Source organism: Salvelinus alpinus, chromosome 8, assembly GCF_045679555.1.
Source record: "Salvelinus alpinus chromosome 8, SLU_Salpinus.1, whole genome shotgun sequence".
NCBI lineage: Eukaryota > Metazoa > Chordata > Actinopteri > Salmoniformes > Salmonidae > Salvelinus > Salvelinus alpinus.
Genome location: NC_092093.1, coordinates 81,341,558 through 81,413,646, shown reverse-complemented (window position 1 = coordinate 81,413,646; position 72,089 = coordinate 81,341,558).

Genomic DNA, 72,089 nt, shown 5'->3' with positions numbered 1-72,089 from the left:
AACGTGGTTAGCTAATAGATTTACATATTGTGTCTTCCCTGTAAAACATTTGAAAAATCAGAAATGGTGGCTAGATTCACAAGAAGTGTATCTTTCATCTGGTGTCTTGGACTTGTGATTTAATTATATTTAGATGCTACAATTTACTTGTGACGCTATGCTAGCTATCCTAGTCAGTGGGGGGGGGGGGGGGGGGTGCTCCCGGATCCAGGTTTCTGAGGCAGTAAAAGTTAAATAAATAAAATTTACAATATAGAAAAGGGTGTTATAAGCACACTTTTCATCCCCCTTTAAATCTACAGTTGCTACATCCATGTTTGTACTTATGAATTAATTATATATACCAATTGATTCTTATAAATGCCTCAGGAGCTAAGTTCAACTGTCGTACCCCATCAGAACCAAAAATATATGCTTGTTTTACTCAAAATGTTCTAAACAAAGTAAATGTAAACAAATGGTTAAATCTATAATTTGATATCATGGATGGTCAGTCCTTGCATCCATAGCTCTGTCTATGAATTTGAGAGTGGTTACATTTCTCCAGCCTCATGCCTCAACTTTTTACCTACAGTAAATGGGCGAGGAGTCCGGTTTGTTATTGTTTAATCTGCTAATTGCCCATTTAATGTGCAACAGAGTTGTTTGAGGATGAGGATATATTAGAGAACAATGCTTGGATATATTTTTGGGGAAACAAACAAAACAAGACATATAAAACATGTATCTTTCATCAAAGTTTATGATGAGTATTTCTGTTATTTGATGTGGCTCTCTGCAATTTCTCCGGATATTTTGGTGGCATTTCTGAACATGGCGCCAATGTAAACTGAGGTTTTTGGATATAAATATGAACTTTATCGAACAAAACATATATGTATTGTGTAACATGAAGTACTATGAGTGTCATCTGATGAAGGTCATCAAAGGTTAGTGATTCATTTTATCTCTATTCATGCTTTTTGTGACTCCTGTCTTTGGCTGGAAAAATGGCTGTGTTTTTCTGTGATTTTGCAGTGTCCTAACATAATCGTTTGTGGTGCTTTCGCTGTAAAGACATTTTGAAATCGGACACTGTGGTTGGATTAAGGAGAAGTGTATCTTTAAAATGGTGTGAAATACTTGTATGCTTGAGGAATTTTAAATATGAGATTTCTGTTGTTTGAATTTGGCGCACTGCACTTTCACTGGCTGTTGTCATATCGATCCCGTTAACGGGATTGCAGCCCTAAGACGTTTTAATTGTTGAATCCTTTTGGTAGGCAATGGCTATTGATCTCACAGTGCTAGATCTGTCTCTTTAATACATCATTTTTGTTGTTTATGCTATGAGTAATGCATTGCCCTTTTCCGATCCTGTTGTGTTCTTAATTCCATTTCATGTCTGTTGTCTAAAGGCCACATGAATCAATGATCAGCTAAACCATGAAGGTCAGAAAACCTTCTTAAATATGTATATATGACATTTTTCAGAGCTTTTTTTTTTTTTTTACTTAACTGTATGAAAGTGATCGGTTTATAAACGTTCATCTTTATGTGAGTCATTCTGACGCAAAGAAACTCAAACCAAATTCCAGGTATTCATAGCAAAGAAATGTAAAAACAAACTATCTTGAACAAATATCAAATTGTTCACAGACCTTTTAGCCTATACTGCATGTTGTTTGGTGTCTGTCCGTCCATCCATCCATCTGTCTGTGACCATGATGCTTGAGGCATCTCCAGAGGGTGCACTTTAGATCCATTACATGACTGGAAGTCAACCTGGAGCAGGCAGTTGTCAGAGGGATGTCCGTTGTCAATGCCCATCGACCCAGTTTTTCAAAAGTTATCTATTTGTATTTCGCCTATCTGATAGGATTAAATGCATAGAAAGAAAATTAATAGAACGGATGAATCATTGACATCAATTGGGACTCCAATTCTATTATTCTATTTCTATGCATTTAATCCTATCCAATAGGTGAAATCTGGATAGAAACTGTAACTTTTGTAAAACAGGAAGCTGGGGATTGTGTCCTCTATGAGGGTAGAAATAGTGGGTTGAATATCAATGAAGGCCAATGGCGGCTGAAACGTCATGCATTTAACCTAAAAAGCCTTTTTTTGTGCGCATGAGTCACATATTGATGAGATACACTGAGTATACAAAACATTAGGAATATCTGGTCTTTCCATGACATAGACTGGCCAGGTGAATCCACGTGAAAGCTATGATCCCTTATTGATGTCACGTGTTAAATTCACTTCAATCAGTGTAGATGAAGCGGAGGAGACAGGTTAATAAAGAAGAAGCTTTAAGCCTTGAGACAATTGAGACATGGATTGTGAATGTGTGCCATTCAGAGGGTGAATTGGCAAGACAAAAGATGTAAGTGCCTTTGAATGGGATATGGTAATAGGTGCCAGGCGCATCGGTTTGTGTCAAGAACTGCAATGCTGCTGGGTTTTTCACACTCAACAGTTTCCCGTGTGTATCAAGTATGGTCCACCACCAATGGACATCCATTCAATTTGACACAACTGTGGGAAGCATTGGAGTCAACATGGGTCAGCATCCCTGTGGAACACTTTTGTCACCTTGCAATGTCCATGCCCTGATGAAATGAGGTTGTTCTGAGGGCAAAAGGGAGGTGCAAGTCAATATATGGAAGGTGTTCCTAATGTTTGGTATACTCAGTGTAATTCAATGCTGATGTCAGACAACCCATGACAGCACATTTGGCACATGGAGGGTAAGGGGCTGTGTGTCACTGAGCCAAGCCATCCCTGATGTAAACCTTCCTTTCTCTGTAAGTCACTGACCATAAAACATCTTAAACACCTGAAACCCAATCAAATTCCAGATATTGGCATCATAGCAAAGAAAGGCAAAAGAAATGTAATGCATCAAATGTTTTTTTTTGTAAAACCTGGTAGACTCTTTTAATTGGAGTGGCCATGTTGAAAGATTCTGATTTGAAAGAAGGCCTTATCAGTGAAATGCAGCTGGATATGCAGCAAACTTATCTGGTTTGCTCACATCTCATCGATAATGGTCTGCCTCCTCAACCTTGTGTATATTCAAAGAAGAAAGCGAACAGAGCCAGGTTTCCTTCCTTATAAGCTCTCGGAAAAGATTCATGGGGCCTGAGTCATACCTCTTTACACAGAGAAGGGGGAAAGGAGAATAGGTACACATGTTTCTCAGACACCATATTGCCCATATTACCATGGATTGTCAGAGGAGGCTGATGTGCTGAGATATTCATGGGTTGCAAACTCTGTCACTCGGTCAAGTCATGCCATAGTTATGAACGTCCTAAAAAGAATTCCGCCATAGTGGTTCCCAAATGTCGGCTGATGCCCTGTCATTCTGAATGGGGGCTAATGCCACTTTCATCTGAATTACACTAGTGTTGTCAAATTTACCTTAGAGAGATAGCAATGTTGCCATTAGCTAGCAAAGTTTGTCAAAAATAGTTAGCAATGCTAAAGTGAGCTAGCAAAAATGCGGTATTGTCCCATCAATCTTAGCTAGATACTATAGCTAAAGTTATACTGCATCTAAAGTCAATCTCAAGGGTTTGAGGAGAGTGTGAATTTGGCTAGTAGGTGACAGAGGATTCTCCTCCTCCACCTCAATAGCCTCCTCTTGCAAATGATACTGAAATGCATCCTCCATGTATACTCTGCAGAAGAGTTTTGAAATCTGCCACACACCCTTTTGAATCAGCTGTCGTTCTCTTGGAGGAGAAAAGCATGCACACATTTAAAAATATGTTTTATGTGTAACATGTCTTGCGCAACTAGCTACGTTTGTTATCACTTTACACATTTTTATTTTAAGATTTCACCTCTCTAAATGTAATTTGGCTAATGACTTGCAAATGGAGAAGGAGAGTCTCATTTCATGAAAGCACATTTGTTTCCATGGCCGCAGGAAGATGTTTTGAATTGTGGGTGCGGGAGGCATCTATAATCACATTTGCGTAGTGACAAAGTTGAGCAGGCACGCTTGTCACTTTCATGTACCTCAAGCGTGACTTTCAAAAGTTGATAATATGACAGGAAATGTCATATTTAGTATGACTGACAACTCCACAACATATGCACTAATAATGAAAGTACATTATGACAGTTTTGAATCGTTTCTATTTGTATGTGGGCTGTATTTGTGAACTTCCTCCTTCTGAGATATTACCATTTCACGTATCCTTTTAAACTCTATGCATTCGTCCCAAATGGCTACCTGGTACCTCCCTATGGGTCCTGGTCAAAAGGAGTGCACTATATAGGGTCATTTTTAGTTTGAGACATTGAGTTTAAAAGTCTTAATGACACAGGAGATGGGAGAACCTTCCAGAAGGACAACCATCTCTGCAGCACTTCACCAATCAGGCCTTTATGGTAGAGTGGCCAGACGGAAGCCACTCCTCAGTAAAAGGCACATGACAGCCCACTTGGAGTTTGCCAAAAGGCACCTAAAGCACTCTCAGACAATTAGAAACAAGATTCTCTGGTCTGATGAAACCAAGATTGAACTCTTAGGCCTGAATGCCAAGTGTCACATCTGGAAGAAACCTGGCAGCATCTCTACGGTGAAGCATGGTGGTGGCAGCATCATGTTTTGCAGATGTTTGTCAGCGGCAGGGACTGGGAGGCTAGTGAGGATTGAGCGAAAGATAAACGGAGCAAAGTACAGATAGATCTTTAATGAAAACCTGCTCCAGAATGCTCAGGACCTCAGACTGGGGCGAAGGTTCACCTTCCAACAGGACAACGACCCTAAGCACACAGCCAAGACAACACAGGAGTGGCTTTGGAACAAGTCTCTGAATGTCCTTAAGTGGCCTAGCCAGAGCCCAGACTTGAACACGATCGAGCGTCATATCCAAGAAGACTCAAGGCTTTAATCGCTGCAAAGGTGCATCAACAAAGTACTGAAAAAAGGGTCTGAATACTTGTGTGAATGTTATAGTTCAGTTATTTTTTATGAATTTGCAGAAAAATCTAAAACCTGTTTTTGCTTTGTCATTATGGAGTATTGTGTGTAGATTGAGGGACCATTTTAGAATAAGGCTGTAACGTAACACAATGTGTGAAAAAATTAAAGGGTCTGAATACTTTCCAAATGCACTGTACAGGGGGTGCTGGTACCTGGTGTCAAGAAAAAGTATGTGAACCCTTTGGAATTACCTGGATTTCTGCATAAATTTAACATAACATTTAATCTGATCTTTATCTAAGTCACAACAATAGACAAACACAGTGTGCTTAAAATAATAACACACAAATGATTATATTTTTATTTTCTATATTGAATACATCAATTAAACATTCATAGTGTAACTTGGAAAAAGTATGTGAACCCTTAGGCTAATGACTTCTCCAAAAACTATTTCAATCAGGAGTCAACTAACCTGGAGTCGAATCAATGAGATGAGATTGGAGATGTTAGTTAGAGCTGCCCTGCCCCATAAAAAACACTCACAAAATGTGAGTTTGCTATTCACAAGAAGCATTGCCTGATGTGAACCATGCCTCAAACAATAGAGATCTCAGAAGACCTAAGATTAAGAATTGTTGCCTTGCATAAAGCTGGAAAGGGTTACAAAAGTATCTCTAAATGTCAGTCCACTGTAAGACAAATTGTCTATAAATGGAGAAATTTCAGCACTGTTGCTACTCTCCCTAGGAGTGGTCGTCCTGCAAAGATGACTGCAAGAGCACAGCACAGAATGCTCAATGAGGTTAAGAAGAATCCCAGAGTGTCAGCTAAAGACATACAGAAATCTCTGGAAGATGCTAACATCTCTGTTGACAATTCTTCAATACGTAAAACACTAAACAAGAATGGTGTTCATGGGAGGACACCATGGAAGAAGCCACTGCTATCCAAATAAAACATTGCTGCACATCTGAACTTCGCAAAAGAGCACATGGATGTTCCTCAGTGCTACTGGCAAAATTTCTGTGGACAGGTTAAACTAAAATTGTGTTGTTTAGAAGGAAGACAGAACAGTGTGTGGAGAAAAAAAGGCACAGCACACCAACATCAAAACCTCATCCCAACTGTAAACTATGGTGGAGGGAGAATCATGGTTTGGGGCTGCTTTGCTGCCTAAGGGACTGGACAGCTTGCTCTCATCGGTGGAAAGATTAATTCCCAAGTTTATCAAGACATTTTGCTGGAGAATGTAAGGCAATCTGTTTGACAATTGAAGCTCAACAGAAGTTAGGTGATGCAACAGGACAGCAACCCAAAAGACACAAACAAATCAACAACTGAATGGCGTGAACAGAAGAAAGTATGCCTTCTGGAGTGGCCCAGTCAGTCCTGACCTCAACCCAATTGAGATGCTGTGGCATGACCTCAAGAGAGCGGTACACACCAATATCCCAAGAATATTGCTGAACTGAAACAGTTTTGTGAAGAGGAATGGTCCAAAATTCGTCCTGATCCGCAACTACAAAAACCGTTTGGTTGAGGTTATTGCTGTGAAAGGAGGGTCAACCTGTTATTAAATCCAAGGGTTCACATACTTTTTCCAACCTGCAACGTGAATGTTCACAGATATAACAAATTATAATTGTTAGTGTGTTATTAGTTTAAGCAGATTGTGTTTGTCTATATTTAAATGAAAATCCGATAAAATGTGTTAGGTTCTAATTCTCAGAGTTAAAAACTCAACGGACACTATGAAAGCTTTTCCAAGTTTATTCTTCCCAGAGGGTCAACACAGCTACATTAGACAAAAACATTTTCACACAAGCACTGATATTTAACCCTTCCTCCTAGGCTGAGTCTCCTCCTACACATCTGAACAAACATTGTATCTTTACTGCTCGACAGGACAATAAGTGATACGACCATAAACTTGTATTTCTCCCTTAACGTGACCTTGACCTCGACCCCCCTTCATCACTAATCCATGGCTCTCTCCCATTATCAATGCCTGCCACATGTGATCGCTTCCCTGCACTCAATATTTCAATAGGATACCTGATATAATGTAAATGTTATACATTACCCTCTCTCCCTCAGTGACATGAATAAGTATTGTTCATATTTTCAGAACCCAACAAATGTTATGACCAATTTATGCAGAAATCCAGGTCATTCTAAATTGTTCACATACTTTTTTCTTCCCACTGTACATGTAGGTAGGGATAAAGTGAATTTGAATCGATAATAAACAGTGAGTATTTTGCTTTGTGTGGATTCCCAAAATCTGTTGCCATGCTCACTCCGCTGAAGCAGTGTTGTCTTCATTTTACACATGGCTTGGCACTCTATCGCTAACAGGGAGATAAACACAACACATCTATCAGAGCACTGGAAGTCAATCATGCCCCTATCACTTCATCGACCGCATCCCAAATGGCACCGTAGTGCCTATATAGTGCACTATATAGTCCTAGTCCATAAAAGGAGTAGGCTGCCATTTCACATACAGTATAGGGCATAAAATACATCAAAAAGGGAATGTTTTACAACATTACACTAAAACCTTTAGAACCATAAATGGGAAATATATAATTATATCTAAGATAGGGGTAGATCAACAGACATTCCCTTTAAGAAGTCTGACTGTGACTTGCGGGGCATGTGCATGAAGAATGATGAAAGAATAAAGAGACAAGGTGGCGTATCAGCATAGCAGACCTCATACTGTCTTTCTTCATTCTCTTTATTTCTCTCTCTCTCCTCTCCTCTCCTCTCCTCTCCTCTCCTCTCCTCTCCTCTCCTCTCCTCTCCTCGCTACTGTTGTTTCTGATCAGTCCAATTAAGCAGCTCGTGCCTCCTCCCTAATTACGCACAGGCAGTGGTCAATTTCTTTGTGAAATTAAGAAAAATTTGAATACATTTTATATTTTTTCTTCTCCTACGGTGATGTTACGATGCAGGGAGGAAGGGGAGAAATGTCCTGTTTCTTCCACACTGTGTATCTTTCTCCCCCATCTCTCTCTATCTTTTGTATGCTGGGAGTTTGGGTGTGTGAGAAAGTGCTGCTTGTGGTTAGAGGACCTTAGTTTTCTTTTTCCTTTTTTTCTGGGTTCTTTGTCCCTTATTACTTTTTTTAATCATTTAATTGCAGGGATTGCTTTAGTTGTTAGTTTTGGTCAGTTTGGTTAGTTTGCCTGCAGTTTGGTGGGAATGGCGACCCACATGGGGATGCGGACCCTATCGCTGCGGCATGGCTTCAGGTGTGCTACTGAAGCTACTGTCACTGTGGGGGAGGTTCTAATCACTGTGGGAGAGAAAGTAGGCTACGAGAATGTTGCTTATGCGTCGAGACAACAATTTTGAATCGGATGGTTGAGAACGGCATTCTCCTTAATGATATGTTTGTTTAAGTCACTTCTCCGTTTACTCGGGTTACTATCTTGGATGTGCCACCGTTCATTCCCAATGAGCTACCGGAGCGCGAGCTGTTGCGCTTTGGCAAGTTCGAAATTATCCCCCTTGGTTGCAAGCATCCGGCGCTGAAATAGGTCGTATCCTTTAGGCAGCAGGTGTTTATGTTTCTGGACTCACTGGAGCCGACTTTAGAGCTGTCAACTAAAGTAAAATATTACAATAGGCTACATATGGCTTATGCAAGTACAGGTAGCCTACAGTGTTTTGAATGTGGGGATGTTGGTCATAAGCAACGTGCATGCCCGCACAGGGAGCAGGCGGATGGGGTGGCCCCCGCAACACCTGGATCCACTGATGCAGGGAGAGGTGGGCCAGCAGTGGCAGAGCAGCCCCAGCCTGGGGGAACACCTGGTTCATCTACTGCTGTTACACAGTCTACTCTCACAGAGTGCTGAGCAGCAGCCTGTCCCCGAGGGGTAGTGTGGTGCATACCGAGCCACAGACACCTGTTGTCACAGGCAATGAGGATGAATCCAGGGAAATAGTTTCCCTTATAGAGGAGGATGTGGTGCGCTGGGTGAGTGGTAGGGTGCAGGGAGGGAGTGGTGAAAGTGATGTGGCTGGGGGCAGCCAGGCGGCTGCAACCACTGTTGATGAGGATGAAGAGGAGGAAATAGGAGACGTTACAGCTTTGTCAACATGTCAGAGCCGGATGGTGATAACTCGCTGTATGCACTAGAGGAGGTTACCTGGGTTCCTGGGATCAGACTTTTGGAAAGTCAGTTCAACTCTGAGTTTTTTGATGAAGGTAAGTTTGTGAGGTCATCAGCAGTTTTGCAAAAGACTGTGGGGATAGATGAGTTGAGTGAGAAATAGCATTTCCGTTTGTAACAGCAGTTACATCAGTGAAAACTATTGGAAAATGTGGTAAAATAAAGAGGGAAACTAAATAATACCTAACAATTCTAATCATGCCTTACAGGGTGTCTTTTTCTCCATGTCTGCTTTCCATCTCTGTGTAATTTTCAGATTTTCCTCTCACATTTCTATATGGAGGCACTAAGGGTGGGCTCTTTTAATATTATTTGAGGGAGGCATAGGAATAAGAGGGCTTTGGTTTCAGAAGTAAGCCAGAAAAAGCTTAACGTAAATTAGTATATTTTTTTACCGCTTTTTCTCCCCAATTTTGTGATATCCAATTGGTAGTTACTGTCTTGTCCCATTGCTGCAACTCCCATATGTCCTTGGGAGAGGCTAAGGTCGAGACCCGTGCGTACTCCGAAACCAGATCCCGCCAAGCCACACTGCTTCTTGACACAAGGCCCGCTTAAACCGGAAGCCAGCCGCACCAATGTGTCGGAGGAAACACCGTAAACCTGCCAACCTTGTCAGTGTGCACTGCGCCCTGCCCGCCACAGGAGTCGCTAGAGCGCGATGGGACAAGGACAACCAAACCGGCCAAACCCTCCTCTAATCCGGACGACTCTGGGCTAATTGTGCGCCGCCTCATATGTCTCCCGGTCACAAGCGGCTGTGACACAGCCTGGAATCGAACCAGAATCAGCTAGCACTGCGATGCAGTGCCTTAGACCACTGCTTAATGTAATATTTCTACAAAAGATACATAGTGATGAGGCAAATGTGGTTGACTGGGGTATGTGGTGAGAGAGGCAGTCATTGCACAAATTTCTGTGCTGGGGTTGCAATTTTGTTTTCCTCAGGTTTAGCGGCTACTTTGTTAAGGGATGGGTTGTGTTGGTCATAGCAGACGTCATGGGGAGTTTGTTTTACTTTCTGAATGGCTCTGCTCGAAATGGGAGTACAGATAGTACTGCAGTATTTGGACAAATAAAGGAAACTGGTAACACTTTACTTGACACCCAGCTTCATAACACATTATGACACAGTCAGAACCACGACAGAATTAAGTGATAATGCCCGAGAAGCCGGTGATTGGAGAATATATTGGCACGGGTGTTGAGTGCTGGCAAACCGTGGCAATATATCCTAAAAAAAACGGCTTCGAGGGCATAATCACTTTTATACAACGGGTAAACAACATATTATGAAAATATGTCAATCATTTTTAAAATATGTTTTATTTTGATGAATTTATTCATACTATTTCATCCTTCCACATTATATAGTCCCGACACAAATCTAGGATTGCTACCCAAGCAGGCTGGTCGTTCGGTCTATCGGTTCAGTTGCTAGAGTTGCTAGACCCAGTTGTTCAGTCTTTTTTGTGCTGTATCTATGGGCGCGATCATGTCGTTCTTTCTAAATGTTCCATTGCCATGCTGGCTGGCAACGTTCTTATCCCTTGGTTGCTAGCTAGCCAACTAAGGCTAACTTACAGTCAAGTCAAACAGTGGAGCCAGAATAACAACAGTAGCTGCATTTGCATAAGCTGTTTTCTAGTGACATTTATTTGGATACATCCTTAACAATGAGCTAATGAGGAGCGATTTAGCCTGGCATAGAAAATGTGCGAGCCAACAACACAGAATGTCCTCGTTTTTGAAAGAAAAGCACATTTTTGGCACATTAAAATAACATCAAATTGATCAGAAATACAGTGAAGAGACAATTCCGGGATACTGGCCTTCTAGGCAGAGTTGCAAAGAAAAAGCCATATCTCAGACTGGCCAATAAAAATAAAAGATTAAGATGGACAAAAGAACACAGACACTGGACAGAGGAACTCTGCCTAGAAGGCCAGAATCCTGGAGTCACCTGTTCACTGCTGACGTTGAGACTGGTGTTTTGCAGGTAGTATTTAATGAAGCTGCCAGTTGAGGACATGTGAGGCGTCTGTTTCTCAAACTAGACATTCTAATGTACTTGTCCTCTTGCTCAGTTGTGCACCGGGGCCTCGCACTCCTTTCTCTATTCTGGTTAGGGCCAGTTTGCGCTGTTCTGTGAAGGGAGTAGTACACAGTGTTGATCGACATCTTCAATTTCTTAGCAATTTCTCGCACGGAATAGCCTTAATTTCTCAGAACAAGAATAGACTGACGAGTTTCAGAAGAAAGTCCTTTGTTTCTAGCCATTTTGAGCCTGTTATCTAACCCACAAATGTTGATGCCCCAGATACTCAGCTAGTCTGAAGAAGAACAGTTTTATTGCTTCTTTAATTAGCACATCATTTTTCAGCTGTGCTAACATAATTGCAAAAGGGTTTTCTAATCATCAATTAGCCTTTTAAAATTATAAACATGGATTAGCTAACACAACGTGCCTTTGGAACACAGGAGTGATGGTTGCTGATAATGGGCCTCTGTACGCCTATGTAGATATTCCATACAAAATCTGCCGCTTCCAGGTACAATAGTCATTTACAACATTAATGTCTACACTGTATTTCTGATACATTTTTTGTTATTTTAATGGACAAGAAATGTGCTTTTCTTTAAAAAACAAGGACATTTCTAAGTGACCCCAAACCTTTGAACGGTAGTGTATATCCATAAAAATGATGCCAGCTGATTCATAATTTCGACTGGCTGAGAAACCCTTCCTGCCTGTCTCGTCCGGACTCCCAATACGTTCATTTCTATGAGACAGGTGGAGATTGAATTTGAATATTGAAACAATGTTGCAAATATTGGAGATACAGACAGTAAGGTTTATACAAATGTCTGCTGTTGAAAACTAAATGTTAGTCAAAAAGAAATGTGAGACAATGTCTAGATGCTTTTTATAGTGAAGTTCACGTTTATAAAGTGCCTGGCTGGGCTGATGAGACAGTGGATTGCGCAGTCAGATGGAACAGAGTAAATACGCCTTTTAACGTCATAGATTTAGCCGGTGGTAACTTGTGGAATAGATAGTGGCTGGAATGTGGTTTTAACCAATCAGCATTCAGGATTAGACCTACCCGCTCTATAATATGTCATAACAGCTGACAACTTGTCATAGCTTGTCATAATATGGTCATAACGCTGTATTAACTCACATATTTACACCTGTTGTGCCATATATTCCATTATTATATGGTTGGTAATGACATCTACATAAGTGTTAAAACCCACATTTATTAAAATGTTTTTTTCCCTGCCAAAAAGTTTCCTTTCATTTGAAAGTTTGTTGCTTAAGTCATTTGTTGTTGTTGTTGTATTGAATTCTTCATAGTCATGTTTTTTTCCATCATATTTTAAATAACTTATAGAAAATACACTTTATGACATTGTCATAAAGCATTATGACCATCATAATCACATAAACCAGATAGGTCTATCACGTACATTCTCTTATGTCAGTCATCAATCAAAAAGAGGGTGTCTTGTCCTGCTCCTGAAATCTGCTCCTGCATGGTCAATTTCAGAAAATGTAACATAAACATACTGTTGACAAGTACGTTATAGTGTAATGGTTGGGTTTTGGGATTTGACACTCTTGTAGGTGACATGTAAGGGTCATAACCAGCATAAAATATCTACAGTGGTGGGTTTTGACACCCTTATGTGTGTTTCATAACTAGCCGTAAAATAATGCAATGCATGCCACAACAGGTCTAAATATATGTAAAATGACAATGTTATGACCATATTATGACAAGTTATGTCCATAAAGTGTTACCAGGAAACCTTAAGACAGTGTGACCAGGAGGGGTGAACAGTGGCTTGCGAAAGTGTTCACCCCCTTGGCATTTTTCCTATTTTGTTGCCTTACAACCTGGAATAATTTTTTTTTGGGGGGGGTTTGTATCATTATATTTACACAACACGCCTACCACTTTGAAGATGCTAAATATTTTTTCTTGTGAAACAAACAAATAAGACAAAAAATATGAAAACTTCAGCGTGCATAACTATTCACCCCCCAAAGTCAATACTTTGTAGAGTCACCTTTTGCAGCAATTACAGCTGCAGGTCTCTTAGGGTATGTCTCTATAAGTATGGCACATCTAGCCACTGGGATTTTTTCCTATTCTTCAAGGCAAAACTGATCCAGCTCTATCAAGTTGGATGGGTTCCGCTGGTGTACATCAATCATTTAGTGATATCACAGATTCTCAATTGGATTGAGGTCTGGGCTTTGACTAGGCCATTCCAAGACATGTAAATGTTTCCCCTTAAACCACTCGAGTGTTGCTTTAGCAGTAGGCTTAGGGTCATTGTTCTGCTGGAAGGTGAACCTCCGTCCCAGTCTCAAATCTCTGTAAGACTGAAACAGGTTTCCCTCAAAAATTTCCCTGTATTTAGCGCCATCCATCATTCCGTCAATTCTGACCAGTTTCCCAGTCACTGCTGATGAAAAACATCCCCACATCATGATGCTGCTACCATCATGCTTCACTGTGAGGATGGTGTTCTCGGGGTGATGTTGAGTTGCGCCAGACAACATTTTTGTCTCATCTGACGAGAGTATCTTCTTCCATGTGTTCGGGGAGTCTCCCACATACTTTTGGCGAACGCCAAACGTGTTTGCTTATTCTTAACTTTAAATTGTTTGAGATAGGGGGCAGTATTTTCACGTCCGGATGAAAAGCGTGCCCAAAGTAAACTGCCTGTTACTCAGGCCCAGAAGCTAGGATATGCATATAATTGGTATAATTGGATATAAAACACTCTAAAGTTTATAGAACTGTTACAATAATGTCTGTGAGTTTAACAGAACTGATATGGCAGGCAAAACTCAGAGGACAAACCATCCCCACCAAAACATTATTCAGTTTAACACTATTTTCAATGGCTATCACTTTTATTATAAGGTGAAGTCCTCCCAGATTGCAGTTCCTAGGGCTTCCACTAGATATCAACAGTCTTTAGGAAAAGTTTCAGGCTGGTTTTTGGAAAAATGAGCCAGAAATTGTAGTTTTTCTAGGTGGCTCCCATTTTGGATGTAGTGTTTCCAAGCGCGTGGAAGAGAGCGCATTCTTTGGTATTTATCTCCGGTAAAGACAATAACGATTCTCCCTCTTAAATTTGATTGTTTATTTACGTATTAGGGTACCTAAGGATTGATTATAAACGTTGTTTGACTTGTTTGGAAAAGTTTATTAGTAACGTTTGGGATTCATTTTGTATGCATTTTGATGGAGGGAAACTGGGTGGATTTTTGACTGAAGCACGCCAGCTAAACTGAGTTTTTATGGATAGAAAGAAGGACATTATCGAACAAAAGGACCATTTGTGATGTAACTGGGACCTTTTGGAGTGCCTTCAGAAGAAGATCATTAAAGGTAAGGTTTTTATTATATAGCTATTTCTTACTTTCGTGTCACACCTGCCTGGTTGAAATATGTTTTCAATGGTTTTGTATGCGGGGCGCTGTCCTCAGATAATTGCATGGTTTGCTTCGCCGTAAAGCCTTTTTGAAATCTGACACAGCGGCTGGATTAACAAGAAGTTAAGCTTTACTTTGATGTATTACACTTGTTATTTCATGACACTTGAATATTTATAATACTGTCGTTTGAATATCGCGCACTGCAATTTCACCGGATGTTGTCGAGGTGTCCCGCTAGTGGTTCGCCTTTCCCAAAGAGGTTTTAAGCAATGGATTTTTTTCTCGCCAATCTTCTGTAAAGCCCAGCTCTTTGGAGTGTACGGCTTAAAGTGGACAGACACTCCAATCTCCACTGTGGAGCTTTGCAGCTCCTTCAGGGTTATCTTTGTTCTCTTTGTTGCCTCTCTGATTCATGCCCTCCTTGCCTCGTCCATGAGTTTTGGTAGGCGGCCTTCTCTTGGCAGGTTTGTTGTGGTGCCATATTCTTTCAATTTTTTAAATAATGGATTTAACGGTGCTCCATGGGATGTTCAAAGTTTTAGATCTTTTTTTATAACCCAACCCTGATCTGTACTTCTCCACAACTTTGTCCCTGACCTGTTTGGAGAGCTCCTTGGTCTTCATGGTGCCGCTTGCTTGGTGGTGCGCCTTGCTTAGTGGTGTTATCCATATCTACATGTACATACTACCTCAATCAGCCTGACTAACCGGTGTCTGTATGTAGCCTCGCTACTGTATATAGCCTCGCCACTGTTATTTTTCACTCTCTTTTAACTGTTGTTTTTATTTCTTTACTTACGTATTGTTCACCTAATAACTTTTTATTTTCAAATTTTACTGTTGGTTAGAGCCTGTAAGTAAGCATTTCACTGTAAGGTCTACACCTGTTGTATTCGGCGAACGTGACAATTAAACTTTGATTTGATATTTGTTGCAGACTCTGGGGCCTTTCAGAACAGGTGTGTATATATACTGAGATCATGTGACACTTAGATTACACACAGGTGGACTTTATTTAACTAATTTATGTGACTTCTGAAGGTAATTGGTTACATTCTAATTTTGGGGCTTCATAGCAAAGGGGGTGAATACATATGCACAAACCACTTTTCCCAAAACATTTTAAAGCAAGTTATTTTTTAAATTTCCTTTCACCAATTTGGACTATTTTGTGTATGTCCATTACATGAAATCCAAATAAAAATCTATTTAAATTACATGTTGTCATGTAACAAAATAGGAAAAATGCCAGAGGGGATGAATACTTTTGCAAGGCACTGTATGGTTTGGGGAGGGGACTGACCCTGTACAGTGATTTTCACTGTTGATCGAACTTGTGAGGAGCCTCACCTGCGGTCAGGCACCTGTCTGTCTAGTCTACTAATTGAGTTTGAGCTGTCTGATGTGTGGAGGGTATAACACACAAACGTTATGCAGTATACATGGGTTAGTTCTGTGACGGTAGGGTCAGTGCAGCGAGGTTAGACAGGCTGTATGTATCTGAGCACCACAGTGGTAGGATTATGCAGTGTGCCATTACTCCTTTGGATTTTACAGATTAACATCCTGTCACTGTTGAGATACACATGCCATGTTCACAAAGGTCAATATCATATTGGGTTTCAGTGTTAAGTTATTGCAAGATACTAAAAGTGTTTTGGGAGCAGTGGAGGGCTAACTTTGAGTCATTGAGGCAATGGTGGGAGGTTGGGAAGACCCAAATACGTGTGTTTTGTCAACCGTACAGTATACTTCTCTGTCTACTATTATGATAAAAGAAACTGTCAGAACACTTGAGCAGGATATGAACTCTATTGAACCGAGAATTACCCTAGTCTGGACGAATGTGTACACAACAAAAGACATGAACTGGGGTTAATCTTACATTAGAGGGTGAAGGGGGCCTTGATCAGGTCTTGTTTTGCTACTCTAAGGGATATGGACACTCCTAGCGCTTTCTTTTTTACGAATCAACTTCGCATCAAGAGCAGCCAAGCTAACTATCTGGAAGACCAGGAAATATTGCACACAGGGACATGGGTCTGTGGACATGGGTCTGTGGACATGGTGGGAATGCTCAGTGGAATATTGGTAGCATGACTGAGGGTTGAGTATGCCTAATTCAGGCTGGTGGGGAACCTTAGGCTCATTATTGGTAAATGGGGTCTTCAGAGGGTGTTGTGCTCTGTCAATGAGGAGGGAGATCTGGAGTTGTGTTTTTAAGTCCTGTTTACCATGTTTTCTCTTACAGGCTGGTTATTTTTGAGCATGACATCTGAGGGCTGAATGGTGATGTGATGAAATGTAGTGTGTGGTCTTGACGCAATAAAAGGGATTTAACCATTTGAAAACTCAGTCTCTTTCTCTCCCTCTCTCTCTCCCTTCTCTCACTCTCTCTCTCTCTCTCTTTCTCGGTATGTCTCTCTCTCCTTTCTATCACTCTCTCTGTCTCTGTCTCTCTCCATACTGCTGCTATCTACTCATTTTGTCTCTGAGTCTCACAGAGTTACTTTCCCGATCCTGAATGACAGATTCGATTTTTTAAAATCTTGAACATAGTCAAGTTAGAGTGATTGCTTAAGACATTTTTAAAATGGCTGACTTTCAGTGTATTCTAGGATTTCCAACAATAAAATGTACTTTTCCTTTTCATCTGGAAGATAACTCCACAAAAAACATATTTAACGTCTTCCTTTAAGTGAAGATATGTCTCCATCTTCTAAAAAATAATTTAAAAAAGTCTAAATTACTGTCAGGGCAACTTCCTCTCCTGTTGTATATGTATATTGTGCTAATTAAGACAATGATAGCGGATCATATACTGACAAGGCAGGTGATTGGGCTGTACAATACTAAGCCTAAAGTGCTGTTAGATTTGTTAGGTTTTAAGTGTCTGAAAAAACAGCCACCTTTGCAATCTCTATCGTCATTGGAAATATAACAGTTCTTATGACACTGACACTACTGATGCTGGTACTGATTGTGTTCTGTTCTTACACAACCATACAAAGCCAGGTATTTGAGATGTATTGCTTATTGTCTCTCAAATGTCAATTTCGGGCCATCCTCCTGTTATAAGTTGTCTCTGTCTGCAATATGATTTCTATACCAGTGTCTCTATGGTCCTAAAACACCAGGTGTCTAGAAGAGACTTTGGCCCTGGTCATAAGTAGTGTACTATAGAAGGGAATAGAGTGCCATTTGTGATGCAGAGTAAGTTGGTCAGAGTCCTATATAAGAAACCCAGTGCCAGCATTACAAGAGTGGCTGTCCTGGGCCTCCCGAGTGGCACAGTGGTCTAAGGCACTGTGAGGCGGTGTACATATTCCCCAGCCTCGTCCAGGTTAGGGGGGGGGGGGTTGGCCAGACGGGATTTCCTTGTCCCATTGTGCTCTAGGGACTCCTTGTGGCGGGCCGGGAACCTTCCTCCGACATATTGGTGTGGCTTTCCCCCTGAGCTTCTTACAGATTTTAAATTCTAAGACAATTTCATTTCATCATGTCCATCCAGACTCTTCCAGTTGCTACAGGAAGAGGAGCAGGGTCCCCAAACGGAGGAACATTAAGGAGCTGAGAGGAAGGTTCTGCCCCAAATGGCAGCCTATTCCCTATAAGTGACCAACCGGCTCGAATCGGTCTAATGCAACATTTGTAACGCTGTTGTTTCCATTGGATAAAAGTAGAGACTCAGAGCTAGAAAATAGTAGATCAAACACTACATTTGAGAGGAACAATGGGAAAGTAATTCTGCTTTGAAAGTTGATAAACTTGTAACCTCACTTTTGAGAAAATGACCCTGGAATATTTTACTACACCTACTGGAGGGCTCTTCTTTGTCTACACCCATTCAGCATCGTTCACACACTCTTAAGCTTTAGCCTCACCAAGCTTTTTAAAGATTCACATGTGAGGCCATGTTTTAAACAACCAAAGATTTCAAGACTAAAGTCTGGTTTGGGGTGGCAGGTAGCCTAGTGGTTAGAGGGTTGGGCTAGTAACTGAAAGGTTGCTGGATCGAATCCCCGAGCTGACAAGGTAAAAATCTGTCATTGTGCCCCTGATCAAGGCAGTTAACCCACTGTTCCCCGGTAGGCTGTCATTGTAAATGTAAGAATTTGTTCCTAATATGACTTACCTAGTTAAATAAAGGTTAAATAAAGGTAAAACAAAATAAAATGCATACTACGGGTGTGTTCGTAAATTAAATCTGGAGTGCCAGAGTGTGCTCAGAGCATTTGTAAACTCAGTGTTGTTGTCACGTGTGCTCCACCAGGCTGCTCATTATGGTGCGCACCTGCGTGTTGTCAGGCTCACCTGGACTCATCACTTCCTTGATTACCTGCCCTATATACACTGCTCAAAAAAATAAAGGGAACACTTAAACAACACAATGTAACTCCAAGTCAATCACACTTCTGTGAAATCAAACTGTCCACTTAGGAAGCAACACTGATTGACAATAAATTTCACATGCTGTTGTGCAAATGGAATAAACAACAGGTGGAAATGATATGCAATTAGCAAGACACCCCCAATAAAGGAGTGGTTCTGCAGGTGGTGACCACAGACCACTTCTCAGTTCCTATGCTTCCTGGCTGATGTTTTGGTCACTTTTGAATGCTGGCGGTGCTTCCACTCTAGTGGTAGCATGAGACGGAGTCTACAACCCACACAAGTGGCTCAGGTAGTGCAGCTCATCCAGGATGGGACATCAATGCGAGCTGTGGCAAGAAGGTTTGCTGTGTCTGTCAGCGTAGTGTCCAGAGCATGGAGGCGCTACCAGGAGACAGACCAGTGCATCAGGAGACGTGGAGGAGGCCGTAGGAGGGCAACAACCCAGCAGCAGGACCGCTACCTCCGCCTTTGTGCAAGGAGGAGCAGGAGGAGCACTGCCAGAGCCCTGCAAAATGACCTCCAGCAGGCCACAAATGTGCATGCGTCTGCTCAAACGGTCAGAAACAGACTCCATGAGGGTGGTATGAGGGCCCAACGTCCACATGTGGGGGTTGTGCTTACAGCCCAACACCGTGCAGGACATTTGGCATTTGCCAGAGAACACCAAGATTGGCAAATTCGCCACTGGCGCCCTGTGCTCTTCACAGATGAAAGCAGGTTCACACTGAGCACATGTGACAGAGTCTGGAGACGCCGTGGAGAACGTTCTGCTGCCTGCAACATCCTCCAGCATGACCGGTCTGGCGGTGGGTCAGTCATGGTGTGGAGTGGCATTTCTTTGGGGGGCCGCACAGCCCTCCATGTGCTCGCCAGAGGTAGCCTGACTGCCATTAGGTACCGAGATGAGATCCTCAGACCCCTTGTGAGACCATATGCTGGTGCGGTTGGCCCTGGGTTCCTCCTAATGCGAGACAATGCTAGACCTCATTTGGCTGGAGTGTGTCAGCAGTTCCTGCAAGAGGAAGGCATTGATGCTATGGACTGGCCCGCCCGTTCCCCAGACCTGAATCCAATGGAGCACATCTGGGACATCATGTATCGCTCCATCCACCAACGCCACGTTGCACCACAGACTGTCCAGGAGTTGGCGGATGCTTTAGTCCAGGTCTGGGAGGAGATCCCTCAGGAGACCATCCGCCACCTCATCAGGAGCATGCCCAGGCGTTGTAGGGAGGTCATACAGGCACGTGGAGGCCACACACACTACTGAGCCTCATTTTGACTTGTTTTAAGGACATTACATCAAAGTTGGATCAGCCTGTAGTGTGGTTTTCCACTTTAATTTTGAGTGTGACTCCAAATCCAGACCTCCATGGGTTGATAAATTTGGTTTCAATTGATAATTTTTGTGTGATTTTGTTGTCAGCACATTCAACTATGTAAAGAAAAAAGTATTTAACCTTTCACGAGTATCAACCCCGGATCCGGGAGCACCCCCCACCCCCCACACACTGATTAGCATAGCTAGCATAGCTTCAGAAGTAGATAGTAGCATCTAAATATCATTAAATCACAAGTCCAAGACACCAGATGAAAGATACAGATCTTGTGAATAAAGCCACCATTTCAGATTTTTAAAATGTTTTACAGGGAAGACAAAATATGTAAATCTATTAGCTAAACACGTTAGCAAAATACACCACTATTCTAACTCCATCAGTTTCTTACTCCTTCAGGTGCTATCACCAATTCGGCTCAACTAAGATATTGATATCCACTAACCAAGAAAAAACCTCTTCAGATGACAGTCTGATAACATATTCATGGTATAGGATAGTTTTTGTTAGAAAAAAGTGCATATTTCAGGTAGAAATCACAGTTTACAATTGCACCCACCATCACAAATCGACTAGAATTACTAGATAGAGCAACGTGTATGACCAATTTACTCATCATAAAACATTTCATAAAAATAGACAAAGCATAGCAATGGAAAGACCCAGTTCTTGTGATTTCAGACCATATTTCAGATTTTCTAAGCGTTTTTCAGCGAAAACACAATAAATCGATAAGTTAGCATACCACATGAACAAACGTTACCAGAGCATCGATTCCAGCCAAAGAGCGCTATAACGTAATCACCGCCAAAATATATTAATTTTTTCACTAACCTTCTCAGAATTCTTCCGATGACACTCCTGTAACATCATTTTACAATATACATATACAGTTTGTTCGAAAAGGTGCATATTTAGCCATACAAAACCGTGGTTACACAATAAAAATACTAGGAAATCAAGCCTCAATATGTCTGACGTCATCTATCAGAGTGATCTAGTTTAATTGAAAGCTAATCATATACTTGACTAAAAAATACAGGGTTGACAGCAATCGAAAGACAAATTAGTTCTTAATGCAACCGCTGATTTACATTTTTAAAATTATCCTTACTTTTCAATACAGGGTTGGCCAAGTGAAGCTATACCAAACAAAATGGCGAAATATGCGTTTAAAATATTTCGACAGAAACACGATTTATCATATTAAATATTGCTTACTTTGAGCTGTTCTTTCATCAGATTCTTGGGCAATGTATCCTTTCTATGTTATAAACGTCTTTTGGTCGATAGATGTCCTCTGTCCTTCGAAATGTCCACCACCAACGACCGACACCCTAAAACGTGTCCAAACTTTCAGTTTGCACGACAAATAAATTCCTCAGAATCGCACTAAACGGATATAAATTGATATAAAACGGTTCAAATTCACTACATTATGATGTTTTTAACAACTATAACGACTGAAAACATGACCGGAGAAATATCACTCTCTAAAAAACGATTTGGAACGAGGCAGGTCCGATGGCCTTCACGCTTGAGGCGCACGTTGAGAAAGGGGGGTCTCTGTACATTTTTGTCATTTATAATGGCTGTGAACGTCCCATCGATTTCATTGAAAACGTGATGACGTACAGACACCCAGAGGAAGACGTAGGCAGTGTCGGTTTCTTCATAGCATTCACTGTGGCCTTATAAACAGACCCCAGATCAGAGGTAAACATTTCTGAAATCTGAACCCTGTCATGAAAAGTGCTGTAGAAATTGTTCTGTACCACTCAGAGACAAAATTCCAACTTCTATAGAAACTAGAAGGTGTTTTCTATCCAATAATAACAATAATATGCATATTGTACGATCAAGAATTTAGCACGAGGCAGTTTAATTTGGAGACACAAATATGCTAATGCGGAACAGCACCCCCTATAGTTGCAAGAAGTTAATAAGAATATTTCATTCATTCAGATCTAGGATGTGTTATTTTAGTGTTCCCTTTATTTTTTTGAGCAGTGTATGTCACTCCCTTTGGTTCCTTCCCCAGGCGTCATTGTTTCTGTTTCTTGTCTGTGCCTTGTTCAAGGTACTTGTTTTGTATTGTGTTCCGTTTATTTGATTAACTTCTTGTCAATATGGGGGCGCTGCTTCCACTTTGGAAAAAATCGTGCCCAAATTAAACTGCTTCGTACTCTATTCTAGATCGTACAATATGCATATTATTATTACTATTGGATAGAAAACACTCAAGTTTCTAAAACTGTTTGAATTATATCTGTGAGTAAAACAGAACTCATTTTGCAGCAAACTTCCAGACAGGAAGTGAAAAATCAGAAAACGATGCTCTGTTCCAGGGCCTGCCTATTGAATTGCCTTATATTTATGGATATGCATGCACTGCATACGCCTTCCACTAGATGTCAACAGGCAGTGGAAGGTGGAATGGGGTGTCTAGCTTGATCTGAGGTCGAACAAGAGCTCTTGGAATGACGTGTCCAGAATTTCCTTTCTCTACCTAGGCGCGGGAAGCACCTCCATATTGTCTTATGATAAGCGTTCGGTATACACCGCTAATATCTCCGGCTTTGTTTTTATTTGATACACATTAGAAAAACATCATAAAGTAGGTTTTTTCAACCGAGTTTCATCAGTTTATTCAACGTTTAATGGGACTTGGAGTTTTCCGTTCTCTGCGTCGAGAGAAATTGGGAACGTCATCAACATTGGCAAGCCTTGTGGAGCGAATTCGACAGGAGAGAAGGACATTCTAAAACCAAACAACGATTTATTCTGGACAAAGGACTCCTTGTACAAGATTATGATGGAAGCTCAGCAAAAGTAAGAACAATTTATGATGTTATTTCAAATTTCTGTGGAAAATGTTGAGTCCTATTATTCGCGTTTTGGCAGGCGCTGTCTCGCTATAACGTAAGCTGTTTGTTATGGTAAAGTTATTTTAAAAAATCTAACACGGCGGTTGCATTAAGAACTAGTGTATCTTTCATTTGCTGTCCAACATGTATTTTTTAGTAAAGTTTATGGTGAGTTCTTTGGTCAGATTAGGTGAGTGTCCAAAATAGCTCCGGACAATTTGGTGAATCGATGCTACATATTCAATGTATAACCACAGTTTGCAGCTCTAAATATGCACATTTTCGAACAAAACATAAGTGTATTGTATGACCTGATGTTATAAGACTGTCATCTGATGAAGTTGGTCAAGGTTAGTGATTAATTTTATATCTTTTGCTGGTTTTTGCGATCGATACCTTTTGCTGCTAATAAATGCATTTGTGTGTTTGGCTATTGTGGTAAGCTAATATAATGCTATATTGTGTTTTCGCTGTAAAACACTTAAAAAAATCGGAAATATTGGCTCGATTCACAAGATGTTTATCTTTCATTTGCTGTACACCATGTATTTTTCATAAATGTTTTATGATGAGTATTTAGGTATTTCACGTTGCTCTCTGTAATTATTCTGGCTGCTTTGGTGATATTTTTGATGGTAGCTGCAATGTAAAACTATGATTTAAACCTGAAATATGCACATTTTCGAACAAAACATAAATGTATTGTATAACATGTTATAAGACTGTCATCTGATGAAGTTGTTTCTTGGTTAGTGACTAATTATATCTCTATTTGGTCAGTTTTGTGATAGCTACCTATGCGGTAGAAACATGGTGAAAATATGCGGTTGAGTCTTTTGCTATTGTGGTTAGCTAATATAAATACATATTGTTTTCGCTGTAAAACATTTTAAAAATCGGAAATGATGGCTGGAATCACAAGATGTTTATCTTTCATTTGCTGTATTGGACTTGTGATTTCATGAAAATTATATTATATGATATCCCTGTCGCATTTGGGTAGGCTATGCTAGTCAGCTTTTTTGATGAGGATGCTCCCGGATCCGGGATGGGTAGCAATGAAAGGTTAAAACACTCACTCCCTGAACTTGACTTCCCAACTCTCAGCGCACATCATTACAGTTGTTAGATTGTCCATTTGTAAATTCAGACTGTTTTAGGGTTGATCTGAGCATTCTGACCTAACAGCAGCAGCCAGGCACTCAAATTAACTGGCTAGCTACTTCCAGACACAACTTTTTAGGCTGTTTTTTTATCTTATCCAGAGCATTGGTGACTGCACCTGTGCAACTGGCAACAATTTGAATTAAGCTTTTTTGCCAACGTTTACTGACACTGTCCATATTCATTGGGTGTTGACCTTTCGTAAATTCGTCATTTTTCCAAGCTCTGGTACACTCAGACGATTGCTCTGAAATCGGAGTTGATAGCCAGAGAAAATTTACCAGCTACATCTATCATCAGATGTCGCAGTGACATCGTGAACATTCTATTGAAATGGTTACTTGCATAGTGGAGTCTTTTGTTTAGACATGTAGCTAGCTAGCTAAACAATCAACCATAATTCCAACTCATAATGCACGTAACTAACCAACCAGGTTCAATGTTAGCTAGCAAGCATTTAGATTTTTTTTTAAGTTTACGGTCAAATGGCCCTCCTTTAAAGTAGCGACGCGTGACATACGCCTAGTTTCCTGAAATGAGTCAAGGTACACTACTTTTGACCACATAGTGCACTAAACTTTGGTGCACTATATAGGGAATATAGTGCAATTTGGGACTCACCCCAAGAGAGAGAAGAGACAACGTAGGAAAGATGGGGATGACAATGTAGGATTGGGTATGCTGAAGATTAAGGCCCTTCAGCGTGGTATGATCATGGATGGACGGCACTCTTACATCACCTTTAAATAGCCACAGCCATGCCAGCCCCGCTCCTCAGCCTCTACTCTCTCAAAGGTTCCTGGGTCCTGGTTTGACCAAAGCTTTTATGCATAATTCCTGCTTTAAACCTGATGGACTCATAATTCATTAGGTTGTAAACTCAGCAAAAAACGAAACGTCCTCACTGTCAACTGCCTTTATTTTCAGCAAACTTAATTAAAATGTGTAAATATTTGTATGAACATAACAATATTCAACAACTGACACATAAACTTAACAAGTTCCACAGACATGTGACCAACAGAAATTGAATAATGTGTCCCTGAACAAAGGGGGGGTCAAAATCAAAAGTAACAGTCAGTATCTGGTGTGGCCACCAGCTTGCATTAAGTACTACAGTGCATCGCTTCCTCATGGACTGCACCAGATTTGCCGGATCCTGCTGTGAGATTTTACCCCACTCTTCCACCAAGGCACCTGCACGTTCCCGGACATTTCTGGGGGGAATGGCCCTAGCCCTCACCCTCCGATCCAACAGGTCCCAGACGGGCTCAATGGGATTGAGATCCGGGCTCTTCGCTGGCCATGGCAGAACACTGACATTCCTGTCTTGCAGGAAATCACGCACAGAACAAGCAGTATGGCTGGTGGCATTGTCATGCTGGAGGGTCATGTCAGGATGAGCCTGCAGGAAGGGTACCACATGAGGGTGGATGATGTTTTCCCTGTAACGCACAGCAATGAGATTGCCTGCAATGATAACAAGCTCAGTCCGATGATGCTGTGACACACCGCCCCAGACCATGACGGACCCTACATCTCCAAATCGATCCCGCTCCAGAGTACAGGCCTCGGTGTAACGCTCATTCCTTCGACAATAACTTCCTCCGACAATAACCGCGGATCCGAACATCACCCCTGGTGAGACAAAACCACAACTCGCCAGTGAAGAGCATTTTTTATCAGTCCTTTCTGGTCCAGTGACGGTGGGTTTGTTCCCATCGGCGAAGTTGTTGCCGGTGATGTCTGGTGAGGACCTGGCTTACAAGAGGCCTACAAGCCCTCGGTCCAGCCTCTCTCAGCCTATTGCGGACAGACTGAGCACTGATGGAGGGATTGTGCATTCCTGGTGTAACTCGGGCAGTTGTTGCCATCCTGTACCTGTCCCGCAGGTGTGATGTTTGGACGTACCAATCCTGTGCAGGTGTTGTTACACATGATCTGCCACTGCGAGGATAACCAGCTGTCCATCCTGTCTCCCTGTAGCACTGTCTTAGGCATCTCACAATACGGACATTGAATTTTTTTGCCCTGACCACATTTGCAGTCCTCATGCCTCCTTGCAGCATGCCTAAGGCACATTCAAGCAGTTGAGCAGGGACCCTGGCATCTTTCTTTTGGTGTTTTTCAGAGTTAGTAGAAAGGCCTATTTAGTGTCCTAAGTTTTCATAACTGTGACCTTAATTGCCTGCTGTCTGTAAGCTGTTAGTGTCTTAGTGACCGTTCCACAGGTGCATGTTCATACATTTATGGTTCATTGAACAAGCATGGGAAACAGTGTTTAAACCCGTTACTTTGACGATCTGTGAAGGTATTTGGATTTTTACGAATTATCTTTGAAAGACAGGGTCCTGAAAAAATGGACGTTTCTTTTTTTGCTGCAAAAGAGTTGTGTTTTCATTCAGTGATTAATTCATTTTATTTAACCTTTATTTAACCAGGAAGTTCCATTGAGGTTAGAAGACCTCTTTTACATTGGAGACATTTGTAATCTGTTCATTGGTACAGTAAAAACAAGCAGATAGATAAAGAACGTTAGCACAATCAGGGTAGGAATGTTATCCTATTTTTGAAAATGGCTTATGTATCACGCCTGCTCCCACACTCTCTCTCTGGCGCTAGAGGGCACCAAGCTGCCTTTCTTTACGCACAACTGTCACCATCATTACGCGCATCAGCGCTCATTGTACTCACCTGGACTCACCTGGACTCCTTCACGTTTTGATTGCCTTCCCTATATCTGTCTGTTTCCTCTGTTTCATCCCCGTGTCAGCATTATTTTCATTTTGTTTTCTCCTGTCCAGACGCTGTCCGTATTCTGTTACTGTCCGTGGTTATTAAATGTTCACTCCCTGTACCTGCTTCTCGTCGCCAGAGTCGATATTTACAGAATGCTGACACCACTATACGAAGCATCAGGGAGGTTTTTGTTTTTTGCTTTGCTGGTGATGACGGGTCCGGGTGCCGCCGCCGATGGAACCAGGGGGTGCAAGCTCCCATTGCACGGCCTGCCTCAGCCGGCTCGTTGGGCTCCTACTCCTCAGCCAGTACATTGGGCTACCATCCCACGTCATGCCTCAGCCGGCCCGTCGGGCTCCCACGCCTCAGCGGGATCGTCGGGCTACCACGCCTCAGCGGGATCGTCGGGCTACCATCCCACGTCATGCCTCAGCCGGCCCGTTGGGCTCCCACGCCTCAGGTGGTTCGTTGGGCTCCCACGACTCAGCGGGATCGTCGGGCTCCCACGCCTCAACGGGATCGTCGGACTTCTATGCCTTAGCCGGCTTGTCCAGCGCCCATGCCTCGGCCGGCCCGTCAGGCTCGTTCCAGGTGGGACGCCAGGTGGCGCCCAGCATCAATCTTTACCATATCTCCAGCGTCAATCTTTACATTATGTCTTAATTTTATCCATCCCTGCATTCATTGAGTGTTTATAATAATTACACGCTAGAGTGCTTTTAGAAATATACAGCTCTATTGAAAAGGAAACAGGTAAGTGCATATTTGAAAATACTGTAAGCGCCCTTTCACTTACCCTAAAACCTCAATCATATGCAGCAGGCACTACTCATGGAAACCAAGAGGTAAACATATTTACGAGGGTTGACAATGGCATATTATTCCCTTGTTTAAAATCTATGACTAATGTGCTTAAATTATATGACCAATCTGACTTTCGTAGCTGCTGTTCCAGACTGTCGTCAAAACTGGGCCTCTTTTATCAGCTGCTTACTCTTTCATTTCATGGGCCGGCTGTACAGAACATAAAGAATGTTATTTTCAAAGACAATGCTGCACTATATACATTCAAAGTGGACCAAGAAGTGAAATATGCAGTAATATATTTAAATCAAAGTTATTTTAATGTGCTCTAGAGAACATATACTTAATTTGTCCTGCATTCATTACTAATTTCAGGTCAATAAAGTTTTTCTTAATTTATAATCGAATCACAGCCTACTTCGCCAAATGGGTGGTGATTTAACAAAAGCCCATTCGTGTCAGGGTATATGCAGCAGTTTGGGCCGCCTGGCTCATTGTGAACTGTGTGAAGACCATTTCTTCCTAACAAAGACCATATTTAATTTGCCAGAATTTTACATAATTATGACATACCATTGATGGTTGTGCAATGTAACAGCAATATTTAGACTTAGGGATGCCACCCGTTCGATAAAATACGGAACGGTTCCGTATTTCACTGAAAGAAAACATTTCGTTTTTTGAAATTATAGTTTCCGGATTAGACCATATTAATGACCTAAGGCTGGTATTTGTGTGGTTATTACATTATAATTAAGTCTATGACTTGATAGAGCAGACTGAGCAGTGGTAGGCAGCAGCAGGCTGGTAACTGTTCATTCAGTATTGTTGTAATTGTCTTTATTACAAATAGATTAAAAAAATCAGCATCGGCATTAGAAAATCATAATGGTAGACCTCTAACCTCAACCCAATTGAGATGGTTTGGGATGAGTTGGACCGCAGAGTGAAGGAAAAGCAGCGAACAAGTGCTCAGCATATGTGGGAACTCCTTCAAGACGGTTGGAAAAGCAATCCAGGTGAAGCTGGTTGAGAGAATGCCAAGAGTGTGCAAAGCTGTCAAGGCAACGGGTGGATACTTTGAAGAATTAAAAAATATTTTGATTTGTTTAACATTTGGGTTACTACATGATTCCATGTGTGATTTCATAGTTGATGTCTTCACTATAATTTGACAATGTATAACATAGTACAAATAAAGTAAAACCCTTTAATGAGTAGGTGTTTCCAAACTTTGACTGATATATATATTCACAAATGTGGATACCTCTTCAAATTTGTGGAGTCGGCTATTTCAGCCACACCTATTGGTGACAGGTGTATAAAATCGATCACACAGCCATGCAATCTCTAGACAAACATTGGCAGTAAATTGGCAGCAGCTGAAGAAGCTGGATGTGGAAGTCCTAGGCTGGCGTGGTTACACATTTTCTGCGGTTGTGAGGCTGGTTGGGCGTACTGCCAAATTCACGAAAATGACTTTGGAAGCATTTTATGGTAGAGAAATGAACACAATTCTCTGGCAACAGCTCTAGTGGACATCACTGCAGTCAGCATGCCAATTGCTTGCTCCCTCAAAACTTGACATCTGTGGCATTGTGTTGTGTGACAAAGTTACACATTTCAGAGTGACCTTTATTGTCCCCAAAAGAAGGTGCACCTGTGTAATGATCATGCTGTTTAATCAGCTTCTTGATATGCCACACCTGTCAGGTGGATGGATTATCTTGGCAAAGGAGAAATGCTCACTAACAGGGATGTAAACAAATGTGTGCACAACATTTCAGTGAAATAAGCTTTTTGAGCGTATGGAACATTTCTGGGATATTTTATTTCAGCTCATGAAACCAACACATTACATATTGCGTTTATATTTTTGTTCATTAAATTACCAACCAATAGGTTGTGAGTTCAAATCCTAAGTGATGTAGAGTACCAATTAATTAGTCCTCAGCAGCAAACACACAATAATTTAGACAAAAAAGTTACTCATTGTATATGTACCATGTTTTCAACGGCAACCATTAGCCGGTAATGTACCGTAAAATTACAGGTAATGTGTTACAGTGCACTGACCTACAAGTTCCAACAAAACAGTACCAAAGACTACAGTAAGAGTGTGCTACTGTAAAACGACTACAGTAGCATTATTGCTACTTTAAATCAATTACAGTAACAGTATTTGATATCAATACATACCATGCTATACGGGCTCAGGGCCAGACACAGATGCAAACACGGGAGGCAGATGGTTTGAGTGTTTGATATTTATTAGTTCCAAAAGGGGTAGGCAAGAGAATAGTTGTGGACAGGCAAAAGGTCAAACCAGATCAGAGTCCAGGAGGTACAGAGCCGCAGGCAGGCTTGAGGTCAGGGCAGGCGGGTACAGAGTCCAGAAAACAGCAAGGGTCAAAACCGTGAGAACTAGCAAAAGAGAGAAAAGCAGGAGCACAGGGAAAAACACACTGGTTGACTTGAAACAGACAAGACGAACTGGCACAGAGAACCAGGAAACACAGGGATAAATACACTGGGGAAAATAAGTGACACCTGGAGGGGGTGGAGACAATTACAAGAACAGGTGAAACAGATCAGGGCGTGACACCATACAGTAACGTCATTTTTTTACGGTACCTTTTTTTTTACTGGTAACTGGCTGCCAGTAAAACAACAGGACGTTTTTACAATGTGGTTCAGGCTGTTGAAGAGCTACAGACTGCCTTTCAGTCACTGCAGACTACTTATATTGTCTCAAACTAGTCTTGATTGCACGAAAGACAACATTCGTAACCTTCACTGGAGCTCGCTCTCAGCCAGCGAAGGTTAACATTTGATTGCCCCCCATCTATCTTCAGAGCTTGTGCTGTTAGGTGACCTAAACTCGGACATGCTTAACACCCCGGGCCATCCTACAATCTAAGCTTGATGTCCTCAATCTCACACATATTCAATGAACCTAACAGGTACAACCCAAAATCCGTAAACACGGGCACCCTCATAGATATCCTCCTAACCAACCTGCCCTCCAAATACACCTCTGCTGTCTTCAACCAGGATCTCAGCAATCACTGCCTCATTGCCTTTCGTTCTTGTCAATCATTGGTGAAATTAACATTATGACAATATATTTCATTAAATCATTCAAAAAACTTTATTAATGCAATTGTAGACAGAAGTTGACAATCAGGAACCTAGCACGCATGTTTCCGAGTAAGTTCTGCATCAACAAAAGGTCTCAAGTTGTTTTATTAAACCGAAGTCCCGCCTTAGTGATGTCACTGACTACGTCATTACCTTTTTACTCCTGAGACCAAAACCCTGCCTAACAAGCTATATAAACAATGTATTTTAGTGTTATCTAAAACGTAGCAGTAAACGTCCACTCCCCAAAGTTGATTTATTGTGGAATGTTTGACTAGTCTTATCTCCTCCACTCCCCTGCAGAGCTCCTTCTTCACAGTCACACATTCTCAGAGGGGCCTTTTTATAAGAAAGAGGGAGAGAACTAAAAACAATTGTGGAATAATAAACCTCTACAATGAATATATATTGTTCATCTGTAGTCTAGGACCATATAAATGTAAAGAGGGTGGGGCCTTATAACCTCTCCCCTTCTATTAATACTACATAAGAATAATCAATTATTCTAATACATCAAACATTTTGGTACAACCTATTTTCATGGCCCTTAGGTGAACCCGACACCTGCGTCCGTAATGGGTCTGCGGTCAAACGACCACCCCTCATCACTGTCAAATGCTCCCTAAAACACTTCAGCGAGCAGGCCTTTCTAATCGACCTGGACGGGGTGTCCTGGAAGGATATTGACCTCATTCCGTCAGCAGATGATGCCTGGTTATTCTTTAAAAGTGCTTTCCTCACCATCTTATTAAATAAGCATAACCCATTCAAAAAATGTAGAACCAGGAACAAATATAGCCCTTGGTTCACTCCAGACCTGACTGCCCTTGACCAGCACAAAAACATCCTGTGGCGTACGGCATTAGCATCGAAAAGCTCCCGCGATATGCAACTTTTCAAGGAAGTTAGGAACCAATATATACAGGCAGTTAGGAAAGCAAATGCTAGATTTTTCAAACAGATATCTGCATCCTGTAGCACAAACTCAGAAAAGTTCTGGGACACTGTAGTCCATGGAGAATAAGAGCACTTCCTCCCAGCTGCACTGAGGCTAGGAAACACTGTCACCACTGATAAATCCATGATAATTGAGAATTTCAATAAGCATTTTTCTACGGCTAGCCATGCTTTCCACCTACCCCGGTCAACAGCCCTGCACCCCCCACAGCAACTTGCCCAAGCCTCCCTCACATCTACTTCTCCCAAATCCAGATAGCTGATGTTCTGAAAGAGCTGCAAAATCTGGACCCCTACAAATTAGCCTGGCTAGACAATCTGGACCCTCTCTTTCTAAAATGATCCGCCAAAATTGTTGCAACCCCTATTACTAGCCTGTTTAACCTCTCTTTCGTGTTGTCTGAGATCCCCAAAGATTGGAAAGCTGCCGTGGTCATCTCCCTCGTCAAAGGGGGAGACACTCTAGACCCAAACTGCTACAGACCTATATCTATCCTACCCTGCCTTTCTAAGGCAATCAGGTTTTAGGTCTGGCCACAGCACTGTTTCAGCAACATTGAAGGTTTTAAAATACATCCACTGTGCTCTTGATAAGAAGTTACATTGTGTGTCGGTCTTTATTGATTTGTCGAAGGCTTTTGACACCGTGGACCATGCTGTGTTAGTGCAAAGGTTAAAATGTTGTGGAATTACTGGTCATGCTCTAGATTGTTCACGATTTGATAGGTAAATTATAAACCAATGTGTAATGGCGGATGGTTGTACATCTGTGTCCATAGAGGTGTGCTCAGGTGTTCCGCAAGGTTCTATTTTGGGCCCACTGTTGTTCATTTTGTATATCAACAACATTGCGGATTGTTGTATCCTTAAAGGCTTCTTAGAATTACGACTCGTGAGACTTACGTACGGTTTAGTATTTAATTGTAACTTAGATTTACATTATCTTATGCACCTGGCTTAAAACCTGAAGCTTTCTTAATCATAGTTAAATAGGCAGACATAGGAAATAGCTACGGATAGCGGGAAGCAAACCCCCGTCTTGAGTCAATACTGCCATCTATTGGTAAACATAAATATACCAGGTTACTACACGGATCTTATTGAAACAGCGGATGTTCATTTTTATGCAGATGATACTGTTATTTATCCAAGTGGTAGTAGTTTATCTTTAGCTTTTGAAAATGCCCAAAGATCATTTAAAATCATACAACAGAATCTGTATGATTTAAAGCTGGTTCTAAATTCAGGTAAAACAAAATGGATGGCATTTTCAAATGCCAAGCATGTTACTAATCATGTAATTTCTACATTGGCTGGAAATACTATAGAGCAAGTTAAAGTGTACAAATATTTGGGTGTATGGGTTGATGATAAGCTGAGCTTCACTGTGCATGTAGAGAACTTGATAAGGAAGGTCAAGCTGAAAATAGGTTTTTATTACCGGCATAAGTCTTGTTTTTCTTTTGAGGCCATGAAGGAACTGGTACGATGTACATTACTGGCGGTTTTAGAATTTAGTGATGTTATACAGTGAGGGAAAAAAGTATTTGATCCCCTGCTGATTTTGTACGTTTGCCCACTGACAAAGAAATTATCAGTCTATAATTTTAATGGTAGGTTTATTTGAACAGTGAGAGACAGAATATCAACAAAAAAATCCAGAAAAACGCATGTCAAAAATGTTATGAATTGATTTGCATTTTAATGAGGGAAATAAGTATTTGACCCCTCTGCAAAACATGACTTAGTACTTGGTGGCAAAACCCTTGTTGGCAATCACAGAGGTCAGACGTTTCTTGTAGTTGGCCACCAGGTTTGCACACATCTCAGGAGGGATTTTGTCCCACTCCTCTTTGCAGATCTTCTTCAAGTCATTAAGGTTTCGAGGCTGACGTTTGGCAACTCGAACCTTCAGCTCCCTCCACAGATTTTCTATGGGATTAAGGTCTGGAGACTGGCTAGGCCACTCCAGGACCTTAATGTGCTTCTTCTTGAGCCACTCCTTTGTTGCCTTGGCCGTGTGTTTTGGGTCATTGTCATGCTGGAATACCCATCCACGACCCATTTTCAATACCCTGGCTGAGGGAAGGAGGTTTTCACCCAAGATTTGACGGTACATGGCCCCGTCCATCGTCCCTTTGATGCGGTGAAGTTGTCCTGTCCCTTTAGCAGAAAAACACCCCCAAAGCATAATGTTTCCACCTCCATGTTTGACGGTGGGGATGGTTTCTTGGGGTCATAGGCAGCATTCCTCCTCCTCCAAACACGGCAAGTTGGGTTGATGCCAAAGAACTCCATTTTGGTCTCATCTGACCACAACACGTTCACCCAGTTGTCCTCTGAATCATTCAGATGTTCATTGGCAAACTTCAGACGGGCATGTATATGTGCTTTCTTGAGCAGGGGGACCTTGCGGGCGCTGCAGGATTTCAGTCCTTCACGGCATAGTGTGTTACCAATTGTTTTCTTGATGACTATGGTCCCAGCTGCCTTGAGATCATTGACAAGATCCTCCTGTGTAGTTCTGGGCTGATTCCTCACCGTTCTCATGATCATTGCAACTCCACGAGGTGAGATCTTGCATGGAGCCCTAGGCTGAGGGAGATTGACAGTTCTTTTGTGTTTCTTCCATTTGCGAATAATCACAGAAACTGTTGTCACCTTCTCACCAAGCTGCTTGGCGATGGTCTTGTAGCCCATTCCAGCCTTGTGTAGGTCTACAATCTTGTCCCTGACATCCTTGGAGAGCTCTTTGGTCTTGGCCATGGTGGAGAGTTTGGAATCTGATTGATTGATTGCTTCTGTGGACAGGTATCTTTTATACAGGTAAGAAACTGAGATTAGGAGCACTCCCTTTAAGAGTGTGCTCCTAATCTCCGTCCGTTACCTGTATGAAAGACACCTGGGAGCCAGAAATCTTTTTGATTGAGAAGGGGTCAAATACTTATTTCCCTCATTAAAATGCAAATCAATTTATAACATTTTTGACATGCGTTTTTCTGGATATTTTTGTTGTTATTCTGTCTCTCACTGTTCAAATAAACCTACCATTAAAATTATAGACTGATAATTTCTTTGTCAGTGGGCAAACGTACAAAATCAGCAGGGGATCAAATACTTTTTTCCCTCACTGTATATATGCAGGCCTCAACCACTACCATAACAGCACTTGATTCAGTGTATCATGCAGCCCTCAGGTTCATTACAAATCAAAAATGTCTAACACATCATTGTGATCTCTACAGCGCTGTTGGCTGGTCATCATTGACCTTGTGTAGGTTTAAACACTGGTATACACTGATTTATGAGGCCATATTGGGTAAAATGCCATTTTACCTATGTTCTTTTTTAGTCAGGTCGGTAAATAAATATCAATTACGGTCCCATTCTGATTAGCTTCTAACAGGACCAAAAATTAGAACAGGTAATGGTAGAAATAGTTTTAGTTACTTAGCTCCGTGGTCCTGGAATTCTCTCCTGAACATTTAAAAATGTGATAATCTAGTTTCGTTGGTGAAGTTTAAACACTTGATCGATGTATATATCATAGAAGAGTGTAATTGTTTTTAGGTCAGCTGTTTTTAGTCAAGAATTTCGTGTTTTTAACGTAAAATGTTTTTGTTGTACTGTATGTGTGTTAATAGTTTTGTTTAATGTTGTGTTAGTGTATATGTAAGTTGTTTTGTCTGAAAAGTTGTTCCCCCTGCTGCTATTGGACCAGGTCTCTCTTGGAAAAGATCGATCACTGCCTGCACCTGCCCGCCCATCCAGCATCACTACTCTGTACGGTTCTGACATAGAATATGTCGACAACTACAAATACCTAGGTGTCTGGTTAGACTGTAAACTCTCCTTCCAGACTCACATTAAGCATCTCCAATCCCGAAATAAATATGGAATCAGCTTCCTATTTCACAACAAAGCCTCCTTCACTTATGCAACCAAACATACCCTCGTAAAACTGACTATCCTACCGATCCTTGACTTTGGCGATGTCATTAACAAAATAGCCTCCAACACTCTACTCAACAAATTGGATGCAGTCTATCACAGTGCCGTCCGTTTTGTCACCAAATCCCCATATACTACCCACCACTGTGATCTGTATGCACTCATTGGCTGGCCCTCGCTTCATATTCGTCGCCAAACCCACTGGCTACAAGTCATCTATACGTCTTTGCTAGGTAAAGCCCCGCCTTATCTCAGCTCACTGTTCACCATAGCAGCACCCACCCGAAGCACGCACTCCAGCAGGTATATTTCACTGGTCACCCCCAAAGTAAATTCCTACTTTGGCCGCCTTTCCTTCCAGTTCACTGCTGCCAATGACTGGAACAAATTGCAAAAATCACTGAAGCTGGACACTCATATCTCCCTCTCTAAGTTTAAGCGCCAGCTGTCAGAGCAGCTCATAGATCACTGCACCTGTACATAGCCCATCTGTAAATAGCCCATCTAACTACCTCATCCCCATACTGTTATTAATTTTTTTGCTCCTTTGCACCCCGGTATCTCTACTTGCATATTCATCTTCTGCACATCAATCACTCCAGTGTTTAATTGCTAAATTGTAATTATTTCGCCACTATGGCCTATTTATTGCCTTACCTCCCTTATCTTACCTCATTTGCACACACATATATACTTTTTCTATTGTATTATTGACTGTATGTTTGTTTATTCCATGTGTACCTCTGTGTTGTTGTTTGTGTCGCACTGCTTTGCTTTTTTTTGGCCAGGTCGCAGTTGTAAATTAGAACTTGTTCTCAACCTGCCTACCTGGTTAAATAAAGGTTAAATAAAAATAAAAAAATATCACGTTTGGGGAGGCATCCATAGAAAATGTTTCATTCTATACCTATGTACTGTATATGGTTGCACGATAAGATGTCCTACAAACTTCATGTAGTTAAACTTGTGAAGGAACTTAGTGATTTTTTTTTTCATAACAAGGCTTGCTTTGTGTTTGAGGCTAGAAAGAAGCTTGTTCAAGCCACTTTTCTTTTATATAATTGATTATGGTGATCTATTGTACATGCATGCAACTTCTTCTGTTAGAGACTGGATTTTATCATGCATCCTTGCGGTTTGTTACTAATGCTAAGTCGCTCCCCACCATTAGATCTTGTACCAAATGGTGGGCTGGACCTCACTTCACTCGCTCTCTATCTCTGTAGCCTGCTCTCCTTCAACACTAGCAATTACCAGATGTGGTTGCTACTGTGGTTGCTACTTAAAGTCCCCAGGGCCATTACTGACTTAGGCAAGACTGCCTTTTCCTATTGTGCACCAGAGGCATGGTATTGTCTGCAAAGTTTGCTTCAGAATTAAACTAAATGCACTAGTGCCCATCAATGAGTTTACAACTCTGGTACATAACTCTGTTCATGAGGAGTGTAAATGTCACCTGTACGCCAGATCTGATTGTTGTGCTGATTGTATTGTGTTTTACATTTTGTAACGCTGCATTGATAGCTGCTGCCTTCTTTGCCAGGTATCCCTTGTGAAAGAGTCTCTGTATCTCCATGGGCTTTTCCTGGTTAAATAAAGGTTAAGTAAATATACAAATAAATCATGTCTCGCTGTCTACCTCTGGGGTGGATTATGAACTATTCTATTATCACTAATAACCTAGTTGTGAGGAGGTAGCACTGGAGAATTCACAACATCAATTAAAAGTTAATCTTACTTTTTTAATTCATTTTCAGGAATAATTCAGATATTTAAATCCAATTCACACAAGAGGGCCCTGTATTTAATTTTGGTAGCTTACTGAAATGTATTAAGCACAGACTGTAGGATTTAAAGAGTCGTCACAACACCATTGAACTGTAACATTTCCAGCTCTTCAGGAAAATTAAGCCATTAAATAAATGCAGTGAAGGAACTGCAAGAGCAGGAGCAAATGAAAAATTAAAGGCCAAGATACATTGGCAATTTTGGGGGGTAATTTAGCTGGAAAATGGAGTGGGGTATGAAACACTGGAGCAATGATAAGCTATGAGCAACATGGACATGAATAATATATTTTATATGAAGCATATATCAACTGAAAACTACATTTCCCCAAGTATGTACTAATCTCCTATAGCTTGTTGTTGCTGTTGACTGCCACATCTGTAGGCTTCTAGAATATGATTTGATAACAAACAAGAAGTGTTGCCCCTGCCCTGGGCATCTACTCAACCTACTGCCAGTCAAAACAATGGCAATGCAGACATACGGATAACTGGATTTAGCAAACTTTTTACTTCACAATTCTAAGCGAGGAAGTGCAAATTGTTTTAATCCAACTAGCCAGCTAGTTAAGCATACAAAAAACAATCTACTATAAAACCAAAAATTAAATGCTAAGGAATTAGCCTGTTTTCCCCATTGACTTAGCATGTTAATCGATTAGCATGTTCACCACCGTGGAAATATTCGGCAGTATACCCCTTTAAGTCTAAGCCATTGGGAGGGGGGGTTATAAGATATGACATGGAATTATTTTAAGTTGTCCATACTATGCATCATTTAGCTATTTTATTTTGACATTTAGGATCCCTTTAGGTATCAAAAAAGATTTGATAAAATATTTAATTTGGCCTTTACTACTATAACCCAGAGAATCACATTGAATAACACGTTCATTAATGGCCAAAAAATACAGTAAAAATATAAATCCTAAGAAACAAGAGTCTTTCCTACATATATATGAAATATATGAAAGCTCGGGAAATACTTAGTCAATCAGTTCAGACACTACAGACGTTTCATGAGGAGACAGATTTTTGGGATGTCTCATGGTCTGACAAACATCGCTCTGGTTCTGCCACCTTTCACCACAGATGTGGAAGTGCGACATAGGCGGATGTGGTGGATTGAGGCGCATCCAATGCGAAAAAAACATATCTCTAGCTCAAACTAACAGATTTTGATGGAGATTTTTTTGTATTATGTTACTTACATTGACGGACCAATTCAGTCTAAGGGATTAAAATGTATCAACTGAACACAGTATGTATGTATTAACGTATCATGATAAAATATTTCAATGGTTGATTCATTCATGTTTTATCTTCAACAGAGAGATTACTACAAAATTACGTATCTGAGCCTTCTTTGTTGTTTGATCAATACTATTAAACATTGAAGCGATGTACTGTGTATCTTAAGAACAACAAAAAAGGCTCATGTGATGCTGATGATATCCTCCAAATGCATACGTCCATGCAAACAAGAGAGCCCTTGGTTCTCTATGGTGTTTAGGTCAGAGCGTGACTAGGGGGGTGTTCTAGTCATTGTATGTCTATGTTGGTGAGTTGTATGGTTCCCAATTAGAGGCAGCTGGTAATCGTTGCCTCTAATTGGGGATCATATTTAGGTAGCCTTTTTCCCACCTGTGTTTTGTGGGATATTGTTTGTGTTAGTGTGTTTGGGCACGACGTCGTCACGGTCGGTGTAAATTTGTTTCTAGTTTCACTTTGGTAATTAAAGATGTGGAACTCAATTCACGCTGCACTTGGTCCGCTAATTTCCAAGACCGTGAAAACAAAGAACATTTTCAATCTGAAATCATACCACTATATTGGTGAAACACAAAGAATAAGATAATTATTTGCCTTTTCAATCTGAGTCAGATTCTTCAGATTATATTTTCTAATGTATATGTAAATAATGTTCTCCTGTTCAAAGCTCTCAGCGTGTGTAACGTTCGTCTTCCTCCTCGTCTGAGGAGGAGCAAGGATCAGACCAAAGCACAGCGTGGTTTGAATACATTCTATCGTTTATTAAACGAAGACGAAAAAACACTTGAACAAACTACAAAACAATAAACGACGTGAACAGACCTGAACTTGAGAACATATAAAACATGAACGTACGAACAGGAACAAACGAATGAAACAGTACCGTGTGGCGAACAAACACAGACACAGCAACAATCACCCACAAACAAACAGTGAAAACAGCCTACCTTAATATGGTTCCCAATCAGAGACAATGACAAACACCTGCCTCTGATTGAGAACCATATTAGGCCAAACGAATAAACCTAAACATAGAAACAAATAACATAGACTGCCCACCCCAACTCACGCCCTGACCATACTAAATAAAGACAAAACAAGGGAAATAAGGTCAGGAACATGACAGTACCCCCCCCTCAAGGTGCGGACTCCGGCCGCAAAACCTGAACCTATAGGGGAGGGTCTGGGTGGGCATCTGTCCACGGTGGCGGCTCTGGCGCTGGTCGTGGTCCCCACCCCACCATAGTTAATCCCCGCTTCCGTGGCCTCCTCATAATGGTGACCCTCCAAATTAACCCCACTGGACTGATGGGCGCCTCTGGACGGAGGGGCAGCACCGGACTGAGGGGCAGCACCGGACTGAGGGGCAGCACCGGACTGAGGGGCAGCACCGGACTGAGGGGCAGCTCCGGACTGAGGGGCAGCTCCGGACTGAGGGGGAATTCCGGCATCGCCGGCGTGACAGGTAGCTCTGGCAGCTCCTGGCTGACTGACGATTATGGCAGATCCTGACTGGCGGGCGGCTCTGGCAAATCCTGACTGGCGGGCGGCTCTGGCTGCTCCTGACTGGCGGGCGGCTCTGGCTGCTCCTGACTGGCGGGCGGCTCTGGCTGCTCCTGACTGGCGGGCGGCTCTGGCTGCTCCTGACTGGCGGGCGGCTCTGGCTGCTCCTGACTGGCGGGCGGCTCTAGCGGCTCCTGACTGAAGGACAGCTCTAGCGGCTCCTGACTGACGGACGGCTCTGAAGCCTCAGGACAGACGGGCGGCTTTGAAGGCTCAGGACAGACGGGCGGCTTTGAAGGCTCAGGACAGACGGGCAACTCAGACGGCGCTGGACAGACGGACAGCTCAGACGGCGTTGGGCAGACGGGCAGTGCAGGTGGCGCTGGGCAGACGGGCAGCGCAGGCGGCGCTGGGTAGACGGGCAGTGCAGGCGACGCTGGGCAGACGGGCACACCTGTAGGGAGGAGACGGAGAGACAGTCTGGTGCGTGGGGCTGCCACAGGACCCACCAGGCTGGGGAGACCTACAGGAGGCTTGGTGTTAGGAGGAGGCACCTGAAGGACCGGGCTGTGGGGGAGCACTGGAGCTCTGGTGCGCAGCCTTGGCACCACTCCCCCAGGCTGGACTACTACTCTAGCCCGGACCCTCCAGAGTGCAGGCACAGGTTGAACCGGGCTGTGGGTGAGCACTGGAGATCTAGTGCCTACTACGCGCATCTCTCCCTTAGGCTCCACTCCCACATTTGCCCGGTACGAGCGGAGCGCAGGCATAGGACGCACTGCACCCTCGCAGCGCAGGATACCCTGAACCGAAACGGCGTACCGGAGACCAAACACGCTGAGCAGGCACAATATTCCCTGGCTGGATGCCCACACTCGCATGACACTTTCGGGGGGCTGCCCTATAGCGCACCGGGCTATGGGCACGCTTAACCGCATAACACGGTGCCTGACCAGTAACGCGCTGCTTATAATAAGCCCGAGGAGTGAGCTCAGGTCTGCTACCTGGCTTAGCCACACTCCTCTTTACCCCCCCCAAAAAAAAAATTTCTGGGGCTGCCTCTCGTACCTGTCGTGCTGCCGTGCTGCCTCCTCATATCGCCGCCGCTCAGCTTTCGCTCCCTCCAGCTCAGCTTTGGGGCGGCGATATTCCTCAGCCTGTGCCCAGGGTCCTTCTCCGTTTAAAATCTCCTCCCATGTCCAGGAGTCCTGAGATTTCTGCCGCTGTTGCTGCTGCTGTTGCTGCCCGTTACCACGCTGCTTGGTCCATGGTTGGTGGGTGATTCTGTAACGCTCGTCGTTAGGTGGAAGAGAGGAGGACCAAAGCGCAGCGTGGTATGTTTCCATATTTATTGGAAACACTTAACAACACGAACAAAAACAATAAACAGAAAATGAAACTAACGACGCTACAGACCTGAACATGTGAACCTACAGACAACGAAGAACGCAATGAACAGGAACAATCACCCACAAACAAACAGTGAGAACAGCCTACCTAAATATGGTTCCCAATCAGAGGAAACGTAAAACACCTGCCCCTGATTGAGAACCATTTCAGGTTAGTTGACAACCCTAAACCAAACATAGAAACATAGAATGCCCACCCAGCTCACGTCCTGACCAACTAAACAAGACTAAACAAAAGAAATAAGGTCAGGAACGTGACAGCGTGATTATTTAAACAAGGCTCATTGCAATGCTGATCACAGCAACACACCACCATATCCCACAGTACATATATTTAGTAGGACATTTTTTCAAAAACATTAAAGCAATTTCCTATCCAGTTCCTGTTCCAATTGTTGTTGAACAAGTTGAAATCAAAATGAAGTGTTTTTTTGTGCCCCAGTAAATCAACTTTTTTTTCTCCAGTGTTCAGATGCTAATCCAAAATAATCAACTTGTCTTGTTGTGCATTGAAATTGACATTCTTTTGTAATCTACTGCAGAGTATGAGCGTTGGATCTTGTAGCCTAGCCTTGCATAATGAAAGGTATAGAGACATCCGTTTCCACAGGCGGCAATTAAGTTACTGTTAAAGATAAATAAAACAACTTATAATGAGAAACCACATTCACCCCATAGAAAAAATAAACAAGAAGAACTCATATAGCTAGCTACCTTTGATCACAGAAAACAGAACCAAATGTATCTTCCTTTGCAATAATACCCAAAGTATTGTATGGTGCAGTTAATTATCAACAAACAACCGCTCTCAGTTACACTCTTATTATTCTGTTTTTGTCCCTCTGTATGAAATAGAAAATATAAACAAATTATTTAATTGTAGGTGGCGGTATAGCCATCATGACTACCTGGTACTGAAAAGTGGCTTGTCATGTTTTCTTTTTTTAACAAAAACATTGGTCTTCTATAGATACTTTTGTTTACCAGGTGTTATATTTCACATTAAAGATGACGTCTTTAACTTGGGAATGGGGTCCCAAATGAAAACCTTTTCCATTTTTAGTGCACTGCTTTTGACCAGGGTCCATTAGGCTCTGGTGAAAAGTAGTTCACTATACAGAGATATCGGGTACCATTTGGGTCACACAGGTGGAGGCCTATGATGAAGACAGGCTATACTTACATTGTCTAAATCAAACAATCAAGCTAATCACAGCTAGCATGCGATGCTGCATTTTTTTCAAGTGCCCTTGATGTTTCTATTAACTGTATGCCAGATTTGACTTTTAACGAGTAGAAAGATAATATCCCCTCAGACATACTAGTTTAATACATGTTTCTTTATACAATTAACAGTTCAATCAATTAATTGGCAAGATTAACAAATAAATGGCAGATACTACATTGCTGGCAACATTGCTTGGAATTATTGCCTAAACAATACTGCCAGTCTATCATGGCCTTAAGAAAGAAACTTAATTTAAAAACAAACCCATTAGTGTATACCATGATAATCATTGTTCAATTGATATCCCCTCTGCAGTTAAATATAGATCTCCAAAGGAAATGTTTGTGCATTTCGCTGCCATTGTGTAACATTGGATTTGGGTTCGACAGGACATCAAAGATATTGGGACTAGACACTTTTAAACACCACCCTCAGACCGAACAATAACAGTTATTAACCTGTGTGCCAGAACAGGAGAGGTCATACAGTCAGACCGCCATCTAGTCAGAATTTTCCTCTCCCTTTTGTGCCATCAAACTTGAATCAAGGACATAGTAAGGGATGAGACATTGGTCTACCTGCTGACAAAGGGGAACAGGTGATAACTCTAAATGAGCTGCACTAAATCTTTCACACTTGTCAAGTCCAATTTGTTACTGGTGCAAGATTTGACCCCTCCATCAACTGGGACCTGGTCCGTGTCCGAAATGGAACCCTATTCCCTAAATAGTGTACTACATTTTACCAGAGCCCTATATAGGTCGATAGGGTGCCATTTTGGAATCAGCGCCCTGATTCCGAAATTGCTAGTAAGGAAATAGAAAGGTCAGGACACTGGAAAAATTTATAACTTACACATTTAAGCCATTCGTACCCTCAAATCATCCAAACGGCATGCTGTGTTCTGACTGAACAAACCCGCAAATAGACATAAGTGGGATTTCACAATGATACCCATGTGTTGGAACCATAGGAGGCTCTGCATGCCTTTTAAAGTGGAACATCAAAATGTGTTAATTTGAAATGCGATCATATCAAAATCATACCTGCCGCTGTGGGATGGCTAACACATCCTATTCAGATCCACTGATGAACATTTATGACATGATGTACTGGATTCTCTAGCAGACCTGGTTTCAAATACTATTTGAAATCTTTCAAATATTTTGAGCATTTGCTCTAGTCTACCTGGAGTGTCAGATGGGTGGAGCTTGTAGTTTCAGGACCGGTCTATTGGTCCATTGACCCAGACAAGCTCAATCAAGCACAGATAAAGTATTTTAAAGGATTTCAACTCCGGTCGTTTCTCTACTGGACCTACGTTAGATGATCATCAAATGCACTGCATGATATATTCACTATATATTACAGTGTATATTACACTTAATTGTGTATGTTGTGTATGTCATTTCTTGTGGTTGATTAATTCATGATTCATCTTCAACAGAGAGATTACTACAAAATGCCGCATCTGAGCCTTGTTTGTTGTTTGACCCATACTATTAAAGATGGAGTGATGTACAGTACTTCGTATTTTAGGGACAAGAAAAAAGGCCCATGTGATGCTGATGATATCTTCCAAATGCATACGCCAATGCAAACAAGATAATTATTTCCCTTTTCAATCTGAGTCAGATTCTTCAGATGATTTTCTTTTCTAATGTATATGTAAATAATGTTCTCCTGTTCAAAGCTCTCAGCGTGATTATTCAAAGAAGGCTCATTGCAATGCTGATCACAGCAACACACCACCATATCCCACAGTACATATATTTAGTAGCACATTTTGTCAACAACATTAAAGCAATTTCCTATCAAGTTCCTGTCCCAATTGTTGTTGACCAAGTTGAAATTAAGTGTATTTTTTTTGTGTCCCAGTAAATCACTTTATTTCTCCAGTGTTTAGAATCACCCTGTCTTGTTGTGCGTTGAAACGGACATTCTGTTCCAATCTCCTGCAGAGTATGAGCGTTGGATCTTGCAGCCTAGCCTTGCATAATGAAAGGTGTAGAGACATCTGTTTCCACAGGCGGCAATTAAGTTACTGTAAAAGATAAACAAAACAACTTATAATGAGAAACCACATTCATCCCATAGAAAAAAATAAAAACTCATATAGCTACCTTTGATCACAGAAAATGACCCAAATGTATCTTCCTTTGCAATAATACCCAAAGTCTTGTATGGTGCATTTAATTGTCAACGAACAGCCGCTCTCAGTTACACTATTATTATTCTGTTTTGGTCCCTCTGTATGAAATAGAAAATGTAAACAAATGATTTAATGGTAGGTGCCGGTATAGCCACTGGGGCTCCCGAGTGGCACATAGGTCTAATGTACTGTATCTTAGTACAAGACGCGTCACTGTAGTCCTTGGTTCAAATCCAGGCTGCATCACATCCAGCCGTGATTGTAGATTAGAATTTGTTATTAAATGACTTGCCTAATTAAATTAAATAAATTACCATCATGACTGCCTGGTACTGAAAATGTACTTGTCATGTTTATTTTTTTTAACAAAAACATTGGTCTTCTGTAGACTTTTGTTTACCAGGTGTTCTATTTCACATTAAAGATGGCGTCTTTAACTTGGGAATGGGGTCCCAAACGACTACCTATTCCGTATTTAGTGAACTGCTTTTGACCAGGGTCCATTGGGCTCTGGTGAAAAGTAGTTCACTATACAGAGATATAGGGTACCATTTGAGTCACACAGGCTATACTTACATTGTCTAAATCAAACAATCAAATGTGCTTCATCACTGTATTGTGAACCATGCCAAGCTAATCACACTTACCACAGCTAGCATGCCATGCTGCATATTTTCAAGTGCCCTTGAGTCGTGAAATGTTTCTATTAACTGCTTGCCAGATTTGACCTTTAATGAGTAGAAAGGTAATCTCCCCTCAGACATACTACTTCAATACATGTTTCTTTATACAATTAACAACAGTTCAATCAATTAATTGGCAAGATTAACAAATAAATGGCAGATACTACAGTGGCATCAATGCAGCTCTTTATACTGTAATTCTTCAGTTCTCACATTACATTGAAGTAAACTGAGTTTTAATGAAAGCGTTGCATGTCTTTAAACCCCCAGATTCCAATTAAGTCTTAACACAATTAATTACACTCCCCAAAAATTACTGTGTTAAAAACAACCCAGGGCTGGGTAAAATAGTCGACAGAACACTCATTGGGTTATTTTGAACCAACCAGTTTGGTCACTTAGTTGGCTTGTTTTCTTTGAAGACTGGAGGCATGGCCTAGTAGGAGTGTGGCTTTCAGATAGTAATTTTTGGCCACCCGTTAGAGTAAATGTCAAAATTAGTGCACTACATAGAGAATAGAGTACTATTTGGAACGCAGCACTGCTGAGGTCCCTGTTTTGAAACGAATGCCAAGACAGCAGCTGTGGCTTCTCTTTCACACCCCTGCACTGTCAAGTCCAATAGCTCAATTGAGCCACAAACATGAACATGGCTTAACAATTAGGCAGATGTTAGCATGGGCCATCCAGGCCCCGAGAATAAACCAGTTGTGACACTGCAATATACTCTGCTAGGTCACATTGGCAATTAGCCATGCAGTGGGTTAACACAAAAGAAATAACAACATTGGAAATTGATATCAAGTGGGTTGATTATTGTGATAGTGCTTCTTATGAAGATATGGTGAAGATATGTGTCAGGTTCAGGAGATGGGATTCAGTCAGGTAGAATGAAGATACTAATGTGTTTGTTTTGACTCGAAATTGTAATATGTGACTGTTTGCATGTTGATTATTAGGCTAGCAACCTCAATATCCCAATGTTTAATTTTCGTTTAGCAAATAACATTTGATTGTTCATCCTTCACGGTTCCAAATTATCGGGCTTGTTTTAACCTATGTTGTCGGGTGTACTAGAAATGACTTGAATCACAGACTTCAGTAGTCAAACTGCAACTAACATAGTACTTGTGAGGGGAGGTTTTGTAGCAGAACTAAACATGAACATTCAATTAAAATAGATCCTATGAAAGAGGATGATTATTAGTAGTTAGTAGTTAAAGCATGTTTTGTTGTCCAACACAGCTTTGCCTTTTTAGTTTTTTCTTTAGTATTGAAATATTTTTTCAAGAAACATGCAAGGAACATGATTTATGTCCAAACATTTGAGCTCTTCCTATCAATCCAGCCATGATCTATTTTGGTGTAACTTTGAACAAGGAGATTTTCAAATTGAAACTGCTGACATGTCAGCCCAACAGAAGAGTACAACTTCAAAATAGTATATTTTAGGTGAGACTTCACAGGCATATATGCAGTACATGAAGTGGAATGGTTTCCCCAAATAACTGCCTGTGAGGATAACTGCCTGTGAAGTCTCACCTAAGCTGTGGGGTGCCTGTGAGGTCTCGCCTCAAATAAAGGGATGCAATAGTCTTGGCATGGTGTAATACCACCAGTGGAAATCAGGACATGGCATACAGACTGACAAATGAGCCATGGGACAGTTGCAAACAACTGTACAATGTACACCTAACAGCCTCCAAAACCTGGACATCTTATAATCAGAAGATATATAATATATCAGCAAGCAGGACAGCTTTAATGTTTTTGTTTTGTTGTTTTCGATAGGTACGGTGAAAATGTGCTAATTAGTATCAAAAAATGGTTCTTCATTTTGTCCACGTAGCGGAACCATTTTTGGGCTATGGAGAACCTTTTTATATTGGTTCTTTGAATATCCCTTTGTATCCCCGTGTGTGTGATTCTTCATTACACTGATAGAACAAGAAGGTTCTTCATTACACTGTTATTAAGCATTTCTAGTAAGTTGAAATCAAAGTCAATGAAATGTCATTATTACTTAAAATGCATATGTGGTACTGACTCAAAACTAAATGAGAAGTCACACCACCTCATTTTTTAAAAGATATTATATTAATAAACTTTTTCCCAGCATGCTCTACAGACTTTTTGGAGTTGTTTTTAATATCTGTGTTTTTGCATGTACATTGAGTGGTTGATTAAATGTTATGCTCACAAAGAAAAATACATGTTTTTCTAAAGTAATCCAATCATTGAATATTTGTACCTGTTACAGAAATGGTTGTTCCAGTTTAAATTGCTTAGGTAGTTTGCTCTCACAGTTCTTAACCCTGGCAGTCATTATGAATGCAGGTTGTGGTTGATTACACATTTCAACTGTTGGATAGCTTAATGCTGGCTAGATCACTTTGCAAGCTAGCATAATGTGAGTTAGTTAGGTTTGCGAAACTCTGGTAAATTTCCCAGTTTTTCCAGAAATTGAGTTTGGGGGATTACTGGAAAAGTTTGTGGAATTTTGCAACCCTAAACTAAGAATTTCAGGCATCTGTGTAAGGCTTTATGATATAGGGTGCATACGGACAGTATTCAGACCCCTCTACTTTTTCCATATTTTGTTATGTTACAGCCTTGTTTTAAAATTGATTAAATATGATCTTTCCTCATCAATCTGCACACAATACCCCATAATGACAAAGTGACAAAAATTACAAATAAAATACTGAAATATCTTATTTACATCCGTATTCAGACCTTTTGCTATGAGACGCGAAATTGAGCTCAGGTGCATCGTGTTTCCATTGATCATCCTTGATGTTTCTTCAACTTGATTGGAGTCTACCTGTGGTAAATGCAATTGATTGGACATGATTTGGAAAGGCACACACAGTTGACAGTGCATGGCAGAGCAAAAACCAAGCCATGAGGTGGAAGGAATTGTCTGTAGAGTTACAGGATTGTGTTAAGGCACAGATCTGGGGAATGGTACCAAAACATTTCTGCAGCATTGAAGGTCCCCAAGAACACAGTGGCCTCCATCATTCTTAAATGGAAGAAGTTTGAAACCACCAAGACTCTTTCTAGAGTTGGCCGACCGGCCAAACTGAGGAATCGGGGGAGAATGACCTTGGTCAGGGAGGTGACCAAGAACCTGATAGTCACTCTGACAGAGCTCCAGAGTTACTCTGTGGAGATGGGAGAACCTTCCAGAAGGACAACCCTCCAGAAGGACAACTATCTATGCAGCACTCCACCAATCAGGCCTTTATGGCAGAGTAGCCAGACAGAGGCCACTTCTCAGTAAAAAGCACATGACAGCCCGCTTGGGATTTGGCAAAAGTAATCTAAGTGACTCAGACCATGAGAAACAACATGGAACTATTTGGCCTGAATGCCAAGCATCACGTCTGGAGGAAACCTGGCACCATCCCTATGGTGAAGCATGGTGGTGGCAGCATCATGCTGTGGGGATGTTTTGCAGGGAGACTAGTCAGGATCGAGGTAATGATGAACCGAGTAAAGTACAGAAATGTCCTTGATAGAAACCTGCTCCACAGCTCTCAGAACATCAGTCTGGGGCCAATGATCAATGATCACCTTCCAACAGGACAATGACCCTAAGCCACAGCCAAGACATCGCAGGAGGTATATGTGGTAGACATTCGGTAACTGTGAACAACTCATCACTATAACCTTGCTCATATTTTTGGTCGAAAACACCCCTCAACTTGGATATATACATACCAAGTTCCCCACTATGAATAAAAAAATACAAAAATTCTTATGGCGAAAGGGGAACAAACCATACAGATTTTTAAAGACTTGAAAAGAGTTTTCAAAAGAGACCTCGGAGGGCTTCATCCGTATACTCTTATGGTAGCTGTAGTTGTAACCCTTTACTAAATCTTGAACTATATCTACATATCTATGTGTGTTGTGAGCCGTAAAGTATTTCCACATCCTCTCCTTCAAAGTTATTTTAAAGCGTTCAACAACTGAAGCTTTCAAATCCGAACCTGTAGCAAAATGTACGATATTGTGCTTCTTCATGAGTTTCTGAAAAGTATTATTAAAAAATTCTTTACCGCCGTCAGTCTGCACTTTCTTCGGTGCTCCTCCATCCTTCAAGATAGAGTCAAAGGCCCGGGTCACCACTGCCCCACACTTATTTTTTAAGACCCTTACAAATGCTATTTTAGAGAAAATATCTATAACCGTTAGCATGTAGCGATTTCCATCATTTTATCTGCAAGGGCCTGCATGTCACATAGATCCGCCTGAAACTTGGACAAGGGATGAGTAGACAAAACTCTATTTCGTGGAAATTGTTTTCGCACAGGTTTATGCAGAGTGTAAGCATCCTGCTCTGCTAGCCAATCATTCACTTGAGCAGCGCCTAACCTGCTACCTGTTTCTTCAGCTATAGCTCTCTGGAACCTCTCCTTCCCCCCCATAAGACCCTGGGTTAGAGGGGGTATAAATGTTTTTTAACATCTTCTCCGCCATCCTTCTTGCCCCCCTGATGTACAATAACATTAATGAGCCCCTTTCAAATAACGAGAACATTTCATTTTCATTTTGCATTTTTATTTTTGCAAACATTAAGTATTACGTATACAGACAATTCAGGATACGTTGCAGAATATTAGTACCCGTTTTCTCACCTTGTATACTTGGTTTACATTTACAGACTTGTATCGCTGAATTTTTAAGACACACACATCCGTTATAAAAGTATATAAACAACAAATTTGATACATGTTACAATTAAACAGTATTTCAAACAAATAAACAAAAATCTTAGACAGGGATGTTTTCTAGTTCTTCAGAATCATCCAAAAGACGGGATACCAGTTGTGTTCAGTGTAGAGTCCCCCGACTCATGATTTGCTCCAATTTTAGCACACGCTCTGCATTAACCCATGTATTGGGGGTTGTGTAGAGCGATACATTGTTAACTTTATTTTCAATAATTTGCTGCATAACATTTGTAAGTTCTCTCAAAATATTTTTTTTATTTATTACCCCTAACATCATATGCATATACTGTAGTTACCAATTGCTTTACATCTAAATAAAAAATAGATATTGTTTGTCACGACTTCGACCGAGGCAGGCTCTCCTTCCCGTTCGGGTGGCGTTCGGCGGTCGTCGTCACCGGCCTATTAGCTGCCACTGATCCTTTTCTCCCCCTCCCTATGTGTTTATTGGGCGCACCTGTTTTGTATGAGGGTTAATTAGTTGGGCTTATTTAATCAGCCGGCATACACGTTTCTTTGTGCGGGATTGTTTGTTTGTAAGTGGTGGTGTTTGTTTCGTGCATCGTGTTTGCTGTACTGTTTTCGTATTCCCCGTGTCTGGGGTTGTTTAAGTGGTCACCCAGTGTGTTAGTTGGGTGGCCTAGTTTTCTTCATGTTCATTAAAGAACATTTGGTTATTGCACCTGCTGTTGCCTGCGCTTGACTTCCACTCCGACACCCAGGCCTTACATTGTTACTCATTCTCTTGGGGTTTATTGAGCCAGAAAGTCACCACATTAGCCACCAAAGCTTCCTTGTATTTGTTGTCGTCCACCAGTGTGTGCCGGATTTCTTTGAGTTTCTCGTGGATGTAGATCACCTCCTTCAGGTCATGTAGGAAAGCCTCGGTTACCCCGTAAACTCTGGAAATAGATGGCACAAGACCCATAAACTCCAGGGCTCTGACCATCGATGGTACAAAGCGGCTGGACCACAGTCTTTTCACCAGCTCCTCAAAATGGTTGAAGAAGTAGTACCGGGGTGGGTCATATAAACACGGATGTTCTATTCTATTTTATACTCTCCAATCACCACTTCTAAAAGTGCAGCTACAGAGGCCTTGATGGTGTCCACAAAAATAGTACTGACCACCCCATCAAACACATCCTCAGGCGGTGTACATGTAGGGGGTGTCGGGGGGCTTGCCTGGGGGGAGTAGAATGGAGGGCTGTGAGGCACAGAGTCCTTAGGGTCTGGTACCCATGGCGTATCGGAGTCCTGGTATGGTATATGAATTTCCATGGTATACGCTGAAATGATGAACCGGAGGCTTTATTTGTCACCCCTTTTATTGTTGAACCATTCCTTTGGTATCGGGGCGTGGTTAACGTAGCAGCCGCATGCTAAGTTTTCTTCGGGGGCTGACCCTTCTGAGGATGACCCTTCTTGGGGTTCCTTTGAATCTAAATCCTTAGGATTCGTATATATCATGCACTTCCTAAGTTGAAAAATACTCTGCCACTGTTGGCTCTGGACAAAAAGAGCATCCACTAACTCTAAAATGTTCAATTCCATTATATCCCAACTTTTAAAAGGAATAAGCATACGCAACCTAAAATCCCCAGTCAGGCCACCATCACTGTTGTTTTCGTTGCAGATTTTCTCGTTGCTGATATAGAACTCCACGCACCCGCATGGAAGTCCATTCTTTCTTTGTATTTTCACCCTATGAAATATTCTTCCTGAGGAGTCAGGGGCACCTTCCCAACTGGTCTCGTAGCCCGTGAACAAGCTATACCCCTTTGTGATAACTCTCAGTTCGGGACACACCACCTTGCGAAACACCTGCCAGTCTTCAAGCCTGTAGTCCACTCCTAAAGTCTGGTCTGTATATTCTTCTCCTTCGGCTACGGTATAGAGTTTCACTCTACAGGCCGGGAAATCAAACAGATAACCCCATAGCCGTCCATTAGACATCAACACTTGATCTTTCAACGCAGTTGCGGGCGGTATTTGGGTTCTATACATATTTAGAAACCGCTTTTTTGGTGCATCGTAAATTGATGCTTTATACTCGGCCCTTTCTCTATGTTTCAACCGAGGTCCTGCTTCCGTTGTTACGGTCATCACGTGTGTGTCACTGATCACAAAATCCATGTTTAATTTCTTTAGTGGTTTATCGAGGTCGCTTGTAGTGTTCAGCTCTTATTTATAATGCGGCTGCCCCCAATAACCCCGGACATTCCTGTTTCATAGACAACAGCCCTAAGGTCACTACAACGAGGTGTTCAACGAGGTCTCTACACATCAATCATCATGACAGCTTTCAGATGCACACTCACTCTAAGGCGTGAGAACTTCCTGTCAGGATGTCCTACACACCGGACCATAAAAATAGGGTCATAAATCACACGTTTGCCGTGTGCCATCTACTGTATTCTCTCTCAGGACAATAGACTTTTTATAACGTGGCTACTGTTGGGAAAAATGTCCCAACTTGCAATGTATTCGATGCTCTAAAGTGTTACATTTCTAACTCAAATAATTAGTACAGTATTTTTTCAGCAACATCTTTATTACCTTGTTAATAAAATAACGAGAAAAAAGACATTCAAATGCGGATACTTATATAAACTACATTTTAGTCGCACTTCAACCCAGCTCCACGACCACAGGTAAAACCTTGCTGAGATGATCAATGTATTTGTTGCATTGTTGTATCGTCAATTTCTCTAGCCAAAACATCTTGATGGCCTTGACCAGTTCATCTTTGAGGAAAATGTTGCTCAAGGGCCATAGTTGATTTGTCTGTGAAGGTGACATTATTGAATGTCTCGCCAGCTTTGATCCATGCCTGGGCCTGAAGGATGCAAAGTTGTTTGTTTATCAGACGAATCATTGTGTCGAAATTACAGAACAGTACAAAACAAGCGAACATTAACACATGGTTAATGTTCTGATCATTTTTTTACATGTGAAAATGTGCAGCATACAGTAAAGACCTGCAGTCAATTTATTTAAGCATTATTTTTAGCATTAGTAGGCCTACATTAATAACCTCTCTGGGATATGTATACGTATGTATATACATATATACATGTATATATGTATGTATATATACCCTCTCCGAGCTGGGCATCTCCGGCGCGGCCCACACTTGGATTGCGTCCTACCTGACAGGTCGCTCCTACCAGGTGGCGTGGCGAGAATCTGTCTCCGCACCACGTGCTCTCACCACTGGTGTCCCCCAGGGCTCTGTTCTAGGCCCTCTCCTATTCTCGCTATACACCAAGTCACTTGGCTCTGTCATATCCTCACATGGTCTCTCCTATCATTGCTATGCAGACGACACACAATTAATCTTCTCCTTTCCCCCCTCTGATAACCAGGTGGTGAATCGCATCTCTGCATGTCTGGCAGACATATCAGTGTGGATGACGGATCACCACCTCAAGCTGAACCTCGGCAAGACGGAGCTGCTCTTCCTCCCGGGGAAGGACTGCCCGTTCCATGATCTCGCCATCACGGTTGACAACTCCATTGTGTCCTCCTCCCAGAGTGCTAAGAACCTTGGCGTGATCCTGGACAACACCCTGTCGTTCTCAACTAACATCAAGGCGGTGACCCGTTCCTGTAGGTTCATGCTCTACAACATTCGCAGAGTACGACCCTGCCTCACGCAGGAAGCGGCGCAGGTCCTAATCCAGGCACTTGTCATCTCCCGTCTGGATTACTGCAACTCGCTGTTGGCTGGGCTCCCTGCCTGTGCCATTAAACCCCTACAACTCATCCAGAACGCTGCAGCCCGTCTGGTGTTCAACTTTCCCAAGTTCTCTCACGTCACCCCGCTCCTCCGCTCTCTCCACTGGCTTCCAGTTGAAGCTCGCATCCGCTACAAGACCATGGTGCTTGCCTACGGAGCTGTGAGGGGAACGGCACCTCCGTACCTTCAGGCTCTGATCAGGCCCTACACCCAAACAAGGGCACTGCGTTCATCCACCTCTGGCCTGCTCGCCTCCCTACCTCTGAGGAAGTACAGTTCCCGCTCAGCCCAGTCAAAACTGTTCGCTGCTCTGGCACCCCAATGGTGGAACAAACTCCCTCACGACGCCAGGTCAGCGGAGTCAATCACCACCTTCCGGAGACACCTGAAACCCCACCTCTTTAAGGAATACCTAGGATAGGATAAAGTAATCCTTCTAACCCCCCCCCCCCCCCTTAAAAGAGTTAGATGCACTATTGTAAAGTGGTTGTTCCACTGGATATCATAAGGTGAATGCACCAATTTGTAAGTCGCTCTGGATAAGAGCGTCTGCTAAATGACTTAAATGTAAATGTAAATATGTGGGACGCTTGCGTCCAACTTGGCCAATAGCCAGGGAAAATGTAGAGCGCCAAATTCAAAGAAATTATATCAAATCAAACTTTCATTAAATCACACATATAAGATACCAAATTAAAGCTACACTCATTGTGAATCCAGTCAACATGTCAGATTTCAAAAAGGCTTTTCGGCGAAAGCATAAGATGCTATTATCTGATGATAGCACAACAGTAAACAAAGAGAGTGTAGCATATTTCAACCCTGCAGGCGCAACACAAAACGCAGAAATAAAATATAAATCATGCCTTACCTTTGACGAGCTTCTTTTGTTGGCACCCCAATATGTCCCATAAACACCACAAATGGGCCTTTTGTTCGATTAATTCCGTCCATACATGTCCATTTATTTGGCGCGTTTGATCCAGAAAAAAACAGCTTCCAATTTGCACAACGTCACTACAAAATATCTAAAAAATTTCCTCTAAACTTTGCCAAAACATTTCAAACTACTTTTGTAAAACAACTTAAGGTATTTGTAAACGTTAATAATCGATCAAATTGAAGACGGGTCTATCTGTTTTCAATACAGGATGACAACAAACTAACGATACTTTTCTAGTCTCGCGCAACTCTCAAACAGTACACATAACGTTACACTGATTCCAGATGGCCGCTCTTCTTCATTGCACAAAGGAATAACCTCAACCTATTTCCAAAGACTCGTGACATCCAGTGGAAGCGGTAGGAACTGCAAACAGGTTGATTAGAAATCTAGTACCCCAATGAAATATCGTTGAACAGACGGTGACCTCAAAAACAAAAAAAATCTGAATGGTTAGTCCTCGGGGTTTTGCCTGCTACATAAGTTCCGTGATACTCACATGATTCAAACAGTTTTAGATCCAAATCTACTAATCATATGCATATCTTATATTCTGGGGATGAGTAGAAGGAAGTTGATATTGGGCACGCTATTTATCCAAAAGTGAAAATGCTGCCCCCTATCCTAGAGAAGTAAAATTATTGTTGCCTACTGTACCTGTTAATTTTCCTGGGCTTTCGAGTTCGGCTTAAACAGACATCTGATGATAGTGTTTGCGAAGGACACTGTCCGTGACCAAAATCCCCAAGTCTACCAGTATTTTTGAAATGTCTCCAGTAGATTTTCTGTTCCTTCTGAAAGCCCTAATCTGGTCACTTAAATGAATAGAGATCCTGGTCATGGTGCTACAGTATAATAAAAATGAGGACAATCGGAAATTTGCTGTATACTTATAGCCTATTGTAACCTGAAAGTCATGCCTTTTCTCAACCCGCCCAAAACTCCACCCTTAACAGAGTTACAATTCAAAAACTATCTGTTTATTGAAAAAAAAATCACGTTGCGACCAAAGAGAACAGACGAAATGGACAATGTTTTCATCAAACCAGCTTCTTTCTATGGTGCTACCCATTCCAATGTTAGGACTGTAATCACCAGAGGACTTGAAAATGAGCCGGAGCTGAGAGAATCACCAAAACTAAAGATATTTTGGTTTCAGTGCATTTTATATATATCAAAAAGAGAAGGTATATAGCCTATCAATGTGTAGGCATACTGTATAATAAAATCGATAATTGTGCACTAAAAACGTGAAAGTGTCTTACGACCATGCCGACAACCATCCATGGAGATCAGTGGACAAAGGGCTGGACAATGGGCCGCACTGAAAAAACGCATGGTTACCAAGAAAGTGGCTAATTAAGCTAGATTCTTAAAATGTGTATGCAGCATTTGTGTGTTGGAGTCACATTTAATTCTTAATTGATCTACCGTTTCTATCATAGGCCACTGTCATCGATGGGGGCTCAGGTTGGTACCATTCTGCTCATCTGATAAAGGTGCTCATGGGTGAGATTCAAACTTTGAAGACCGAGATCGAGTCATTGAAGGCAGACCATCAGAAAGAGAAACATTCTCTGAGGGCAGAGATACGGGCAACAGCTGATGCATTGGTCCAGAGCCAGGTGGTATTGGCTGAGAGTCACTCCTCAGAGGGATTTGAAGCCCGGTCGCCCACTTGCCCCGCTTTCTGTAGTAGACATCACAACTATGAAATAACACATAAGGAATCAGTTAACTAAACTACTCCGAAGACACTCTGAAGACACAATTCAGCGCCGGGCTGTTTGACAAGGATACTGCAGGAACATCTATGGAATCCACAAACCCTACCACCGGTGCAAACAAAGGACTGGAGGCACGAGCTTGCTACTGTGCTGAATCTTGAGAGTTTCATCTGCTAGGGCTGATACACTGACATTTTCTTTCAAGAATGTTTACTCTTAAATTCGGTTGATTTAAGGCTAAAATTAACCAGGGCCAAGGATGAGTTTTGTCTGATGTCTGCCCAAGACGGTGACTTTAGTTTAAAAGTGTTGGGGGCTACACTTTTTATAAAAAAGTGTCTATCTCCGGCCGTCCGTCTGGGTCATTCACAGGCTTTGATGAAAGGAAATGCCCTTTACCCTCTCCAAAGAATTACCATGAAAACCTTTAGCATACCGGTGTGCAGTAGAATCTGTAGTCAAGAAAACCTTTTTCTAGGCCCTTTACCCCGCTACATGTTTATAGGCTTGGTTGATCACGCCTCTAATACGAGCAGCTTACAGGAAAACCCCTTAAATTTTCAACATTTCAATGCAGAGTATGTAGCTCTCTGTCAGGAAGGACGTAAGGTCCCTGCTAAGGCTTTCCAACCACAATTTAATAACAACATATCTGTGCGAGAATTTTACAATCTATTCCTGGCTACCAGGAGGCATCTAAAAGATTCCACTTTACCTATTGACAGAAATGATTTTGCAGAGGGTTACACATTGTATGCTTTCAATGTATCACCTGATGATGACACCTCAGGAAATCTGTCTGTGGTGTCCCAAGGTAACCTCATGCTGGAAATGCCTTTCCGTACACCTTTAGCCTGTACAGTTAGCATGATTGTTTATGCATGCTCTGATTGAATCTTGGAAGTGAATGCCCGAAGACAAGTCTTAGTGGATTATTATTAATTAAGGATCGTTGAGCAAAGACATGAATACCCAAGAGCTAGAAGGTCTCATGAGCCGCTTGATTGGAAAAAATTTTGTGGTGTGGGCTTGTGATGACCTATTGAGACCTGTTGAGGAATGACAGGAGCGACCGGCCATGTTTATTATCAATACCCATTCTAAACACATACCGGGTGAACATTGGCTAGCTGCGACATTAGAAGATGAAGGAGGAAGAAAAATCTCAACTTTCTTTGATTCCTACGGCTTTCCCCCCAGATTTTCACATTTCCCCAAATCTATTAAACAGTTTTTGACCAAAAATGGATCAAAGATTTACTACAGCATCAAACAAGTACAAGATAACCTTTCCACTACATGTGGTCAACACTGTGTATTCTACCTATGCCAAAGAGCCCATGGAGTTTCTTTAGAAGATGTTATTTATCTTTATAATGATGATTTAAGAAGTAATGATAGCGTCGTAGATTGTTTTGTTAGAAAATATAAAAACTGTTCAAGTATACAGTATGTCCTTTAAAGGGTCGGGTAGGGAAAGCTAGAAACGGTTGGTCGCTCTCTCACCTTGTTTTACCAAGGCCAAATACCTTTGCAAGAGGTTTGTGTAATTTTGGAACCTCTCATAGGGGTTCAATCCTTTTCTGTTCAAAATATCCTTCATGGCCATATCCAAATCATTTTCCGCTGTTTGTCTGATATTTTCAGGACCATGTAATTGCTGTTTAAGTCTATCGAACTCTTGTTGAGGCACCAAGTACATTTTATTGGCCATCACACTCTGTGTTCAACCCCCACGTCTGGCAGCAATAAGGCTGGTGATGAAGGGCATGGCTATACTTAAAGGTAAAGGTAAGAATTTAAGGTAGAAGAAAACCCCCAGAGTGTTGTATGTTATGTATTTTCTTTTGAAGACTGGCCCTTTTATTGGCAAAAAGTTTGATCGCGGTCTATTGTCTCTTTCATTTTTTAAATTGGGTCAGGGTGAGTGGAATGCGTCCTTTGAGACGATTCAAAGCAATCTCACATAGGGATAATATGAGATCTGAAGAACAGTGACCCAAGATGGTCTTCCGTTCTTTAGGGGTAGCCCCAACTAGGGTTCTCAAGAGCGGTAGGTTTCTTTTTAAACGCAGAGACATATCGGTTACTTTTTAGGAATGTAAACCGCCGGCCACTCCCACAGAAACAAGCCTGTTTGGAGCCTCAGGTGTTCTGGAGTTTTGATTTTAAATCTACTAAATGGCGCTTTGGTAGCGTCCTCATAGCTCTCCATGAAGTAGGATTTCCTTCCAGGGTACAGCTGCTGCGCTAGAGTGTTTATTTGTAGTCTGTTTCTAGGTTTTTGAACAAAACCATGTAATTGGCGTTCAAACTAATGGTACAGCTATTTTTACCTTGGTGAAACACATTTTGTACCAAGTAAAGTACAGCCAGGTTTCGATGATGACTATATTGTGTAAAAGCTCGGGCAATTTCAGGATGTTCGCTTCCGGCAAATAGCATATTGTCCAAAACCAGCAGATGGTTTTTATGAGGAGGTAAAAGTTCATCATCAGACAGGGATGCGGGTATTCCTTCAACAAACTTGACTTTTATTTTCATCAACAGCTCATCATACAAAGGTTGATAACATAAATAACACCACACAATATTGTCAGGTTTCTGAGATAATACATGTTCAGAATTCTCTAAAATACTTTTTACAAAACAAGTTTTACCGCTATTGGATGGGCCTGCGATTAAGGCCGTAAATGGTAGTTGCAACCTAGGATCAAAACCTTCTACAGCAGCCATTATATCTTAAGGTTTAAGACACACGGGGCTTGTAACATAAGTCAGTAACCAAAGGGCAAGGTGGTCTATGACGAGAGATTGCTTTAGTAAGTGGAGCATTGCTTAGATGGAAACCCTTTTCATCCCTAACAATCTTTGTGTAGGAGTTAAACATTTCCAAATCACTATTCCGGTCGTTTATGAACCGCTAGACCAAGCGTGTGATTGATTCCAAGTTTACACGCGGGGCACTTTCATAGTTTTGAGTCACGCCTTTGGCTTTCAACACCACGTGATTGTCCTCTATCTGAACTACATTATGCCTTCATTATTTTGCATAAAATCTTTATTGACCTGAAATTATTATTGAATACGTGTAAAACTAAGTATATGTTGTTTTCTAGAGTGTACAAAAAATATTCTAATGACTGAAGTTGTATCAGCATAGACGTTAAACTGACTTTTAAAAAACATATGAGTTTGATAAATAAGATGTCGAATATAAAAACGGGCTTCTTCTATAGAAATAAGTCAGGCCTCTTGCTTAATAGTACAAAGCAGATCATTCAATCTATGTTCTTACTGGTTCTAGACTATGTTGAAATAATCTATATGAATGCAGCTGCCACTTCATCAAAACTTCTAGATGCATTTGACCAAAGATCATTTTGTTTTAAAATGGGTACAGGTTCAAAACACATCCCTGCATTCTCTATTATAAAGTAGGGGGGCCCCTCTTTGAGGTCACGTAGGTCAATTCATTGCTTTCTTTGTCTTTATAAAGCTCTTTTACATCCTGTAAACTCCCTCTGTAGCTAACATCTACAATAATGAGTCAGAGTTATCATACACCGTGTCAGGGATTGCTATCTCTGGAAATGCCGTTGGTCTGTACAGAGTTAGGTAAATCAGCTCTTTGTCCCTTACATGTGGAATAATCTCCAAGCTTCTCTAAAATTGATGTTTTGGTGTCTCTAGGTTCATCTCTAGACTGCTGAATGAGGCCTGTTACAACTTACTTACAAAACATTTAACTTGTTAGGGATAGCGGGCAGTATTCGGAAGTTTGGAAGACTGAGGTGCCCAAAGTAAACTACCTGCTACTCAGGCCCAGAAGCTAGGATATGCATATGCGTGGTAGTATTGGATAGAAACACTCTAAAGTTTCAAAAACTGTTAAAATTATGTCTGAGTATAACAGAACTGACTTGGCAGGTGAAAACCCAAGGACACATTTTTTCACATATGTTTTATTTGGGTCGTTTTTAGTTAGCCTGTTGCTTGGCTCCAGGCATTGGAAGCTCAGTGCATGTACAAAGAAAAATAACACAATTCAACCATTGATGGAGGGTGACGAAAATAATGACATTGCAAGTAGTCATGTTAAGGTTTTCAAAGTTTTATTGACTGAGTTTTATGGATTTGCATATGACTGTGCATTATATGATGCCGCAATAGGGAAGAGGATCTGATCAAGCCTATTGTTATTCTTGATCAATTCTTGATCCAAAAACACACACACCTGTTATGGGGTAAATTCCACATCTGTTTGCATTGCTTGGTAGTGTATTAGCATGGTATGAGACAAGATAAATAATACAATTTAAGTAAAGTATAAAATAAACATTATTATCCTAAATTGAGAGATGAATAAAAAAAAATGTGCTATCACATCAACATCAAAATCTTTCAGAATGTACCTGTTTTCAGTATAGAATGACATGTATACAAATTATATTACAACTTTTTGTGTTTTGTCTTAGTGATTGTTCTTTAGTAAATAGGAAACTGAACAGTGTGTTAGTCCGAGAAACATTAATTAGATAGTTGTTTTATGTTTGTGAAACCTTGAAATGTACACAATGAGAAGTGATATTGTAACAACAGTTTTAACAGGGTAATTGAATCAAATATATATCTTTGCATGTTTGAATTAGAGCTCATTAAAAATGTTTTCATCACTGCCTGGTAAACACATTCTTGTAAGTTCGCGCTACTGTACAGATTTGAGCACTTGACAAGACGTTGACATTTCTGGGTATGTCTCGCATGTAACATAATAATAATAAAGATTATGATGTTATATTATTTTTTATAATAATACAAATCTGTCAACCAAATGTATTTCTTAAAACCCTATTTTCTGTATCTTCAATAGTTATAACTGTTAATGTTGGATGACCCAAATCAATATTTCCAGGTATCAGCTGAGTATCCTATAGACGATTTTTAAATAATATTCAACTATATTTACACAAACTATATACATTTTATCATAAAAAACACATACAATTGACATAAAGACATATCGGAAAATTCGGTGTCCTCCAGTTGTAGAATATCCTGATTGAATATTGTTTCTACCTCAGAATTGGCTGTATCATGCTGTTTGGCCGCCTCATACATCAACAAATTGTCTTAAAGCGTTGAAATTATCCGGTTTCAATGTTTTACTAGGTATGTCCTGGGCGCCGAATTCCTCCTCGACCATGTCCTCTCGCCATATTGGGCCTTCTGTGTCGGTGTACACCTGGGAGGAGTCTGAACAAAAATATATATACAAAATAGGGTATTAAACATAGAATATATATTATATAACAGTTTTACAATACATTTCGGATATATTAATATATTTACAATATATATATATAGTTAAATTACATCTGTTTTTTTGGCGTGTGCTGTTCGAGGAATCCTGGATAACGCGGGTCCTACCCCAATGTCCTCTGGCTTTGTAGAGATTCTGCAGGGTTTGTGTAGCTATCGTTGGAGTCTGAAAAAAAACATTATATGACATTGTTTTAACAAATTCTATCAAAAAAATGTTTAATAAAAACAAAATGATAATGGGGTATCCATAGAGAGCATGTTCTTTAATCCAATCGTTCTCGGGCCGGGGTGATTCTGTGCGAGGCACTTGTGCGAAAGTAGTGCGCTGCACCGTAAATGCTAGATTATGTAGCCATTGGCTGGAGGTTCCTGGGGGTGTGTATCTGTTTGTTAAAGCTGCGCTTCTTGGGTTGTTTGGAGTTATGGTAAAGCCGGCCGTACAGAACGGTAGAATATCATCTGTTTCATCTGCTCCCCCGAAGTCGTTCATAGGTAGAGGCCATAATGCTTCAGGTATTCTTGTTGGGGTTCTGTCTGCTGTAAACACAAGACTAGATTTTTAAAATAGGGTACACACTTTTTGTTTCATTGTATAAAAATTATTACGCATTTTATTATTGTCCTTACGTCGAAAATAGCGTGATGGTGACGGGCTGCGTAATGAAGAACCGGCCACTGTTTGCACCTCGGATTTCTCATCTAATGTTGGATGATCCAAATCAATTATTCCAGGTAGCAGCTGTGTAAATGTCGGGTATCCTATAGATATTTCTTAAATAATATTAACATATATTTATACGAAATATATACATTTTAACTTTTAAAAAATGCATACAATTGCAATAAAAACATACATGAAAATTCAAAGTCCACCCCTTCTAGAATATCTGTAAAAACCATATTTAACAAGAGTTTAATATTAGAGAGTTCCAAACAGTGCAGTAATTTCGTAATATCATACATTTCCCACAAACTACCTAACGCACACAAAATCTAATATGTTACTTCCAAATCCTCACCTTCAAAATTCTTCATGTGTATAGACTTGCAGAAAGGCAGGAAAATACTTTTCAGATGAGCAGCTGTGTCCTAACGGAGACGATGTATGGAATGAATTTACAGACCTGGGGAATTGTTTGTTGTTTGACTGTTTTTTTTGGAGACAACCTGTGTGCAAATGACCCGATAGTGTTGATATTGTTTAGAAAAAAACATTGTTTTTAAACCTTAGGGGCTTCTAGACCTATTCTATGCTGGTTGGTGTGATTGAATGTTGCTCTCCCTACAGCCCAGGAAATAGCACCTGCTGTTTTTGTAGACACCCTGTGTGCAAATGACCCCTAATTTTGAATTGTTTCAAGCACAATTGTCGAGACACACACACCACACACATGTAACCCCCATGCTCGGGGTAAAACGCGTGTTTTGATAGCCTTATGTGCAAATGACCCCTATTTTTGAATTGTTTCAAGCATAATTGTCGAGAGACACACACACACACATAGACACACACCCCCCGGAAACCCCATTGTTTTGAAACACACACACACACACACCCGCACACACACGCCTTTCCCAGAAAGCCTTTCTCTGAGACAGACACACTTAGAGAGAGAGAAAAGACAGATTCCATTCGTTAAAGGTGAGATACATTTTTAAAACCCTTTATTTAATTCTAAATCTTTAGTACAGACCTTTTAAATAAACACTCACTCTAAGGGTTGAGAACGTCCTGTCAAGATACATACACATACACACCGGACCATAAAAATAGGGTCATAAATCACACGTTTGACGTGTGCCGTCTACTATATTCTCTCTGCCCTGCTAATAGGAAACATTTGCATGATGGGCTACACCTGCTACAGTTGTGAAGAACAAGTGTTTGAAAACCTGTTTTCAAAATGCCTCCAGTTGTCCATTACTACTGTAAATAAAAACACAGCATCTTTTTACATTCTTTATTGTGTCACACATAATTTGTATCTACCTTTCCAATTATTTTTAGAGTTTGGGATTTACAACTGTGCGCTTTTAATTATTAGTTACATTGTTTCGATCGAACGTGCATACTTTTTTTCTTTAAATTATTGTTTCATGTAGGATGCTACATTTTTTACCAGTTGCAATTGTAAGTAGGCCTAATAAAGCCTCATAGCCTACCTCAGCCAGATAAGATCTTTGATATTGGTCTAGGCTCCGAAGAAATAGACTCCAATGAAGCCCTCTTGTTGTTTGTAAAGTCAAATTAAAATCAAGATTATAGTTGAAATGAATTGCTCGACTGGTGTATATTTTCTCTATCTGTTGGTGTGCAACACTTGCATAACAAGCTAGCTATATCTTCAGCACCAGCCTACCCCAGCCAGTGAAGGCCTACCCCGGCCAAACCCGCTGGGACAATTGTGTGTCCCAATCACGGTCGGATGTGATACAGCCTGAGTTCGAACCATAGATATATATTTTTTTTTTCCAGAACATTAACCATGTGTAGGTAGATACGTGTGTAGGTCGATGTGGAAAGATAGATACAAATTATTTGTTGCAAGTTGGGGAAGGGAGGGGAGGTTCACACATAGCTCAAGTTGGGGAGGGGAGGTTCACAGATAGCTCAAGTTGGGGAGGGGAGGTTCACACATAGCTCAAGTTGGGGAGGGGAGGTTCACACACAGCTCAAGTTGGGGAGGGGAGGTTCACACACAGCTCAAGTTGGGGAGGGGAGGTTCACACACAGCTCAAGTTGGGGAGGGGAGGTTCACACACAGCTCAAGTTGGGGAGGGGAGATTCACACATAGCTTGGCTTTTGACAATTCTTTAGTAAAGGTTGAATAGTCTATTGTACCCTTTTTCCCCTTTCCACATGTTAAAAATTCTTTATAGCCACAAAGAAAAATTCAGAACATTAATCATGTGTAGGTAGATATGTGTGTAGGTTGATGTGGAAAGATAGATACAAATGATTTGTTGCAAGTTGGGGAAGGGACGGGAGGTTCACACATAGCTCAGTTTAATACATTTGGACACAGTCGATAGCGTGCTGGACTTCGGGCTAGAATGTTGAGGGTTCCAAACCTGCTCGCTGCTTGTGTCATTACATTATTATGCAGGTCACAGAGCAAATAGCCTGGATTGTTACTCCCATCTCATTCCTCGCTCTCTTCCACGCGTCATTCAGCACGCTTGTGGGCGTGCTGGCAGGATGTACTGTTTTTTATTCTGTATATATGAATTACAAAATCATGTGTCTAGTAATCATTGATGTCCCAGGAGCAAGAGTGGTAAACAGTGTAAAATTGTAATACATGAACTCCAAAAGATGTGGTGATCGATAGTATCAAAAGCAGCACTAAGGTCTAGGAGGACAGATGCAAAGCCTTGGTCTGAAGCCATTAAAAGGTAATTTACCACCTTCACGAGTGCAGTCTCAGTGCTATGATGGGGTTTAAAACCAGACTGAAGCGTTTCGTATACATTGTTTGTCTTATGGAAGGCAGTGAGTTGCTGCGCAACCGCTTTTTCAAAAATTTTTGAGAGGAATGGGAGATTCGATATAGGCCGATTCGTTTTTAATATTTTCTGGGTCAAGGTTTGGCTTTTTCAAGAGAGGCTTTATTACTGCCATGTTAGTGAGTTTGGTAAACATCCGGTGGAGGCATTTATTATGTTGAACATAGAAGTGCCAAGTACAGGAAGCAGCTCTTTCAGTAGTTTAGTTAGAATAGGTTCCAGTATGCATCTTGAAGGTTTAGAGGCCATGAATGTTTTCATCAATGTGTCAGGAGATATAAACTCAGCAAAAAAAGAAATGTCTTCTCACTGTCAACTGTGTTTATTTTCAGCAAACTTAACATGTGTAAATATTTGTATGAACAGAACAAGATTCAACAACTGAGACATGAACTGAACAAGTTCCACAGACACGTGACTAACAGAAATTGAATAATGTGTCCCTGAACAAAGGGGGGGTCAAACTCAAAAGTAAGAGTCAGTATCTGTTGTGGCCACTAGCTGCATTAACTTCTCTAGGGTAGGTGAGACGCTAACGTCCCACCAGGCCAACATCCGGTGAAACTGCAGAGAGCTAACATTCTAAATACACCATTCGTTATATTAAACTGACAAAATACAAAACAATAAACAACGTGAACAAACGAACGAAAACAGTACCGTGTGGCGAACAAACACAGACACGGCAACAATCACCCACAACAAACATTGAAAACAGCCAACCTTAATATGGTTCCCAATCAGAGACAATGACAAACACCTGCCTCTGATTGAGAACCATATTAGGCCAAACTAACAAACCTAAACATAGAAACAAATAACAGACTGCCCACCCCAACTCACGCCCTGACCATACTAAATAAAGACAAAACAAGGGAAATAAGGTCAGGAACGTGACAGCACCCCCCCTTAAGGTGCGAACTCCGGCCGCAAAACCTGAACCTATAGGGGAGGGTCTGGGTGGGCATCTGTCCACGGTGGCGGCTCTGGCGCTGGTCGTGGTCCCCACCCCACCATAGTTAATCCTCGCTTCCGTGGCCTCCTCATAATGGTGACCATCCAAATTAACCCCACTGGACTGATGGGCGCCTCTGGACTGAGGGGCTGCACCGGACTGAGGGGCTGCACCGGACTGAGGGGCAGCACCGGACTGAGGGGCAGCTCCGGACAGAGAGGGAATTCCGGCATCGCCGGCGTGACAGGTAGCTCTGGCAGCTCCTGGCTGACTGATGATTCTGGCAGATCCTGGCTGACTGATGGCTCTGGCAGATCCTGGCTGGCGGGCGGCTCTGGCTGCTCCTGGCTGGCGGGCGGCTCTGGCTGCTCCTGACTGGCGGGCGGCTCTGGCTGCTCCTGACTGGCGGGCGGCTCTGGCTGCTCCTGACTGGCGGGCGGCTCTGGCTGCTCCTGACTGGCGGGCGGCTCTGGGTGCTCCTGACTGGCGGGCGGCTCTGCGTGCTCCTGACTGGCGGGCGGCTCTGGTTGCTCCTGACTGGCGGGCGGCTCTGGCTGCTCCTGACTGGCGGGCGGCTCTGGCTGCTCCTGACTGGCGGGCGGCCGCCCATCAATCTACGTGTTGATAGAGGGCTCATACGTGAAAGTATTGCTACTGATTTAAAAAAAATCTTTCACAGTGGCAGTGATTCTGATTATGAGCCGCCAATATCTAGGTGTCCATCTCCCTCTGAAGCTGGTTCATCCAGCCGGACCCCTGTCTCCGGCTCCACACCTACCCTGCCATCTAGAGGTGTGAAGTCAGTGACAAAGAAGCGGAGGTGGGGAAGAGAGAAACCTGCAGACAGAGGGCCAGAGGTTCGTTGGCACTCTGTGTTAGAAGATGATGTGGAACCAAATCCACCAGTTTTTAGACCCAAAAGGCAGCCAGGACCTCAACTAGACATGACTGCAAAGTACAGCCCCCTTCAACTTTTTCAACTGTTTTTCACGTCGTCAGTTGTTGATTCCCTGGTGTCGAACACCAATAAGTACGGGGCTAAGAAGCAGGCAGGAAAGAAAGAGGCATGGAAGACCATTTCCATGTCAGACCTTTTCTGCTACTTTTCAATGGTAATTTACATGGGGCTGGTGAAGTTGAAAACTCTAAGGGACTACTGGAAAACGTCAGCTCTCTATCAACTGCCTTTCCCCATGACTGTCATGTCTTCTAAAAGGTTTCTGACTATCTCACGGGCGCATCACATCACTGACCCAGAAGTTGATGGGGAGAATGACAAGAAGAGAGGCACACCAAGGTTTGATAGGCTCTGCAAAATCAAACCTCTCTACCCCAGCATCGTTGAGGCCTGCAAGACCTATTTTCAGCCCGCCCAGAACCTGTCCATCGATGAGAGGATGGTAGCCTCAAAGGCCAGAATCAGCCTCAAACAATACATGCGTAACAAACCAACCAAATGGGGTTACAAACTGTTTGTTTTGGCTGATTCTGTGTGTGCCTACACTTGCAATTTTTTTGTTTATGAGGGTAAAAACAGTGTTGCTACCGGTAATGGACTGAGTTATTGGATTTTCAACTGCTGGGGAAGGGCTACAAACTGTTTGTGGACAACTTCTACACACGCCCTACCCTGTTTACAGAGCTGAGGAAGCGGGAGGTGTGGGCTTGTGGCACCATTCGTACCAACAGGGTGGGATTTCCAAAGACAAAGGTGAATGACATGCCTAAGCGGGCTGAGCGGGGTACAATGCGATGGATCCGTGAAGATGGCCTGCTGTTTGTGAAGTGGATGGATACCAGAGAGGTGGTGATGTGCTCCAGTATCCGCAAGTCCTTCAGTGGAGATCACGTCGTCAGGCGTGTGAAGGACGGTGCCGGGGCATGGACCACAAAAAATGACCCCATTCCAGCTGCTGTGAAGGACTACAACAGAGCATGGGAGGTGTGGACCTGTCAGATGCGCTGATAGGATACTACAATGTTCTCCACAAGACCATGAAATGGTACAAGACATTTTTCTATCATTTTATTGACATTGCTGTGGTGAATTCCTTCATCCTCCAGAAGGAAATGGACAATAGCTGTGGACAGCCCCCCATCTCACAGCTAGCCTTCAGGGAGCTGCTCATCCAGGGGCTTGCTAGCTACAGCAAGTCCACTGCAGCACCTTCTGTCCCTTCTGCTGCAACCAGTGGTGTTCACCTGCCCAGATTAATCTCTGCAGGCATGAATGTGCCTCAGGGCAAAAAGGGCACAGTAGGGAGATGTCGTTGTGCCCTTTGTCACAGGAAATGCCCCATCACCTGCACCACCTGTTCAGTAAGCCTCTGTTTTACAGCAGAAAGAGACTGCTATGGGCCATGGCACCAGCAGCACAATATTGTGTAAAAGACTGAGGGTCTTCACAATATTGTAAATAGAAAATGTGTAAATAGTTACCCTTGTTATTTGTTTGTTTATTTTTTATTTTTTCATATATATATATATATATATATATATTTTGGGGGGGTGTGTTAGAAATAGCATTTATGTATTTTGTATATAGGTTATTTCCTTCAAAATGTATCACTGTACCAATTCGGCCACTTGGGTACATTTGGGTACATTTGTGTGGGACACCTGTAACGTACGTCGTTGGGAGAAAGAGAGGAGGACCAAGGTGCAGCGTGGTAAGTATTCATTATCTCTTTTAATGAAAACGAATACTCGAACAAAACACGAGAACAAAACGAAACAGTCCTGAACGGTGAAAATACAAACACAGAACAGAAAATAATCACCCACGAAACACAGGTGGCAAAAGGCTACCTAAGTATGATTCTCAATCAGAGACAACTAACGACACCTGCCTCTGATTGAGAACCATACCAGGCCAAATGCAAAACACAACATAGAAAAACGAACATAGACAACCCACCCAACTCAAGCCCTGACCATACTAAAACAAAGACATAACAAAAGAACTAAGGTCAGAACGTGACAACACCTGGGTGACTTCATGCTCAATGTCATGTAGCTCGCTCATTTTTGAAGTTATCTGTCTAAAACTTTGCTCAGCTATTGTTGCCATCTTATGTTCTTCATTCAAATCATCCACAGCATCCTATCTGCATGTTTGGCTGTTCTTGGTCATTTGAAAGATGATGCAGGAACAATAAAAAACAGAAAACGTATGTTTATTTCCTTGTATTTTCTTCTACCAGATCTATCGTGTTATATTATTCTACATTCAATTCACATTTCCACAAAATTCAAAGTTTCCTTTCAAGTGATACCAAGAATATGCATATCCTTGCTTCTGGGGCTGAGCTACAGGCAGTTAGATTAGGGTATGTCTTTAGGCGGAAATTGAGAAGAAGGTGGCTACCCCAAAAATGTTAACTACTGCAGTGCATCTCCTCCTCATGGCCTTCACCAGATTTGCCAGTTCTTGCTGTGAGATGTTACCCCACTCTTCCACCAAGATACTCAGTCCGATGATGCTGTGACCCTCCACCTCCAAATCGATCCCACTCCAGAGTACAGGCCTCGGTGTAACGCTCATTCCTTCAACGATAAACGCAAATCCTACCATCGTGACTCGTCAGTGATGGCCAGCGACGGTGGGTTGTGCCCATAGGCGACATTGTTTCCGGTGATGTCTGGTGAGGACCTGCCTTACAACAGGCTTACAAGCCCTCAGTCCAGCCTCTCTAAGCCTATTGCGGACAGTCTGAGCACTGATGGAGGGATTGTGCGTTCCTGGTGTAAATCGGGCAGTTGTTGTTGGCATCATGTACCTATCCCGCAGTTGTGGTGTTCGGATACACCGATCCTGTGCAGGTGTTGTTACGTGTGGTCTGCCACTGCGAGGACGATCAGCTGTCCTTACTGTCTCCCTGTAGCGCTGTCTTAGGCGTCTTACAGTACGGACATTGCAATGTATTGCCGTGCCCACATCTGCAGTCCTCATGCATCCTTGCAGCATGCATAAGGCACGTTCATGCAGATGAGCAGGGACCCTGGGCATCTTTCTTTTGGTGTTTTTCAGAGTCAGTAGAAAGGCGTCTTTAGTCACCTAAGTTTTCATAACTGTGCCAATAATTGCCTACCGTCTGTAAGCTGTTAGTGTCTTAATGACCATTCCACAGGTGCATGTTCATTAATTGTTTAAGCTTTTTTTGCCAACGTTTACTGACACCGGCCATATTCAACCGGTGTTGAGCACTCGTAAATTCATTATTCTGCGCTCTCGTACACTCAGACGAGAGTGCTCTGAAATCGTTGTAGAAAGCCAGAGCAAATTTACGAAAGCACCCGAATGTCCATTGAAAAAGCACAATGACTATGCCATTTAGCTAAGCTAAGAATGACGGGATTAATCAAGTCAATAATCGCTGTGTAATTAGATAGCCTATCGTTATTACACTGGCAAGTTTGATGTATAACTACTAACGTTAGGTAGCTAGCTAACATACCGGTATATACTGCTGTAATGATATGCTATGTGGTTCGTAAGGACAGCATAGCTAACACATTGTCAGCCAACATAACGTGTAAGGTAATTTATTTGAAAAGTCATTACTTTATTACATTGAGTAGCAAGCTACCCCTTGGTCGTTAGGGCAAATCTGGTCTGTGATAGGAGGGGGGAGGGGGGGGGGGGTCACACCTAGCTCGGCTATTCTTTAGTAAAGGTTGAATAGTCTATTGTTCAGCTATTAGCCCCCCTTCCCAATTTGCAAGAAATTGTTGTTGTTCCAATTTCGTTCCTTTCCCTCTCCCACGCATCATCATTCTGCGCCTGAGTGGCTCGCTTGTGGGCGTGCTGGCAGGATATGGCAATATCTTCGGTTGCACGTCAAGAATTCTGCATATAGCAGCTCATTTGTATGAAGGTGTGGTTATTCACAGGCACATTGTTTCATGCTATGGAAGTACATTTGTGTCTTTTTGTCAAGAGCAAAACTTATTTTATTTTCAATCAAAAATAATTGTACTGAAAGCAACTTTTTTCCGACACAAAGGAAGTCATAGTGGACACCTACGAAGGAGGACTGTGATGATGGCATCTCAGGTAAGCAGCACTGGGCATTCTTCCGTCCAACTTATACATAGCTAGTAGTTAGCTCCTACGATTCAGTGTTGGTTCATAACATTCTTCTATATTACATACATACCATAGAATGATAAATAATGCA